Here is a 72,089-nt window from a genome sequence, read left to right as displayed (position 1 = left end):
AAGTTAAATACATAATTATATGAACATCCAGTGAAACACGCACATATTATAGTATTACATGACAACCCCATAAGTAGTTTGGTTTAAAGTTCAATCTTCACCTAAATCAACAAAGTCAGTTTTCAACCTCGACAAATTTGTAAATTACTGTATTATACTAATATATGGTGTAGGCCACTACTTTGCTTGATGATGACAATGTGTAGACCATAACAAAGCTATTGGCGGTAGCAGGCAACAGTTTCTTAGAAATACCCGTTACATAGAGACATACACATTCAAATTATCAGATCATATTTTTTTGAAATAAATTACACAAATAGGATTATCATGCTTTTACCTGAATAAAATGATTTTCATATGCATGACTGATACATATGATGCGATGCATAAAATAATCTATTGGTGGTTGACTTCTAAGAGGAAAAAATGTCATGCTTTGTTGGAAAGAAAGAGAAACAAGGATGACATTATACCTTGATGCAATGACATACCCCATGTCGGTTATATTCATCAACTTATCCATGATAACCTGCATGTAACAATTATAATTACATTTATTTAAAGCAAATGTAATCCAAAAAAATGTAATAAAAAACTTATATACCATGAATAATTCATCAACAAGTAGAGACTGCTTTAATTCTTCAAATTAGTATATGCCACTGAGCAGGTTGATATACTCATCAGACCATTTTACAAGTTCTTTAAGCAAATGGTTGTGCACCAAAGCCCATGAATCTTCACATATACCTAATAAGGTAGTAATTGCACGATATCCACAGTTACTATCAGCTTTGACATCAATAATATTTTCAATGGAATCATGAATGCATGGATGAAATTGATCCAACATCGGCATGATCCTTCTTGGAATTGCTTGCTCAGATAATGATGCACTACGTTTGACTGAAGAATTACTATTTTGCACATAATGAAATACATCAACATACTTCCAATAAGACGGATCACACTTTGTTGATCTTTGATGTTTGGTCATTGATTTCTTCTAAGCACCTTTTGTTTTCACCTTTTCTAGAGGAGGACACATAGAGTTTAGATCATAGTAGTCAATTTCCCAAAGTTTACTCTTTAGAGTAACAATGCTACAAACATCAAGCTCTTCAAACCGCTTGGATATGGTTTTCATCTCTTCGGTTATGTTGACTTCGGGCTCAGATAACCTTTGGTCTGAAAAACTTAGTCTTTACCATAACATATGGATTGTGTCAAGTGGTATGCTACCAACAACGTGTATAGCTACCTCACATGCACATGCAAGATTGTGAGTAGTTCTCATGATACATCCACAACGAGAAGGGTTTTTGCCAGCATAATATACACGCTCAAACTCAGCAGCAATCTGGTTTAAAGCATACCTTCATAGCATGCAAAGTAGTCTCTTATATAAGGTAACTTTAAAAGAATGTCTAACCACATGTGTACTTGTCTCAAAAGATGCCTTAATTTCAGTGTTTTACAGTGTGATCATGTTGTTCATGACTTCTCAAACACTACATAGGTCTCCAAGGCTATTGTGTAGTAGTCTCTTTAAGACCCAATGAGCAGACTTAACCATGCATATGGAATACACAAGCAAGTAAAGAAACATAATTATTTTTATCCATTCAATCCTAAACCCTAACAACAACAAAAATTTACAATTTTCATACCTGTTAGTTGTTGTGTTTCCTAAGTGCATCACATTATTCATCCATGCTTTAACAAATCTTTCTTTGTAGGGAATGAATCATGTCTGGTTGACATAATTAACAAACATTGGTCATGGTGAGCAAATAATTTCAAACTTCTTAAGACACTCATCAAACTCTTGCTCAGAAAAACAATCCACCAAACTCCCCAAGGCTTCCATGACATAATCTCATGCATTTTTTTTTTACCAACTAGGGGTTTACACTTTGCCTTGACATTCTTATCAATGTGAAACTGACACAACAAATTGTTAGCCTCAAAGAATACAATTTTCATTGCATTCATCAATGCTAGATCTCTGTCAGTAACAATAACTCCAAGGAGTGCATCACGTTTGAGAAAAAGACCTTGAAACCGTTGTAGAGCCCAAACAACATAATTTAGACGTTCTCCTTCCAAATATGCAAAAGCAGCAGAGAATGTTATCCTTATTGGTGTCACGCCAATAATATCAAGTAACGACAGCCTGTACTTGTTTGTTTTGTAGGTACTATCTATTAAAAATACCAAATTACAGGCATTGGTTAATTTGACTGCATCAGGATGACTCCAAAATATGTCATGTACAACATCTTCATCCTTTAATCTATGCCAACGAATATATTAATCCTATTCAAGAAGCTTTATTAGTTGTCGCATTTCACTATTACTCCCTCTTATGGAAAAAATGATAAGCATTTCTTGCATTATATATTTGCTTGATTGTTGTATAACTATTGACATTGTGCTCTTTTAGTGTTAGAAGAATATATCTTGGTTTCACCATTGATTTTGTCATATCAGCAACAATGATTTTCTCTTCCTTAGTCAATCGGCCAACATATGAATGTCCAACTAATGACTTGACCAATTCATGATTGTGACTCTCACACATTAACTTCACCATCCATCCTTCGCTCACAACACTAGTTTTGCACGCAACTTAAACGGGCACCCATATTTTTTACTGCTAGTAACCGTTCTTACCAAATCTTTCTTCTTGGCCCTATATTGATCACTCATTTTACAACCAATTAAAACAAATGAGGTTCGTCCTCTAATACCATTATTTGTGTTTGATCTCATAATCATTGCCACAAAACCAATTTCATAAGCAATAGATTGAGCCTAATGTAGAATATCATCATGGGTGACAAACACTTACAATGCAATCGATACAAGTTTAGTCTTTAAGGGACATTCATTTACTTACTTTAATAACAAAAAATCATAATAATACATGACAAGTATTGAACGCATCAGAACAATCAACATGTTGTTCATTCACACCAACTTCATCTTCATTTTATTCATTCATATCAACTTCTTAAAATATTATACTATCATATATCTACTGATATTCGTTCATCTAAACAAAACATTCAAAAATTTCAATGACAAACAAAAAACCCCTAACCCCACCATAATTATACTATCGCATAATTTTCGCATTTTTGTTGCATGTAATAATTTAATACATTAAATTTAAAAGGAAAAAAAAATGTTCAAACGACTAAATTAAATTAAAAGTATAAATTATTTTAACATTCATATCACTTTCAAACTATACAAACTACAACTTTCAAATGAATATTCAAACTATAACTATTTAATTTTTTTAAAATTAACAATTCTAATTTTATTTAATTACACAATAAAACAAATTTTTAAAAATTAAAAACAAATTAAAAGGAACTTACGCATTGACAATCCGTAAGAATCATACAGATTGACAATCCGTAAGATTTTTATGGATTAGCAATCCGTAAGTACCATACGAATTGACAATCGGTAAGGTTCTTACGGATTACTAATCCATAAGTTATATAAAACTTACGAATTATCAATCTATACATTGTATACAACTTACGGATTATTAATCCATTATTTTAACACAAAAAAACCAGATCGAACACCTTACCTCACCATTAATGGCCAAATCAACCACTCTTACAACTGTCACTTGCCCACGAACCACCGTAAGCAATGCACCTTCACCGAAGAGGACACAATAACGAACAAGCAACTCGAACCAAAACAACTCTCACGACACAATAAAGGTGAAGGAAAAAAAACAACAAGCTCTCATGAACAAACGTTAAAAAGCAAAGCGCTGAAGAAGAAGTTATAAGGGAGGGGTATAATGAGAATTTAAAAATTTTTCCTGGGTGTACCAAGAATGCCATAGGTGCCCAAAGCAAATGCCCAAAGTGTAACATGGAAATACCATTGGGCTGAAAATTCTCTTAAGCTGGAGTAGGTCCTCATTCACACCCATTCAGTGAGTATGGTCTCCAACTGCAACAAAAGTACCAAAAACATAAATAATTAAATAAAAACAACCACAACCGTTCTCTCTTATTGATAACAGGGTGGGCTAGGGCTAGGGCTAGGGCTAAGGAATGGGAAAACAGAAACATGGACCTAAAAATCAAACCAAAATGTAAATTATTTTAATAAAAGTTAAAATATACAAATAATAATAATGGACCTTTGAGTCCAAAACCCTATTTTACCATCGAGTGTTGCTAGGTGCACCCAGTAAAGCTTTTAAATGCCAAAATTGCCCCTAGCCCCTTTCTTTCTAAAAAATGTAACTTTTTTTTTCCAGAAAAGCTGTTTACCTCCATTTTCAGAAACGTTGTGCTTCTCGTTTTCTCTTTTTCGTGCGGCATTGCCTCTGGTTTGTGGGGGTAGCAGCGTTGAGCGTAGCGATGAAGGTGAAGGTACCGACGTTGAGCGTTGCGGTGGTCGGTGGCGGAAAACGAGGTACCCAGATGGTGGTTTGACTGTCGTGGACGTACGGATGACTTCCGGATCAAGTTGATCCGTAAGCTTTTTCCGGATCAACTTGATCCGGAAGAGTATTAAGCAGCTTCCGAATCAAGTTGATCCGGAAAAAGCTTACGGATCAACTTGATCTGGAAGGATGGTACGGATCAAGTTGATCCGTATCTTACGAATCAAGTTGATCCGTAACACCTTCCGGATCAAGTTGATCCGTAAGTGTATTATTTTTTGTATTTGTTGTTTTTGCTTTTATTTTCCTTTTTTTTCTTTTAAATTACTAATTTTTTTGTATGACCATTTTTTGTTTGATTTGGTTAGATGGACGAAGATGAGTGGATGTATGAAATAATGTCTGAACGAGCGGATATGGATTGTGAAAATACAGAATCATGTGGTGCGAATGAACCACATGCTGATTGTTTGGATGCGTTCAAGACTTCTCTGGTTATAATGTTAATGTTTGTCACATATTTAATAAAATGAATACTGGTAGAAAACTTAAATTATGTGGATTTTGTAGGTGTTTGAGTGCCGAGAGGATGTTTTGCGGTGAGCTTGATCCGTGGCTCATGAAAACAGATTTGTGGCGGTGATTTTAAGGTCAGACATAAACACAGGTAGTAGAGGAAGGACTACGTTTGTGTTAATTGGCTGTGAAAGGAGTGGCGAGTATAGGTGTAGGAAAAAAGAATTTATCAGAAGAGACACTGAGACTAGGAAATGTGGGTGTCCCTTCAAGCTTCGTTGCAAGCCAGTGGTTGGAGGAGAAGGCTGGATGGTGAAGTTGATTTGTGGAGTACATAATCATGAATTGGCCAAGTCATTAGTTGGACATCCATATGCGGGGCGATTGGCTAAGGCTGAAAAAACACTTATTGCTGATATGACGAAGTCCATGGCGAAGCCAAGAAACATTCTACTAACTCTGAAGGAACACAATGCCAATAGCTATACGACCATTAAACAGATATACAATGCAAGAAATGCATTCCGTTCTTCCATAAGAGGAAGCGATCTTGAAATGCAACATCTGATGAAACTTCTTGAACGTGATCAATATATTCATTGGCACAGAATAAAGGATGAAGACGTGATTCGTGATATCTTTTGGTGTCACCCTGATTCTGTGAAGTTAGTCAACGCATGTAATTTGGTGTTTTTGATAGACAACACCTACAAAACAAACCGGTACAGACTCCCATTGCTCAATTTTGTTGGGGTGACACCGACTGGGATGGCATTCTCTGCCGGTTTTGCATATGTGGAGGGTGAACGCGTTAATAATTTGGTATGAGCTTTACAATGCTTCCAAGGCCTTTTTTAAAAGCGTGATGCCCTCCCTAGAGTTATTGTCACTGACAGAGACCAAGCATTGATGAATGTTGTGAAGGATGTATTCCCTGAATGCACAAATTTGTTGTGCATCTTTCACATAAACAAGAATGTGAAGGCCAAATGTAAATCACTAATTGCGCAAAAAAATGCTTGGGATTATATCATGGATTGTTGGGGATCTCTGATTGATTGTCCTTCAGAACAACAGTTTGATGAATGCCTGAAGAAGTTCGAAATAGCTTGTGCACCTTGACCAATGTTTGTTGACTATGTCAAGGAAACATGGATAATACCACACAAGGAAAAATTTGTTTCCGCCTGGACTAATAAGGTGATGCACTTAGGAAACACAACAACAAACAGGTACGAAAAATTTATGGAATTGTATTATTGTATATGTTTATTTTTATTTGTGTATTTGAAATGTAGGGTTGAATCTGCTCACTCGTCTTTAAAAAAACTGTTACAAAATAGCATTGGAGACTTATGCAGTGTGTGGGATGCCATGAACAACATGATTACGTTGCAGCACACAGAGATTAAAGCATCATTTGAAACAAGTACACATGTCGTTGGACATGTGTTCCAAAAAACCATATACAGGAGGCTGCTTGGAATGGTTTCAAGGTATGCTTTAAATCAGATTGCTGCTGAATTAGAGCGTGTTGACTATGCTGGCAAGAATCCCTCAAGTTGTGGTTGCGTGGTGAGAACCACGCTTGGTCTTCCTTGTGCTTGTGAGCTATCCAAATATGTTGGTGGTGGCATCCCACTGGATTCAATCCATATGTTCTGGAGGAGACTCAGTTTTTCAGACCAAGGGTTATTTGAGCCCGAGGTGGGCATCAAGGACGTAATGGAAACAATATACCAAAAATTCGAAGAACTTGATGTTTGTGGCAAGTTTACTCTAAGAACTAAACTTTGGGAAATTGCACACCCTGATCAGAATTCGATGTGTCCTTCTCCAGCAAAGGTTAACACAAAGGGGGCACCAAAGAAAACTACGAGCAGGAACCCAAGGTCAACAAAGCGCGATCCATCTTACTGGGAGTATGTAGATGCCTTTGAATCACAACAAAATAGCAATTCGTCGGTGAGGCGTACTACATCATCCTCTGAGCAACTGAATCGAAGAACGATGATGCCCATGTTGGACCAGTTTCAGCCATTTATGCACGACTTCATTGATAAGATTGTTGATGTCAAAGCTGATGGTAACTGTGGATATCGGTCGGTTGCCGGTTTATTAGGTATGGTTCAAGACTCTTGGTCGGTGGTCCGCAACCATCTGCTTAAAGAACTTGCCAATTTCTCATAAGACTATATCAAGCTCTTTTGTGGCACGGAGAGATTTGAGGAATTAAGAATGTCACTACTTGTTGATGGGTTAACCAAGGTAGGTAATTTATGTATTTGATTTTTAAGACTTTAGTTTGAAATTAAGTTTGACGTGTATATTTGTTTTATTCAGGTGACAATGGATAAGTGGATGGATATAATGAACATGGGACATGTCATTGCATCAAATGTATAACGTAATTGTTGTATCCTTGTCTAAACAACAAAGCATGACATTCTTTCCCTTAGAAGTTAACCGCTGGCAAATTCTTCATTGCATCGTATAATTTGTATCGGTCATATGTATGACAATCATTTTGTTGAGGTACATTGTAGATATGAAGTGTTTTTTTTATGATTATGCAATGAGTTTTGTAGGATTGAGTTAACATTTTTTTCGCATACACAACAGGTTTATTTAAAAGAACGTTGTCCCTTATCGCCTGTATCATTGTTATGGTCTAGCAATTGTCATCCGCAGGCGAAGTCATGGCCAACTCCATTTATTAGCAGAATGCAACATTACAAGAGCTTCGTGATGTTCAAGAGAGACTATGTTGACATAAATGATGATTGAACATGTAATTTATAAATGGCTGATCGTTTTGAACATGTAATTTATTTGTTACGTCCACAACAAAATTATTACTTAATTCTAAAAAAGCATGTATGATATATCGTTGTCTGAGTTGACTACACATTATGGAAAACCGTGTATGATAAATTGTTGTCTGCATTAACATAAAGCGCATGAAAGGACCCTGCACAGCATGACTACACATGCAGATCTGATGCAAGCTAAAGCGTGCCATGTCATTCGTGTAGTTGACAACACATACAGAAAACATGTGCATGCGTATTTTCAATCTTTAAAAAATGCAGCACTGATATTAAAACTCATCTATATATATAGCACAACCTAACCTTGTAAGAAAGCACAAGTTTCAGTATCAACCCAAGTCTTACAAAAAACTATGGAATTCTTGGGAGAGACAAGCAGTCAGAGAGTCGTGAACTCCACATTAGGTTTATTTTTCCAAATGAATCCATTGTTCACAACGACAGTGGTGTTTCCTTTCAAGCTTCCACTCCAATTCCCATTCGAGTACCTAACGGGTGTGATTTTCAAACGTTAAAAACCAGAATACACAATACCCTTAAGCTAACCGACAAGCAACTTTTGGTTGAAATTTACTACCGGCAGCCTTTCACGTATGCAAGTAATCAATTTCGGTTTCAATGTATGCAACTGAAAGATGATGTTGATGTTAACACAATGTTAATGTGTAATCATGAATTTTCGTTTGTTGGTCCGATTGAGTTATTATGTAGCATTGCTAGAACCCCAGCTGGTATTTTAAACTTACTTGAAGCTACTATGACCCCTACTCATGATGCCCTGCTATATTACAATGGGAGGTGGAACATGTCAAGCCAAAATGAGTTTGTTGGTTACTCGTTCACAGGAAAAAATCCCAAAAACATTGACATTTCCACCGGATGTACCATGGATGAACTGAAGGATTTGATCAAGCAAGTTGCGCCTCGTGGGATTCCCCCTTATGGTGTTGATGAAACACAAATGGTAAGGCGATTGTTTTTTCGGAAACCAAGTCACCATGAGTATTCAGAAAAAGTTATAAAATTTGAAATAATTGAACTCAAAACCAACGAGGACGTGATGAAGGTGCTCATTGAGTCTAACTACTGGAAAAAGATTGGGCCAATAGAAATTTTAGTTGTTTTCAGTAAACATGTACCGCAAATGGAAGACGAGTTGTCCTTGTCGCAAAATTAGCATGAGTTAGTTGTAGTATTTGATGCGAATTTAATTTCGTTCGACTATGTTGAAGTTAATGTACTGTTTGAATTCATGTATTGCATAATCATTTTCAATTACAAGAATCTCAACTAAAAAAATAGATTACTATATATAACAAATTAATTAATGTAACAGCGATATTACCAACGATAACAGTGAGAAGCACTGGCAGCAAAGAATAAACAATTCTAAATACCTGCCAATGTTTATACCTCAACAACTAAAAACTAAGACGAAGAACACAAGTCTGAAGCACAAAAAACAAAAGGGGGATAGTAGAAATGAAAACAAAAAATTAATTATTTATAATAAATCAATATTTATAAATATATTATAATTAATAAAATAAATATATGTATAAATTATATTATAAAATAAATATCTTTAAATGTATAATTAATAAATTATTGTTTTTCCTCTTACGGATCAAGTTGATCCGTACGTTGATCCGTAAGAGAAAAAACAAGCAAGGGCAATTTTGCCATTTTGTTAGAATGTTGGGTGCACCAGCAATAATGCTGGGTGCACCTAGCAACACTCTAACGGCGATAGAAGAGGAAGCCCGAAAACGGAGCTTCAGGGCCCGACGGAGTGAGATCTTTGGGTTTTATTTTGGGCAATTGCTAGGGGCACCCAACAACATTGCTGGTGCACCCAACAATTTTTAAAAAACCCAAAAATGCCCATGTATGTTTTTCTTTTATAAAAATCTATTTTTTTTATTTCATGGTTCCTTTCTGCTTTCTCTCCTGCGTTTTCTCCATTCCGGTGCGTGTGTTGTGCGATTTTTGTTAGTGCTGGTTGTGCTTGTGCTCTGCTTTGGTGTGATATTTGTCAACTAAGGTACGTAGCTGCTTTTCTGTGGTTGATTGTTTATTTTTGGTAGTAGAATGGTGTAAGCGTTTCAGATTTGACCCAAGAAATTTTCTTCCGGCGAAGACATTATAACTGCGGAACAAAAAAACTTCTTCCGTGAAATCTCGTGGAAGACGTCTTCCGCGAGACTCCACGGAAAAAGGTTTCTTCCGTTGTTTAAATTACACCTGCGAAAGAAAGCTTCTTCCGTGGAGTCTTGCGAAAGATGTCTTCCGCGAGACTCCACGGAAGAAGCTATCTTCCGCAGTTGTAATGGAAGACATTTTCCGCGAGCACTCACGGAAGAAGCTGTCTTCCGCAGTTGTGATGTCAACAGCGGAAGAAAGCTTCTTCCGTGGAGTAATTCGTTTTATGATTTATTAGTTTTAAGATTATTTTGAATGTTATTTTGGTTAATTCTATTTGTAATTTATGTAAAACATAAAAATATATTTGTTGGTTGAAGTGTGGATTTTTTTTGCCTAGGTTGAAGTATTTTTTGGTTAAATGAGCTTTGTAGGTTATAATTTTGAAATTATGTAATTAAAAGTTGAATTTGGTTATGTATATGTAGATTAAATATTTGTGTGAGGTTGTCAAATGTTGAATTAGTTTGATATTCATAGTTTGTAAATTTTTTTGGGTTCTTGTATTGTTCAAATTATTTAGTTGAATGTTGAATCAGGTGATAGTTATAGTTTGAATTAAGATGGTCGAAGATCAATGGGCATATTACAGTGTGATGTCCGAAGAAGTTGATATGGATTTTCAAGATGAAGAAGATTGTGGTGTGAATGAAACACATGTTGATTGTTCAGATGCTTTTAATACTTCTCAGGTAATCATGTCAATCAGTTTTAATTGTTTGGTCTAATGTATGATTTGTGTAAAAATTAATATGTCATGGTTGCTCATGAAAATGATTTTATTGCAGTAATTATGAGGTCTGATACATATACTGGTAGCAGAGGAAGAATTTCCTTTTGTGTTAATTGGGTATGAAAGGAGCGGTAAGTACAAGGGTAGGAAGAAAGAATTTGTTAGAAGAGACACATGCACTAGAAAATGTGGTTGTCCCTTTAAGATTCGTGGAAAACCAGTGCATGGAGATGAAGGTTGGGCGGTGAAGCTGATATGTGGGATTCACAACCATGAATTGGCGAAGACCTTAGTTGGACATCCATATACTGGGAGATTGACAGATGATGAGAAGAATATCATTACTGATATGAAGAAGTCGAATGTGAAACCAAGAAACATCCTGCTAACGTTGAAGGAGCACAACAGCAGCAGTTGCACCACAATCAAACAAATCTACAATGCAAGAAGTGCATATTGTTCTTCAATCAGGGGAGATGACACTGAAATGCAACACCTAATGAGGCTCCTTGAACGTGACCAATACATTCATTGGCATAGATTGAAGGATGAAGATATGGTGCGTGATTTGTTTTGGTGTCACCCAGATGCAGTTAAGTTATGTAACGCATGTCATCTTGTTTTTTTGATAGACAGTACCTACAAAACAAATAGGTACAGGCTCCCATTGTGGGGGTGACACCAACCGGGATGACTTTCTTTGCTAGGTTTGCATATCTGGAGGGTGAGCGCGTGAACAATCTTGTATGGGCATTGGAACAGTTTCGAGGCCTTTTTTTAAGAAACGATCGCCTTCCTGTTGTTATTGTCACAGACAGAGACCTAGCCCTGATGAATGTTGTGAAAGTTGTGTTTCCGGAGTGTACGAATTTGTTGTGCAGGTTTCACATAGACAAGAATGTGAAGACAAAGTGTAAATCGCTAATTGGTCAGAAGAATGACTGGGACTACGTAATGGATAGCTGGGGTAACCTGGTAGATTGTCCTTCGGAACAGGAGTTCCTTGAGCACCTTCAAAGGTTTCAAGTAGCGTGTTCCCCGTGGCCAATGTTCATTGACTAATAAGGTGATGCACCTAGGCAACACAACAACAAATAGGTATTTAAATGTTTTATTATTTTAGTCAAGTTTCTTTTAATGATTGGTTGGAACATTATTGTTATTAATTTGTCTTCTCTGTTGTGTGTTTTAAATGTAGGGTTGAATCTGCTCATTGGTCTTTGAAAATGATATTACAGAATAGCGTTGAAGACCTCTGTAGTGTTTGGGATGCAATGAACAATATGATGATGCTGCAACACACTGAAATTAGAGCATCATTCGAAACAAGTACGCATGTCGTTGGTCATGTTTTTAAGAAAATCATATACAAAAGGCTTCTGGGAATGGTGTCAAGGTACGCTTTAAATGAAATTTCAGTTAAGTTTGAGCGCGTACGTCATTTGAAAGACAATTTGTCTTCTTGTGGGTGTGTCTTGAGAACCACGCTAGGTCTTCCTTGTGCATGCGAGCTACAAAGGTAAGATGGTGGCATCATCCCACTGGATGCAGTCCATATGTACTAGAGGAGACTTAATTTTTTAGACCAGGGGCTATGTGAGGCCGAAGTGAGCATCAAGGAAGAGATTGATAGAATACATAAAAGATTCAAGGAACTTGATGTTTGTGGGAAAGTTACTTTCAAGAGTAAACTCTGAGAATTTGCGTTTCCCGATGAGACCTCTATGTGCCCTCCTCCAACAAAGGTTAAGACGAAAGGTGCCCCGAAAAGGGTAATGAAAACAAGCGAAAGATTGACAAAGCGTGATCCATCTTATTGGGAGTATGTTGATGCTTATCATTCGGTTCAAAACAACAACACCTAAGTCAGACCCAGTGCATCATCTTTTGAACCACCGAAGCCAGCAAGGATGATCCCCATGTTGGATTAATTTCCGCCATTTATGCAAGGTTTCATTGAGGATGTTATTGATGTGAAAACGGATGGTAATGGTGGATATCGGTCAATTTCTGCTTTGTTAGGTATGGGAGAAGAGTGTTGGGCCATGATGCGTAACGAATTGATTAAAGAACTTGGCAAATGGTCGCAAAACTACATAAAGATCTTTGGTGACACGGAGAGATATGAACAGCTGAGGTTGTCCCTACATGTGGATGGGTTATCCAAGGTATGTGTTTTATGATTTTTATTTACATAAGTAATGTTTACATGATTGACACGTGTATTTGTTATGTGATTTAGGTTAGTATGGACAAATGGATGGATATAACGGATATGGGATATGTAATTGCGTCAAGTCAAGATATAATGTAATCCTTGTATTGTTGTCACGACAACAGAGCTTCACATTTTTTCCTCTAAGAAGTCGACCACCGACCGATTCTGCTGCGCACCGCATAATATGCGTCGGTCATGTGTTTGGCAGTCATTTTGTTCAGGTCCATTGAAAATTCGTTTACTCAAATAATTTGAATTATTGAATGAGTTGGTTTGTTTGTTTAACTTATTGTTGTAATTTCACTTACAACAGGTTTATCTGAAAGATCGTTGTCCCTTACCGTCTATGGCATTGTTGTGGTCAAGCAATGCGTATCTGGAGGCAAAACAATGGCCAACTGCATATGTAGGTAGAATGCAGCAATACTTAAGCCTAATGACAATTAATACAACGCATGTAGACCTAAGCGGACATTGAACTTGTAATATTTATGTATCTATATTTACATTGGATTTATGTTCATGAAATTAATGAATTGTTCCGTGAACAAGTGTTAGTGTGTCAAATTGTTATATTTGTGTTGAACTGAATGCTAGTTATATGTTTCTAATAGGCCGAAAACCAACTTTTTTTATTTTTGGTGCCTCGGTTTGAGGTGCGATTCGATGAAACGGGGCTTACTTTTTTTTTTTGTTCCTTGATGTGCAAACATGTCAAATAAAGGCCCTGGACAGTCTCAAGCGGCTCCCACATAATTTAAAAAAAAGCCCGAACAGGGGTACTTAGGCATGTTTCTAAAAGGCCCAAAACCAATTTTTTTATTCTTTACTGTACGTATATATATGGTTAAAATATATAATTTCAGAATAGTTATAAATTTTAACATTTAAATTACAAATTAAATTTTAATAACAAAGCAAATTTGACCAAAATTTGGATAAATTAATTTTACCTCACTTTCAAAATGGTTTTTCATCAATTTTTCTTCTAAAAAAACCAGATGTACTGAAAACAAAAAAATAGACATGTTTTGATTATTTTTTTAAAGTTTCTTAGTGACCATAACATTGTATTACTTTAACATATTTTTTCCAACATGAAAATAAGTTTATTTTACATACTCTTTTCTTTAATAAAATTGTCATGTCATAATTTTTATTTTTTATTTCCATATTTGAATGAATGGAATAACATATTATTTTCAACATGACAATTTTTTTTCTTTTCCTAATATTATCTCCTTGTTAAATTATTTTATCTTCTTTATTTTATATATTCAAATACCATTATAAATGTGACTCATGTGTGTGGTTTATATTTAAATTTCAAACCATATATTTATAGAGAGACAAACATAAATCATAAATGATGTAAGTAAATGTGTTTTATGACATACATAAACAAATACAAAAATTAATAATTTAAGTACAATAAAAATATAAATCCTAATTTATGCGGTGTCTCTGGTGCGGCCTAAGACTTTCATCTGCGGCGTCACCTCTAACTCTCCTCAGACAACGAGTCATGATGTCATGTAAGTCAGTGCCCTCAGTGACCATCCTAAGGTTGATGACCCGCTCCAAATCCTCAGCAATCGCTCCTAAATCCTGAGCCATCCCCTGACATCCTTCGTAGTGAAGTTGTCATAGTCAAAATAACAAAGTGAGTATCACATTTTAAAACAATTTAAATTATGAAAAACTACATAAGTCATGCTTACCACCGAATGCGTAGGGAGATCGGTCGCGACTGAAACCTCGGGGATGGGTGGCTCGACGAACTCCCCATGATGAGGGGGAGGCGGATGTCTCGACCCAACAATCTCCTCGGTCCGCGTGACGAATGGGTGCGATATCTGAAAAAAACCACTCCATGTATTCTAGCGCCACCTGTCCAGGAACTACACAGAGCTCCCCTGAAGGCACCAAATGGTCTGAAAAATACAGCCACCGGTCATCTACATCATCACCCGTCAAAGAATCACAAATCGGCGGCGGAGGGACCGTCTGAAGGTAGCCAAACTGTCGAAGAACCCGCTCAGGTCGAACGTACACCACAATCTGACCCCATATAAGCTGGCCGCTGTACGACGATATCAAGTCAAAGGCCCTGACTCTCCGGTGCTCACCATAGGGCATCCAGCACACGTCAGTCACAGTCAGGGCATCCAAATGTCTCCGATACGAAGCTCCCTTGATCCCCGTCATATGAGCCTTACCCGTAAGCCACCTATAAGCCCGTGGGCTCCCCTCATCATAAGCATCATGAACGACAGATGTATGCACTATAGGAAAGTGCTCGTATATCCAGTACTACAAACACATAGTCAACATCAATAAAAAAAAAGAGATTCAATGCTACTTCAATTTAAATTATCAGTGATAATACGTACCTGGAGAAGTGTAATATAACCGCCCAGCTGCCGTGTAGAGGCCTGCGATGCGTCGTTCAGATGCTCGTACATGTGGACTAATGCAGCCGCTCCCCAGGCGAATCCCCCTGCCTGGGCCAGGTCCCTGAAAGCCTCCAAGTACACGACATGTACATGGGTTGAACTCTTGTTGGCAAAAAGAGTGCAACTCACCAAGTGGAGTAGATACGTGCGAGCTGCTACAACCCATCGTCTGGCCCTGCACTGGCTCTCATACAAGTCCTGAAGCCACCCCAACCGGACATGAGGCCCACCAGCCTGTCGGGTCTCAAATGTAGTCTCCTCATGATTGACCTCAAGAAGCTCCGTCAGTAGACCAATCACGTCTGAAGTAACAAGCGGCTCGAACGTATGCAACGCGCTAGTGATGGGAAGGTGTAGGAGTGACGCCACGTCATCCAACGTGATCGTCAACTCGCCTACTGGCAGGTGGAACGTGCTAGTCTCACGATGCCACCTCTCGACGAAGGTGGATATGAGTCCAGGACCAGTGGTGATAACAGAACACCTAATCAGTGGACTCAATCCGGTGCTAGCAATCAACCCTTCGATCTCAGGCGCTGGTCTCCCAATTTTATCTACTTTTCTACCGTGGGAGACCAACTTCAGATCGGGTCGTTCCTAAATTGAATAACAATTTATAATAATGTGTATATAAAAAACAATCCAACTATAAATAATTTTTATGTAATTAGTCAACATTAAAAACTACGTACCTGTCCACTCCAGATGCTGTGTGCGACATGCTCAGCAAAATCAGTCAAAATCGATGGGTCGCGTGGTCCACTCGGGAAACCCTCATCTGCAGCAGGTGACCCCAAGCTCCCATCAGTAGCCACTCCCTCTGTCTGAACAACATCGGCGGTGCCTGTCATCTCTGGGGTGGCATCAGACACATGAGGAACATCCTCATGCAACTGAGGCACATCCTCAGGTCTCTTTGTGACGTCCTCACGCAGACGAACCCGTTGCCTACGTGCTGAAGCAGTAGGTCTGCAACACCGAGGAACATCAACCTCATGCGCATCCTCACTAATGCCTCTACCTCTACCAGCTCCTAACGCACGACCTAAACCTCGTGTTCTAACCATGATCTGAAATCATGAAGAACATTTATTTTTTTCGGTCAAATTAAATATTCAAATAATTGGTAACAAAGCTTTGTCATTACAAATTTGTTCAAACACATGTTTTGTATGTTTCTTACTAATTTGGTCAAATTAAGTTTTCAATGTTTCTTGGACATGATGTTCTCATGATAAGTGTGACATTCTCATTTATGATATCTGTGACATTATGCTTCATTATGAGGGACATGTAGAATGAAGGCATGCTTTTTGTTTTTTGGTTTAGTATTTTGAAAATAGGACAAAGAATTTAGGAGACACAATTCTCCTAAAAGCTGAAATTGAATAATGAAATCGTTTGCTTCCAAGGGAATAATCAAATCAAACATTATAAGATTTACTTCCAATGGAAAAATAATAGGCAGAATTTTTGGTTTCTGTTTGGATCATGTTTAAATTCTTTTTACAGCTCCAACAGGATTAACACTTACCCTTCTCTCATTAGTAACACAAAGCCCAAGATGAATGATGAGTGGTTCAAATCATGAGCAGATCCGAAGGGGGGAAAAAACGGCCTAGAGGATCACTTAAAAAAATTCCCACTGTTTTATCTCTATCTAACACATTTATTGTTTTCAGTGAAGAAGTTTGAGTTCCATATTGCAGTTGGTCTAACAATCAGAGATTGGATTTAAGTTGTCTTAATTTATATGATATTGTGGAGCGCGTGCATGTTCAGAAGGAATTTCAAAGAAAAGAAAAAAGCTCATGGAACTTTCTAGGTTTCTTTAGTTCAGGGAAATGTGTATTTTATATGTTTCTGTTCTTTGGTTTTGTATTTTCAAGATTGCTATCTTGTTAGCATTCAGTGTGAATGCGTGCTTGATTGTAGCACTCTCATTAGCATAAACTATGATTGTGTAAGTGTCGTTATACATTTTTAGTGAATGATCAATTGATCTTTTGACAAAAAAAGAAAAAAAAGAGGAAGCATTTACATAAAAGAGATGGAGAGCAGCAGATTGATGGCAGAGGAGTTTAAGTATTGCTTAGATTGTGTAGGTATCACATTAGACAAATTTGTTTTCAATATCAAAAGAATTCCCATTGTAATTGACAAGTTGCAGGCTATTAGATTAGATTAGATTAGACAAATTTCTTTTCAATATCAAAATAAATTTAGAAACAGAGTAACACAGGAACTTTGTTTTCTTGTCTCATATTTTTTCTTAATTACAAGTCTAACAGTAGTCTAATAGTTGCATATTAGTATCCTAACTTACCTTGTTTTTTTTTCTTAACCCTCTCATTCTCAGGGAAAAAAAATCCTAACTAATCCACATAATTTATGCAGTGTATACAGTCATTTAGACATCCTAACCAAATGAAAGCAAAATACAATAGGTGATGCATCAAAATTAGGGAGTTTGTGTAAGTTAAATACCATATACACTTTGTAATAGCAAATAAATTAAAAATAATAATTACTAATATTAATAAATTGGTGGTTCAGACAAAATTTTCAAGAAAAAAACCAAAAAACAGCAAAACATGGTCCGTGGAAGAAGTTTCGCATGTTCTTCCGCGAGAATGATAGGTAGCCTGCGGAAGAAGGTTCCGCAGGTTCTTCCGCGACCAGGAAATGTTGCCTGCGGAAGAAGGTTCTGCAGGTTCTTCCGCGGGATCCGCGGAAAACATGTTGCCTGTGGAACCTTCTTCCGCTGGATCCAGCGGAAGAACCTTCTTCGCCTTCTTCTGTCGGAACCCGCGGAAGAACCTTTTCACCTTTCTTCCGCAAGAGCCCGCGAAAGAACTCCTTCTTCCGCTACAATATCCAACTTCCCCTTCCATATGCGCGAAAGAAGGTTCTTCTCGCGGAAGAACCTTCGTCTTCAACCTCAGCCACCACACATCACTACACATCACTCATGTCGTCTATCCTACGACCATTAACGCTTCCAAATGAAGACACGAGGTTAGAACACTAACCTGGATGGCGGAAGAAACGAACAAAGCTAGCCAATGGAGGATGCCAATACCTGTGGAGGAGAAGAAGGGAACCAAATTTCAAAGCGCGGAAGAAGAAGCTTGCTATCTGATACACAGAAGACGAAGGAAGAAGACGAACCTTTTTGGAAGGAGAAGAACGAAAGCACGGAAGAAGAAGCTTGCGGGGAGGTTGCTGGGTGCACGGGAGAAGAAGGAAAGCGCGGAAGAAAACGTTTTTTAAAACGGAAGAAGAAGAAAATGTTTTTTTTTAAATATATTAACTTTTATTTTTTAAATGAAGAGTATTTTTGGAAGTTCATTCAATTGCTGGGTGCATCTAGCAACACCCTCGCCGTTACTTTCCCCTGTAACACCTGGTAAAACCCCTTCCCCCATTCTTTCGTGTTCCTTTTTTTTTTCCTTGATTTTCATAATTATTAAAAAAAGAAAAGAAAAGAAAAGAAAAGAAGAGCAAACCGTGAGGGTTTGAGTGATCTGCAACCATCATTGATCCCTGGGTTGCGATTATTAATATAAATTTTCTTGTTTTTATTTTTTATTTTTTTTGTGTTTATGGTTCTACCATTGCTAACTTAATTAAGAACTGGTTTAGTAGTTTTGAGGTGTGGGCTCTGTTTTAGTGCTTCATGGGAATTGTTAAAACCCACTAGGGTTTGATCCTCATTGCGGTCATTGTACACCGGAAAAATAACCTTGTTGGAATTGTTATTGTTATAAGTCAACAATTTTTTTTAATGTTTAGACAGTGTCAGGCATAATAGCACTGCCTTGTGGAATAAGACTAATGTAATATAAATGTCTGTGATTGTCTGAATCATGTGTATTTTGAATTGATATCTGATGTTAGAAACATGTTAGTGTTTTTCTTTCTGATGTATACTACTGTATCTGTATTTCTGGCAAATGTTTCTCGATTGTAATTCACCATTAATTAATTAATTAGTATCTTTTTTCGTCCAGGTGTGAGGCAGGATGGTTGATACCCTCGAAGATGACAGAGTGGTGGTGAATTCTGATATGAAAAAGGATCCAGTTGTTGTTGTTGGTACTGATGCTCAGCCCGGCAAAGATCTAGCAGAGTCTGAAATGCTGCCAGGTACTGATGCTGAGCTGAACAAAGATCTGTCCAATTCGGAAACACTGCCCAACAAGGAACTTCCTGTTATTAATGGTGAAGCAGTGGTGGCATTACTCGACCAATGTTTGGGCAACTCTGAAGAACCTATGAATGGCCATCATCCAGAGAATTGTGAATTACTAACCAACAACCAACCAGACAATGCTGAGGCCTCACGGAGCAGTCAGACAGTTGATTCTAAGGCACTACCCACCAATCAATCAGCCAACTCTGAAGATTTGTCGAACAGTCAGTTGGTTAGTTCTGAAGCACCTCTTGATATGAAGGTTTCTCAACCCAGCAACCAGCAGGTGAATACTGAGGCATTGCCAAACCATATTAATGCCAGTAATTCTGAAACACATACTAGTAATGATGTGCTGGTATCTGAAACACAGCACAGTGAGGAGGTGGTTATGTCTGAAACTGTGCAAGGCAATGAGGGGATCATGTATGAGACTCAACAAAGCAATGAGGTGGTCATGTCTGAGATGCTGCCCGACAGTGACGCCCTTAAAACTCAGACATGCAATGATTGGGTCATGTCGGAAGCTCTGCCTGAAAATGAGTTGGCCAATCACACAAGGAATCATAACAATCCGCTCTCCCATTCTGAAACTGGTCCTGATAATCAACTCACAAATCTCCATATGATTCCTGAAGATCAGCTGCCTCAATCTGAATCACTGCCTCATTCAGAACCGCTACCTTATTCTGAACCACTGACAGATACTCATCTTTCAGACATTAAAGTAATGTATCATAATCATCTTAGTCATTATGAAACATTGCCCAATAATCATCCAAACCATTCTGAGGCGTTATCCCTCAATTAGCTATCTAACTCTGAAGCATTGTCCCATGATCAGCTGGCCGATTCCCAAATGCTGTCTCATTATGAGCTGGAAAATACTGAAACAATGCACCACAATCAGATAGTCAATTCTCAAGCAAACTACGAAATGACCTTTTCTGATGCCATACCCAGCTGTGAGATAATAAATGCTGAGACACCGCTGAACAATGAGGATTGTGTCCCAGAAACACAGCCTATTAAGCGAAGGAAAAAGAGGTCTATAGTCTGGGAACACTTCACAATTGAAGCAGTTAGTCCTGAATGTAGAAGGGCACGCTGCAAGCGATGCGCTCAAACTTTTGCCTATAGTACAGGTTCAAAAGTTGCTGGCACCAGCCATCTCAAAAGCCACGTGGCCAAGGGGATCTGCTCAGCTCTTTTACGCAACCATGACCATAATCAGTTGACCCCATATACTGCACGAACTAGGGCAAGTGGGGCTGGAGATGCTAGCGCTACACGTAAAAGACAATATAGATCCCCTAGTACGCCTTACGTCATTTTTGATCAAGATCAAGGCCGCAATGACATTGCTAGGATGATCATTATGCATGATTACCCCCTTCACATAGTTGAGCATCTGGGATTTGTTGCATTTGTCCAAAATCTGCAGCCCCAGTTCAAAAGGGAGACCTTTAACTCTATCCAGGGAGATTGTGTTGCGACTTATCTGATGGAAAAGCAACATCTTTTGAAGTGTATTGATGGATTACCTGGACGTGTTTGTTTGACACTGGATACCTGGACATCTAGTCTATCTTTAGGTTATCTATTTATCACAGGACATTTTGTTGATCATGATTGGAAGTTGCAGAGGCGAATTCTCAATGTTGTAATGGAACCATTTCCTGATTCAGATTCTGCACTCACCCATGTTGTAGCTGTTTGCCTTTCTGATTGGGGGTTGGAGGGTAGGTTGTTTTCTGTCACTTGCAATAAAGCACTGAGTAATGTTGCCCTTGAAAATCTCAGACCATTACTCTCAGTGAAGAATCCACTTATCCTCAATGGTCAGTTGCTAGTTGGTAATTGCATTGCCTGTACTTTAAGTAGTGTTGCAAAGGATTTGTTGGGTTCAGCACAAGACTTGATCAATAAAATCCATGATAGTGTAAAATACGTGAAGACTTCAGAATTACATGCGGAAAAATTCTTGGAGCTGAAGCAGCATCTTCAGGTTCCTAGTGAAAGGAGCCTTTTTATTGATGACCAAATTCATTGGAATACGTCATATCAAATGCTTGTGGCAGCTTCAGAGCTAAAGACAGTTTTTTCTTGTTTGGACACTTCTGATCCTGATTACAAGGGAGCCCCATCTATGCAGGATTGGAAGCTGGTTGAGACCCTCTGTAGCTACTTGAAGCTTCTTTTTGATGCAGCAAACATTCTTACTACAACAACTCATCCCACTACTATTACCTTCTTTCACGAAGTTTGGATATTGCAGTTAGATGCAGCCCGTGCAGTTACGACTGAAGACCCCTTCATTAGCAGCCTTAATAAAATTATGAGTGAAAAGATTGATGAGTACTGGAGAGAGTGTAGTCTGGTTTTAGCGCTTGCAGTAGTTATGGATCCTCGTTTTAAGATGAAGCTTGTGGAGTTCAGTTTCGCAAAAATCTATGGTGAGGATGCTCATTTCTTTATCAGGATTGTGGATGATGGAATTCACGAGCTGTTTCATGAGTATGTAACCAATCCCCTACCACTAACACCAGCGTATGCTGAAAATGGAAGTGTTGGAAACCACAATATGATGGAGGAATTCCCAGGAGGTGCTGTGTTGTCAGATAATGGTCTTAAAGATTTTGATGCCTACATCATGGAAACCAGTAGCCAACAGACGAAATCTGAGCTAGATCAGTATCTTGAAGAATCACTGTTACCACGCGTACCAGACTTTGATGTATTAGGTTGGTGGAAGCTAAACAAAATCAAGTACCCTACTGTTTCCAAGATGGCCCGGGATATATTATCTATTCCGGTCTCTACTGTTGCTCCTGATTCTGTGTTTTATTCAAAAAGCAAAGAAATGGATGAGTATAGGAGTTCCTTGCGGCCAGAGACAGTGGAGGCCCTTGTATGTACTAAGGACTGGATGCAGTATGAAACAACAGCTAAGCTTCTAATGCGCTAGTGAAAATGGGATTCTAGATTTTTTAGATGCTTATACCCTAGATCATATATAGTAAATGGTGACTTTTTTATTTGAGTTCATAATTCTCCATTTGGGTATATTATGTGTGTTAATTTGGATAGTTGGACGCAAATACGTAGTTTCTAGCGTAGCTTCCGTTTTAGACTATAATTCTAGTGATTGGGTCTTTGGTTGACACTTGATACCAATAATTTTTCAACCGTAGAGATCCTTCCTTTTGGTGGAAGGCAAATTCGTAACTTAATATTGAACTGTGGAGTGACAGAGAACTGGATTGGGTTAATCTTTTGAATTAACTACACTTAAATTTTAAACTACTTTGTCTTCAAAAACTTATGAATTAAATCTGTTGGTAATTTCATTAAATTGGCCGCACAGGCCCGTGAGGTTATCAGCTGATTGTTGTAAATAAGTGATTGACATCTGATATTTATTATTTTGGTTCCCTTGAGTATCAGTTGAGTTTATCTTCTTCCGTGCATGTGCAAAAACAATTCTTTGTAACTATCGAGTATCGAACACTTTCACGGGTTCTTGTTAAAATATGATTTTTGTTCTTATAAAAGATTTAAAATTTGTTTTTAGTCATTGAAATTTTTTTTACTATTTGTCATTTTCGTAAAATTAAAATGTGACTTTTTAACTCAGAATTAGGTTTGATTAAATTTAAAAATCTTCAGAAAAAAAGATATGCAAGAATATAATTTGTGATGGATAAATTCGGTCAAGATGACAAGAATTAGCCATCACACCTCAACGGGAGTTGCTACGTGCACCAAACAATATTGTTTGGGCACCCAACAAACAGTGAATGGGCAAAAATATCCTTCTGCGAAGACTCTTTCCGGAAGAACCTTCTTCCGGAATCATCCCAGAAGACACTTTTTTCGGAGGTTCTTCCGGAAGAAGATTTTGGGATTTCGGAAGAACATCATCCAGAATGTTTCTGGAAGAAGGTTCTTCCGGAAGACAACCTTCTTCTTCCGGAAGAAGGGTATTCTGGAAATTGTTTTTTTTTAAAATGGTATTTTTTGTAATTATTTAATTTTAATGAATAAATTAAGTTATAAAATAAATAATATTATTATACATAAATAATTAGTGAACATAATTATGACTAATATTTGTAATTTCTTTTTTACGCGCATGTAAATGTAAATATTAATTTGTGTGACAATTTAGTATAATTTAAATCATAAAAATTAATTAATTCGTATATTTTATTAAAAATATAAAATATTTATTATGATAACATTTAATTTGTATTACAAAAGTTAATATATAATAAAAAATAATTATTATTTTATAACAATGTCAAGTAAAAATAAATTTCATTTTATAATAATAAGTAAAAATAAAATAATATTTAATGCATATGTAATGACGATTTTGCCCCTGTGTAGTTTTCTTTAAATTTACTGCGCTTCCTTTTCTGTTTACACGCTTCCATTCCTTCCATTTCACCTGCATCCTTCGTTGCTATCCTTTTCTTGCTGTTGCTATACTTCCGTAAAAAGCTTTGAAGATTTGGTGGTCCCGTGAAGTAGGTGTTCCGTATTTGAAGATTTGGTGGTCCCGTGAAGCAGGTGTTCTGTATTTGAAGTTTTGTTAGTCGTTGGTCTTCCTATTTCGTCGGAGGTACGTATTTATGGGTATTTTTTGCGTTTTCTGACTAGTTTTTAGAGAAGAAAAACAATAAAAAGCTATTTCCGGAAGAAATTTTAAGTAGAGGAGGAAGAAGTTCCGGAATGAGAATGTTGGATTTTCGGAAGAACTTCTTCCGGAAGTTACGAAGGCCCATTCCGGAAGAAGTTGTTTCGGAAAACACTTCCGGAACTACTTCTTTCGGAATGGGCCTTAGTAACTTCCAGAAGAACTTCTTCCGGAATGTTACATTATTAACAAATTTTTTTATTTCTATTTTAAAATTTATATATATATATATATATATATATATATATATATATTCAATTGTGGATTATTGGTTTAATTAGGTATAATGATTTGGTATAATATTAAATGATTTAGGTAACATAATTATATTTTGTTGTAGTAGAAAAATGTTTTATTAGTTGTTTATTATAGTGTTAAGTTTAGTTTAAGTAAATAATGTAGTTATAAATTTAGAATATATTTGTATTAGTTGTTAATATGTTTTTTAGTTAATATGTAGTCAATTTGTGGATGTGTTTATATGATAATTTGAATATACTTCTGTATGATGCATATGTCCTGTTAATATGTTTGTTATTTAATGTGTAGTAAATTTTTGGATGTGGTTATATGATAATTTGAATGTACTTGTGTATGATGCATATGTCCTTAAGATGGACGAAGATCAATGGAGATATGACTATGCGATGTCACAAGAAGTTCATATGGATTATGATTATGATAATGAAGAAAAATGTGGGGTGAATGAACCACATGTGGATTGTTCAAATGTTTTTAATATGTCTCAGGTAATCATAGATAATTTGAGTCATTTGGTTGAATTGATGTTTTGTATAAAAATTAATATGTTTGGGTTGCGTTGTAGGTATTCGGTACTCAAGATGATGTTTTGCAATGGGCTCGAACAGTTGCCCATGAAAATGGATTTGTTGCAGTGATTATGAGGTCTGACAAAGAGACCGGTAGTAGAGGAAGAAGTTCATTTGTCTTAATTGGGTGTGAAAGGAGTGGTACGTACAAGTGTAGGAATAAAGAATTCGTTAGAAAAGACACTGAGAGTAGGAAATGTGGTTGTCCTTTCAGGCTTCGTGGGAAACCAGTGCATGGAGGGGAAGGTTGGATGGTGAAGTTGATCTGTGGGATTCACAATCATGAATTGGCCAAGTCCTTAGTTGGACATCCATACGCTGGGCGATTGACTAAGGATGAAAAGAAAATTATTGCTGATATGACAAAGTCGATGGTGAAACCAAAAAACATCTTGCTAACGTTGAAGGAACACAATGCCAACAGTTGCACCACGATAAAGCAAATTTACAATGCAAGAAGTGCATATCGTTCTTCAATAAGAGGAGCTGATACCGAAATGCAACATCTGATGAAGCTTCTCGAACGTGATCAATACATTCATTGGCATAGATTGAAGGATGAAGTTGTGGTGCGTGATCTGTTTTGGTGTCATCCAGATGCAGTAAAATTATGCAATGCATGTCATCTGGTGTTTTTTATAGACAGTACCTACAAAACAAACAGGTACAGACTCCCACTACTTGACTTTGTTGGAGTGACACCAACGACGATGACATTCTCTGCTGGGTTTGCATATCTAGAGGCTAAGCGTGTTAATAATATTGTATGGGCTTTGGAACGATTTCGAGGCCTATTTTTACGAAACGATCGCCTCCCTGTTGTTATTGTCACTGATAGAGACCTAGCACTGATGAATGCAGTGAAAACTGTGTTCCCCGAGTGTACAAATTTGTTGTGCATGTTTCATATCGATAAGAATGTGAAGGCGAAGTGCAAATCTTTAATCGGTGAAAAAAATGCGTGGGACTATGTAATGGATAACTGGGGTACTTTGGTTGATTGTCCGTCCGAACACCAGTTCCATGAGTTACTTCAGAAGTTTCAAGTTGTTTGTTCGCCTTGGCCGATGTTCACTAACTATATTAACGACACATGGATTATCCCCCACAAGGAAAAATTTATTACAGCATGGACGAATAAGGTCATGCACCTAGACAACACAACAACAAACAGGTATTAAGAACTGATTTTATTTGTTAGTAAGGATTAGTAATAAATGGTATTTAATTGTTGTATATTTTCATGTTTGTTGTGTATTTTAAATGTAGGGTTGAATCAGCTCATTGGGCTCTCAAAAGAGTACTACAAAATAGCGTTGGAGACCTATGTAGTGTTTGGGATGCCATGAACAACATGATCACGCTGCAACACGTCAAAATTAAAGCATCCTTTGAAACCAGTACGCATGTGGTTGGGCATGTATATAAAAAAACCTTATACAAGAGGCTTCTTGGGATGGTTTCAAGGGATGCTTTAAATCAGATTGCTTCTGAGGTTGACCGTCTACGTTATCTCGACAACAATCCCTCTTCTTGTGGTTGTGTGATGAGAACCACGCACGGTCTTCCTTGTGCATGTGAGCTTTCTAGGTATACTGCTGGCAGCATCCCATTGGAGTCAGCCCATATTTTCTGGAGGAGACTTTGCTTTTCAGACCAAGGGTTATGTGAGACGGAAGTCAGTATCAAGGAAGAGATAGAGACCATATCTAAAAGGTTTGATGAACTTGATGTGTCTGGAAAAGTTACTCTGAAGAGTAAACTCTGAGAAATTGCATACCCTGATCATAACTCTATGTGCCCTCCTCCGTCAAAGGTCAACACTAAAGGTGCACCGAAGAAACCGACGAAAAGAAGTCAAAGATCCACAAAGCGTGATCCGTCTTACTGGGAGTATGTTAATGCTTTTCATTCTGTTCAAAGCAGCAACTCTCCAGTCAAGCGCAGTGCATCATGTTCTAAACCGCCTCAGCCAACAAGGATCATCCCGATGTTGGATCAATTTGCGCCATTCATTCAAGGTTTCATTCATGACGTTGTGGATGTGAAAGCGGACGGTAACTATGGATATCGGTCCATTGCCACTTTATTAGGTATGGGGGAAGATTCGTGGACGTTAGTGCGTAATGAATTGATTAAAGAACTTGGTAGGTGGTCGCATGAGTACATGAACCTCTTCGGTGACACAGAGAGATTTGAACAATTAAAGTTGTCCCTACCTGTTGATGGGTTTTCGAAGGTATGTTTTTAGGTTAATTTTTTAATAACAAACTTTAAATTACTTACATGTGTATGTTTGGTTGATTCGAGTTAGTGTGGACAAGTGGATGGATATAACGGAGATGGGATATGTGATTGCATCATGGTATAACGTAATCCTTGTATCGTTGTCCCGACAACCAAGCATGACATTTTTTCCTCTTAGAAGTCAACCATCACCTGATTCTTCTGGGCACCGCATGATATGTGTCGGTCACGTGTTTGAAAATCATTTTGTTCATGTACATTGAATATAGTTAGTATGACAATTATGTAATGACTTCGCTGGTTCATTTGACACGGTCACCGCATGATATAATTTTTGTTCATGTACAACAGGTTTATTTGAAAGACCATTATCTCTTACCGCCTCCAGCGTTGTTGTGGTCAAGCAATTGTTATTCTTAGGCAAAGCAGTGGACAACTCCATATATTAGTAGAATGCAGCAATACACAAGCTTGATGTCATTCAAAAGACACTATGTCGACCAAAATGAAGACTAAACATGCATTGTTTATGTAATTGTATTCATTATGCAATATAATTTGTTGTAACCCATTACTAACCAATTAATATTATTAAGTACTCGTTTGGTTAAGCAAAAAAATTGTTGGTCCAACAAAAATCATTTACGCGTGTAGCATACATCATTGTCATAATTGACAACACATAATGAAATGCATGCGTATTAAAGTTTGAGCGCGACAATACATTGACTGACTTGACTACACATTCTGAATGAAACGTAAACACGAAACATGTTCACGCGTGTCTATTTTTTTGTAAACAAAATGAAGCAATTGCTCGGTCACAACCATCTATATATATAGCAGACACGGCTAATAAATCACACATTATCTTGCTTTCAAATAGTCTCCCAATTGATACACAAAGTATGACATTTTTAGGAGAAACTAGCAGTCGGACGATTGTTAACTCAAGGTTGGCTTTCATTTTTCCAAATGGATCAATTATTCACAATGATACTGGCGTTTACTTCCAAACTTCAACTCCGGTGCCCATTCGAGTACCAAACAGCTGTGATTTTGCAAGCCTAAAAACCAGAATACACAATACCCTTCAGCTATCCGACAAACAATTTTTGGATGAAATTCACTACCACAAGCCATTCACCGATTCAGGTAACCAAATTCGCTTTCAGTGTATGAAATTGATAATTGATGACGATGTCAGCACAATGTTAATGTGTAATGATCAATTTTCTTGTGTTGGTCCGATTGAGTTATTATGCACTGTTGGAAGAACACCAGATGAAATAATAAACTTACTTCAACACACTATGCCCCGTACTCATGACGCGATTCGGTATTACAACGGGAAATGGAACATGCCACCGCAGAACAAATTTGTTGGATGCACGTTCACAGGAAAAAATCCTAAGAAATTTCAAATTCCTTCAACATGTACCATGAATGAACTGAAGAATTTAATAAAGCAAGTTGCACCTAAAGGGATTCTCCCTCTTGGAATTCACGAATCACAAACGGTAAAACGATTGTTTTTCCGCCAACCAGCTCGCTTTGAGTATTTAGATACGCTTATAAAATATGAAATAAATGAGCTGAGGACCAACGAAGAACTGCTGAAGGTGTTAGTACAATCTAACTACTGGAAAAAATATGGACCAATAGAAATTTTAGCTGTCTTTACTAAATATATTGTGAAAATCGAAGATGAGGTCACTGGGACATCGCTAAACAACTGAATGCAATGTTTATTTTTTTGCTTTTTCGTTGATGTAACCTTTATCTGTTTACGACATGTTTAAATCTCATAATAAAGTTCAATGTATTGTTTCAATGGTCCAAAGATAATTTATTTTAAGTGTTAGAAGGGTCGGATTCCTATTTTTTTGGATTTTCTGGCTTTTTTTTAGGTGTTATTTGACGGAACCGGGGAACGGGAATAATTTTTTTGGGTTCTTTGACGTCGAAACATGAGAAATAGCGGCCCTCCATTGTCTTACAGCACTTGCACACCCACGAAAAAAATCCCAAACATGGGTACTTGAACATGAAAAAGGGTCTCTTTCCTATTTTTTTGGATTTTCTGGCTTTATTTTTAGGTGTTATTTGATGGAACCGGGGAACGAGAATATTTTTTTTGGGTTCTTTGACGTCGAAACATGAGAAATAGAGGCCCTTCATTGTCTTACGGCACTCGCACACCCACGGAAAAAAATCCCAAACATGGGTACTTGAACATGAAAAAGGGTCTCTTTCCTATTTTTTTGAATTTTCTGGCTGTGTTTTTAGGTGTTATTTGATGGAATCGGGGAACGGGAATAATTTTTTTGGGTTCTTTGACGTCCAAAAATGACAAATAGTGGCCCTCTATTGTCTTACAGCACTCGCACACCCACGGAAAAAAAATCCCAAACATAAGTACTTGAACATGAAAAGGGTCTCTTTCCTATTTTTTTGGATTTTCTGGCTTTGTTTTTAGGTGCTATTTGACGGAACCGGGGAACGGGAATAATTTTTTTGGGTTCTTTGACGTCCAAACATGAGAAATAGCGGCCCTCCATTGTCTTACGGCACTCGCACACTCACAGAAAAAAATCACAAACATGGGTACTTGAACATGAAAAAGGGTCTCTTTCCTATTTTTTTTGGATTTTCTGGCTTTGTTTTTAGGTGCTATTTGACGGAACCGGGGAACGAGAATAATTTTTTTGGGTTCTTTGACGTCCAAACATGACAAACAGCGGTCCTTCATTGTCTTACGGCACTCGCACACCCACGGAAAAAAATCCCAAACATGGGTACTTGAACATGAAAAAGGGTCTCTTTCCTTTTTTTTTTTTTGGATTTTCTGGCTTTGTTTTTAGGTGCTATTTGACGGAACTAGGGAGCGGGAATAATTTTTTTAGATTCTTTGACGTCCAAACATGACAAATAGCGGCCCTCCATTGTCTTACGGCACTCGCACACCCACGGAAAAAACCCCCAAAAATGGATACTTAAACATAATTTTTTTTTAAAGTGATCTTTGTAGTATCTTATATCAATTATTAAAGTAGGTTCAAACATTATACACATGTCCACTTTGGAATCATCGGGTCAGAGAGAGAAAAAAAAAGTAGATTCAAATTTCTTCAGACATGTGTGTTCAATTTTTAGTGGGGAAACATTATGAATGGATAAATTTGAACTTAATTTCAAGCCAAATAATAGCACATTATAGTTTTGTAGGGACGAAAAGTAGATAAAATTTTACCGGAACTGAAAACGAACTCTTAGTATTTTACAAGAAAGAAAAATATAATTTAGTATTGTAAATTTGTTATCGGACATTGAAGAATGTATGAGTATATGTACTGAAGATGGCAAGCAAGGTTCCTGTATCACAGTAGTTGGATTGCCTTCTCATTATTACGTGCAGAATCTGATATAATCATTTGTATTAGCACATCACTTACCAATATGTAGGATAAAGATCTCCTAGGTTAATTGATATATTTCTTTTAACCAAATTTTGTATCCAGTAAGAAGATCAAAATTAATTCTTGTACCCTATAATGGCGAATAAGTTTGAACCTTAACAGGAAACTACTCACATTCAAAAACAGCAGATTGTGATACATAAGGGCTATTATTACTTTCTTTAAGAAAAGGAAAAAATGTTTATATCCAAAATTTAACCCCAGCTAAAATATCATAATCATGCAATGAATGCAGCAAAATATGAAAAAACCAAAATGATTGCTGAATTTTGTGACATTTTTTTCCTCGATCATTAAGAAAACGAAGAAAAGAAAAATCATATATGTGAATATTAATTACTCATTTTTTTGGTGCAGAATATCAATTATTAAATACACCAGGGAATGAACCAACTACCAAGAAAAAAAAATGTTCATAATTCATTATTTGTAACTGCCTGCAACTTTCACCAAATTATCTCAGCCAACAGATAGATTCACTTTTCATGGTCATGAATAAAAAGGTCTTCAAGGTTGTGCTTCAGGCTGGAGTTTGATTAGTGTCATTCAAAGACTGATCAACAATGATTGGCAAGTTTATTTTTGTCATGTTAACAGGCAAGCTAACTATTGTGCTGATGCCTTAGCAAATTTGGCTTGTGGTTTGGAGGAGGACTATGTGATTTTTGATCACCCAAAGCTTTTGTTGCTTGCTGATGTTTCGGGAGTTTCTACTCCTAGGCTGATTTCTATGTAGTTTTTTTCCTCTGGGATTTTGTGCCTGTTTTTTTTTTTTAAAAAAAGAAGGTCTTCACACAGTCTTTTCCTTTTCTCTCACCCTTAATTCCTTAAATCTATGACATTGCATTTGTATCTCTCTAAAACATTTTTCTGTATCTCCTCTACTGCAAATCTCCTCCTCCATCTGCAGTTGCAGTTTGCTTAATGCTCAAAAACAATAAATGCATGAAGCTTTCTGGGTTAGAGACATGGCCACATGGGCCGGGTTTGCCATGGGATATTTGGGCGTTGTGACCTTTGTGGAAGAGAAAGAGTGATGGGAATAACGAATCATGACTACTTTTGTTGCACTTATGATTTAGTTATTACAAAAGCAATAGGTTAATGAAAACTGCCTTGGATGCATGTATTTCTGATTTGATTATCATAAAATCCTTTTAATTAAAAAATTAAATCCCCCCACTCACAATATTTTTCTATAAAACAACTATGCAACTTTGATTCCCATTACACACCCAAGAGTACACACGAGCAATGATGCATTCTTGAGTTAAAAAGATAAAAAAAAATGATGACAATAATCCCCGGTTTCTAAAAATAATAAGATTTAAATATGTGTTTGGGTGCTATCACTGAACACCCCAAATGACATGAATGAGGAGGACACAATTGTTTGGAAAGGTATCACGGATGGGATGTTCTCAGTCCAGTCCGGTAGGCTTATTCTTTGTGAGTTTCAAATAATAGACAAATTGAATAAACTTAAATAAATAAAAGATCAAAATAAATTTTTTAAAAGATAAATAATTAAATTGAAAAAAAGATAAATAATTAAAATAAAATTTTTAAAAGATAAAAGATTAAACTGAACTAAAAAAATAAGATAAATGATAAAAAAAGTAATTTCATCTTTATTATTTTAAAAATTTTATTTAGTCATTTATGTTTTTTAAAGGATTCAAAATGATTTTTATGAAATGATGATAATTTTTAATTTTGGAAGATAATTTTATAATTTTTTTAATTAATTTGAGATGCGAAAATTATTTCATTAGAAAAACTTTGATATTAAATAATAAGTACCTTAAACTTACTTTTTCACATCATTTTTTTATGTTGATGTCCATTTTTTATGTTCATTTAAATATTAATTAAATTTTATAATTTTCATGTATATATACATCTAATATGATAAATTTTACATCTCAAAATTAAAATAAATTTTAAATTCTTTTGGTTTTTAAAGAATAATTTATTGATTTGGCACACTGCTATTAATTTATTGAATTTAAAATTATGTTCCAAAATTGAATTAGTTTTTGAATATTTTTTAAAGGAATTAGTTTTTGAGTACTTCATCATAATACAATATTAGTTAGGCATATTGTTAGTAATTTATAAAGATTTGTATAATGGATAACACAATCTATCTTTCTATTGTATGGCCTTTTTACCTTTCTCCAATATTTGTCAACAAACCCTTCCCTCTCCTCTACTTGCTTGAACATGAAAGCTTCCACTCTACCCTTATACCCAACCCCTCTTCCCAAAACCTCCCTCTCTGCTTCTCATTTCTCTCTTCATCTCCTTCCAATGGCTTCCATTCCCACACTCTCCCTTTCAAACCCCAACAACCATTGCACTCTCCCTCCCACCTCTCTCTTCGGCACCAGGATTACTCTCCTACGCGCCACCTCATCGTCCCGTTCCCTCCCCAACACCAATTGCCGTGCCACGTCAGCAACCGTGTCGTTTAGCCTCCCCACCCCGTAAGCTTCTCCCTCTTTACCAATGGGTCTCTCGAATTTTCTTCTGGGTCGTCTCCGATTGCTGAAAGTTTTCACCTTTTTCTTTTCTTTCGTTTTTTGCAGGAAACCCCTTTCGGATACTCCTGAGAAAACACCAAAGTCAGTTCGTTGTTGTTGTTGTTGTTGTCGTTTTTCAGTGACGTAATTGGATTGTTGTGTGTCTGTGTGTGTGTTTGAGGATTGTTGTGTTTGGTTCAGGTGGTCGGCGAGGGCTATAAAATCGTATGCAATGGGGGAATTGGAAGCGAGGAAGCTCAAGTATCCAAACACGGGAACCGAGGCACTTCTCATGGGGATTTTGGTTGAAGGTTTGTTAGTTGCAATCACAATTTGGTGTCTTTTTAATTTCAGTAATAGCCATGAAAACCAGTGCTTCTATCGTAAGAGAAAAACAAAGAAGAAGAAAATGAAGTAAGTTTCTCCTGCATGCTAAAATATGCACTTCAGCTTTTAGAGAAGTTAAAATGAAAGAGCTTTTATAAATGTCAAGTGCACAAGTTGATCTTAGTATACAAGAGAAGTGCAGTTTATTTTATTTCTTAATTTCTTCTCCTATAAGTGCTTATGAAGAAGTTTATGCAAACAGACTTGTCTAATTGTGTTGCATGGATTCTGTTGAAGATGTAAAAAAAGAATAATTTAAACGGTTATGGGTTTATATCTTACAGAAATATAAAAGTATAAAAATTTAGTATTAGAATTGTAATATGAATTTAATTAGAATGCATTGACAGATTGCTTACCGTGTCATCCAATCATAGATTGTCATGTACAGTAAAGTTGTTGACTTTTGTAATAATTACTTTAAAGGTCACATCTAAGGTGATTATTTATTAGTTGACATATTTTTACAGGGTATGGAAATTAAACTCTTATAATATAAATACAATTTTTGTAGTTTTCTGAGTTCTAGCTCAAGTAAGCCAAAGTTTTTAAATAAAGTACAAATTTTAAAGGGACTGAAGTAGTAGCAATTTGTTTCATTTAGTAACAAACCTAAGGCTGCGTACAACATCCCTCCCCCATACCTTCGCATAGCGAAGAGCCTCTGGGTAATGGGGTACGAAGTTTTTTAGTAACAAACCTAAGGCAACAAACTTTGGTGTTTATTTTCTACTTGAGTGAAAAGTGAGTTTTACATACATGCCTACCCAACTAGTATTGGCACCAGTCAGAGATTTAGAAGTACCACGCATCATAGTTGTCCAATAGCCATTAATTGAAATATTGGATGGCAGGTTCATATTCTTTTAAGTTTCAGTAAGCTGTAAGCACAACATGTCATTCTTTGATTGGATGGAAAAAGAAAGCAGTAGTTAAGCTTCCTGGTTGATGCTGGTAAATGTTTTTGTACTTTTATTAGATGTGCTATAACTGTTTTATGGTCACATTCACGTCAGATTGGATGCTAGGTGTTTTTCTTTTCTACTATTAAACAGGATTCTTAAAATGTGGATCGTTTAATTTAGCAGAAATGTTCAATCATAATAGCGTAGTCCTATTTCTGACCTATCATTTTATAGTTTTTAAGAGAATTTTGTTGCCATACTTTATGGTTTATACACTTCCAATTACCAATTGGATGAATGTTCCTGTTGTATTGATATGGACATAGGTCAATAGTCTTTTATAAATCCATAGGAGAGCCCTATGAAAGCTTGGGTCATGGGGTTTGGTCCCCTCTTTGCTTATTGCATATGGGGTACATGACATGCTAAAAGGACTTGCATTCCCAAAACTTGAGAAATATTTCATTATTCTCAATATAAAAACATTGCTGGATCAGAAAAGGAGAGGTTTCATCCTTCTAAATGAGTTATGGGTTCAACAAGAATATTTCATGAGGTAGACACTTTGAAGATGATCATTTTCTTGTGGATTTTTCCTCTACTATGTGAGCCATTGTATTCATGCTCCATTCTTATTGAAAGAAAAAGGGTACTGTGTACATGGCCATGGTTGGTTCCTTTCTCGCAATGCCACTATAACTTCAGATGCAGCGACATAAAATAAATGTGCTATTCAAAATGTGGCACTAGAGTCTATTATTCTTCTTCATTTCTTTTTCTTCTTTTTGAAATAAATTTCGTTTTAAATCTTGTTGGGAAGATCCTGCCATTTGAATTTCTAAAGGCAGTTGTGCCTTTACCCTTGAACACTTAATCAATTTTTGTTTCCCTTTCAGGAACAAGTAAAGCTGCAAAATTCTCAAGAGCTAATGGAATTACTCTTTTCAAAGTACGTGAAGAAACAGTAGAGCTACTTGGGAAATCTGACTTGTATTTCTTCAGCCCTGAGCATCCTCCATTGACTGAACCAGCCCAGAAAGCCCTTGATTGGGCAATTGAAGAGAAATTGAAGTCAGGTATACATGGTTTCTTCTCTGACGATTATCAACTAGTATCACCCTGCCAAAAATTTGGCAATTGATCAGCTAGATTCATTGTTCAGTTTAGGATGTCTCCTTTCTCAAATATTTTTTCCATTTTGAGAGTAACGTGATGCATGAAATGAATTTATTGGAAAGTTTGCAACATAGGGTAGAAAGAAGCATTCTGTTGTCTCGTTCCTCTTTTGTTAAAAAGAGGCTGAAGTAGGAAAATTGTTTTTTTATTGACATCTTTTTCGCCCCATTACTTAACAAAGACTGAACATTTGGTAATATGAAGACCTCATCAAATGTAATCAGCTTAAATAATAGTTTTATAAGTTTATGCCTCAGCCATGTTTTAGTTTTGAGTTAGTGTCTGAATCAAGCTTATTTTGAGTTTCGCTTACTCTTTAGAAGTTGTGCCAAAGCCAAACACATTTGAACAAAAGCTCTACAAAATAAAGTTGCTTTTTGGCTAATGAAGTAAACATAAATGAGGCTTGTAGCTAATTTTAGGAGCTTCTCCTTCTCCTTGTCAATTCCAAATCCCAAGACCCAAAAACACATTATCAAACAGTTTTTAGTTAAGAAGTAACATCGAAGTTAAAAAATTATAAAATTACTAAACAACTTTATTTTTAAAGCTCTTATGTTTTAATTTTAACCTTAAACTACCTTTTGAGATCCTAATGTTTAGGTTAAATGCCATCCAACTTATGGCTCAGTTAGTTAACCATCGCTCAATGTAAGTAAATGCTTATCAATGCCCAAGCCATTACCTAATGTTTTTGTAATCTGACCTTGTGATGCTGCATTTGTACAATGTTGATCTTCATCTTGCTATCTAATAACCTTCATTTTTTTTTTTATGTTTTTCTCTTGTGTATTCACTAAATTATTATCATATAAAATGCAGGTGAAGGAGGAGAAATAAACGTTACACATTTACTTCTAGGAATATGGTCACAAAAAGAATCAGCAGGTCAACAGATCTTGGCTACTCTAGGTTTCAATGATGAAAAAGCCAAAGAACTTTCTAAATCAGTAAGTCTCAAGTTTTGTTGCTTTGGCTGACTGACACCTTAATGTTAATGTATAAATATGGTTTATGTTTCTTGCAGATTGATGGAGATGTTGATTTGAGTTTCAAAAGGCAGGCTTAACAAATTTCTTGCAATAATGGTTGATTGATACCTGCCTGTTGATCCTTGGGGTTGCAAGTTCCTCGAGGGAAAATTAACTATACTCTCTCAAGATTATCAACAAGTACCTGCATTAATGTTATTTCAAATACTGTGCTGTACACCATTTTGGAGATGATGTATTTTTTTTTTTTTTTTTTTTTAATTTATACAACTTTTGTGGAAGTCAATTTTTAAGCAGTGTGTGATGGTGGAATTGCAGTCACATACACACTGCATCATCTCTACCCTGTAACCTACCAATACCTTCCCTTTTGAATGAGTTGTATCTGGATCATTTTGCTAACACCGAAACTTTTTTATATTTTATATTTATATTTAGTACTAATTTCAACTACTATATATTTTATATATTTAAAAGTATTCATTTACAATAAGCTGAGACCTCTCGATTCAGATAGGAAATGCCCATTTGTCTCATTTTGACTCTCCCCAACTCGAATTCTACTAATCGGATGTGACTGGTTGTGAAGGGAAGCTTCTAAACTTTTTTAGGAATATTTATAGCGTTTTATTTTTTTTTACAAACTGGTTTATTCATATTCACCAAATTTAAATTTATTTCAAAAAAATGTTCTTAATAAAAAAGTTTCTGACAATTTTTAAAATGTCATATATGATTGGTCATATAATCGTGATTATATAGATATTTTTTTATATAAAATAAACATTTATTTTATGTGAGAAACCAAATAAAATACTAGTTAACTAATATAAATCACTTTATTTTTTCTAATCTTGGTATTATTCCAGGTATTATTCCACCGAAAATTAATGATTAATTTTTTTATGATACTACTAACATATTTATTTTTTCATATGCATGGATCATAAATCGAACTCCTAACGGTATATTTTTTTTCTTACATATAATCTTTGACCTATAACAAAAAAAATATGAATAAAAAGATTATGCATAATTTGTAATTCAATCATAAAATGTTAAATTTATTACCTTTTATAAGATTATCTTAAAAATTATAAAAATAATAATTTATGATTGAATAATCATATAAAATTATTTTAGCACATAAAGTATTATAAATTATTTATTGAAGTAACTAAAAATTTAAAATAATAAACAATTTATTAAATCATGATTTATTTAAATTCCCAAAATGGCTTCCATTCCCACCCTCTCATCATTTCCTTCCAATGGCTTCCATTCCCAATCTCTCATCTTTCCTACCCACACTCTCCCATTCGAACCCAAACAACCAATGCACTCTCCCTCCAACCTCTCTCTTCGGCACCAGAATCACCCTCCTACGCGCCACCTCATCGTCCCGTTCCCTCCCCAACACAAGTTGCAGTGCCACGTCAGCAACCGTGTCGTTTAGCCTCCCCACCCCGTAAGTTTCTCTCTTCGCCAACACATGTAATGGGTTTCTCGAATTTTCTTCTGGGTCGTTTCGGATTGCTTAAAGTTTCCACCTTTTTCTTCTCTTCCATTTTTTTTTTTTGCAGGAAACCCCTTTCGGATACGCCCGATAAAACCCCAAAGTGAGTTCATTGTTGTTGTTGTTGTTATTGTCGTTTTTGAGTGGCGTAATTGGATTGTTGTGTCACTTGTATGTGTGTGTTTTGAGGGTTGTGCCTTGTGTGTTTGGTTCAGGTGGTCGGAGAGGGCTATAAAATCGTATGCAATGGGGGAATTGGAAGCGAGGAAGCTCAAGTATCCAAACACGGGAACCGAGGCGATTCTCATGGGGATTTTGGTTGAAGGTTTGTTAGTTACAATCACAATTTGGTGTCTTTTTAATGTCAGTAATAGCCATGAAAACTAGTGCTTCTATCGTAAGAGAAAAGACAAAGAAGAAAAAAATGAAGTTTCTCCTGTATGCTAAAATATGCACTTCAGCTTTTAGAGAAGTTAAAATGAAAGAGCTTTTATAAATGTCAAGGGCACAAGTTGATCTTAGTATACATGAGAACTAGTGCTTCTATCGTAAGAGAATAAATAAATTAAGTTTATCCTATAAATGTTAAATGCATAAGTGGATTTTTAGTTTGCAAGAGAAGTTCAGTTTTTTTTTTTTACTTCTTATTAGTGTTTATGAAGAAGTTTATGTAAAGAGGCTTGGCTAATTGTGTTGCATGGATACTGGTACCAAGTACCTATGCATCATAGTTGTTCAATAGCCATTAATTTAAAATAGAAAGTTCATATCCTTCGAGTTTCAGTAAGTACAAATGCACAATATGGCGTTCTTTGAGGGCCCTGTTGAAGCTTGAATACCTCATGCCTTATAGTTTTTAACAGAACTTGGTTGCCATACTTTATGATCTATACCCTGCCAATTACCAATTGGATGAATGCTCCTTGTTGTATTGATATGGACATAGTCACATAGGTAACGTCTTTTATAAAATCCATGAGAGCCCTGTGGAAGCTGAATACCTCATGCCTCATGGAGTTTGATGCTGTATTTGGTTGTTTCATATGGTGTACTGGACTTCTTAAAATACTTGTTTTTGCCTCCAAAACTTGAGAAATATTCCATTATTCCTCAATTTAAAAACATTTCTGGATCATTAAGACAGTAGGAAAAGGAAAATGTTACCTTCTGTTTTTTCCTTTCAAATGAGTTATGGGTTCAACAATAATATATCATGAGGTAGACGTATTCAAGTTTTCATTGAAGGAAATAATTTACTTGTGGCTTTTCCCTCTACTATAGTACTGTGTGAGCAATTGTATTCATGTTTCATTCTCATTCTTATTGAAAGAAAAAGGGTACCATGTACATGGTCTTGGTTGGTTCCTTTGTCAGTATAACTTCAGATGCAGTAAAACCTAAACCAAATTAGCTATTCAAAATGTGGCACTAGAGTCTATTCTTCTTCTTCATTTCTTCTAGTTCCTTTTTAAAGTCTTGTTGCCTAGATTCTGCCATTTGTATTTGTATTTGTGCGTTTTGTATATCCTTGAGCACTTAATCAATTTAAATATTGCTGCTTTGTGCCTTTAGCAAACCCTTGAACCCTTAATCATTTTTTGATTTCTTTCCAGGAACAAGTAATGCTGCAAAATTCTTAAGAGCTAATGGAATTACTCTTTTGAAAGCACGTGAAGAAACAGTAGAGCTACTTGGGAAATCTGATTTGTTTTTCTTCAGCCCTGAGCATCCTCCTTTGACTGAACCAGCCCAGAAAGCCCTTGATTGGGCAATTGAGGAGAAATTGAAGTCAGGTATGCATGGTTTCCGCTATGATGAGTTTCAACTAGTATCCCCCTACCAACAATTTTTACTAATGATCAGCTAGATTCATTGCTCAGTTTAAGATGTCCCTGTTTCAAATATTTTTTGTGAGTTATTTGATGCATGAAATTAATCCATTGGTGAGTTTGCGTTGTCAATTGTTATCTTGTGCCTCTTTTGTTAGAAAGAGGCTGAAGTATGAAAAATTATTTTAAATGACATCTTTTTTTCTCCATTACTTAACAAAAGACTGTAAATTTGGTAATATGAAGACCTCATCAAATGCAATAAGTTTTAGTATGCCTTAGCCATGTCTAGTTTTGCTCAAGTTAGTTTTTGACTCAACTTATTTTGAGCTTCTCTTCTCTTTAAAAAGAGAAGTTATGCCAAAGACATTTGTACAAAAGCTTGACAAAATAATGGTGCATTTTTGCTAATGAAGTAAACATGAAATGAGCCTTGTAGCTAATTTTTTGAGCTTCTTCTTCTCTATTCCAAATCCCTAGACCCAAAACCACATTGCCAAACATTTTTTAATTTATAAGTAACTTTTAAGTATAAAAAGTTACAACATTACCAAACAACTTTAATTTTAAAGCTCTTATTTTTTAGCTTTAACCTTTAAGTAACTTTTAAAGATCCTAAAAATTTAGGTTAAACATTGTCCGAGTTATGGCTCAGTTAGTTTCCCATCTCTCTATGAAAGTAAATGTTTATCAATGACCCAGCCATTGCCTGAAGTCCTTGAATTCTGACCTTGTTTGTGATGTGGCATGTGTACAATGTTGATCTTCATCTTGCTATATAATAACCTTACTTCAATTTTTTTTTTTTTTATGTTTTTCTCTTGTGTATTCACTAAATTATTATCATAAAAAAAGCAGGTGAAGGAGGAGAAATAAACGTCACACATTTACTTCTAGGAATATGGTCACAAGAAGAATCAGCAGGTCAACAGATCTTGGCTACTCTAGGTTTCGATGATGGAAAAGCCAAAGAACTTTCTAAAAAAGTAAGTCTCAAGTTTTGTTGCTTGACTGACTGACACCTTGTTGATGTTAATGTATAAATATGGTTTATGTCTCTTGCAGATTGATGGAGATGTTTGATTTAAGTTTCAAAAGGGGCAAGCTTAAGAAATTTCTTGCAGATTGATGGTTGATTAATACCCGTTGACCCTTGGGGTTGCAAGTTCCTCTTAGGGAAAATTAACTATACTCCCTCAAGATTATCAACAAGTACCTGTGTTAATGTTATTTCAAATGCTGTGTCGTACACCATTTTGGGGATGATGTATTTCTTATTCTTTTTTAATTTATCCAAGTTTTGTGGAAGTTAATTTTTTAGCAGTGTGTGATGGTGGAATTGCAGTCACACACTGCATCATCTCTAGTCTCTACCCTGTTCTGTAACTTATCACCCTGTAACTTATACAAGTTGTATCTGTATCATTTTGCTAACACCAAAACTTTTTTACTACGAAATGAATTAATTGTAATGGACTGTCATAAGATCTTATGATCGGTGAAAGAAATGATTCATTTGTTTCATGCATTAGCCAAGAAGGAAAAAATGTGTTGTAAGGTTCTATTTAAAGTTCTTCGATGCTAATACGACATAGAAAAATGATAGAAAGAATAAAGCATGCCATACCTGTATCATCATTATTACATTAGTAAGTTATAAAATTATTATTGTTAAGAGTATTAGCGCAAGATAGTATGATACTATGACCAGATCTTGAGACAAAATCATACAACACTCGGTTATATAAAAAAACCAACTTACACCACTAAAATAAAAAGTTAGAAGATGCAACTAAAATTAAAATTAGAGAATAAAAAAAATATAAATTTACCAAATATTTATCTAATATGCTTTTATTTTATATTTGGATTCCAAATTTAACTTAGACTATTTTTTTTTTCAAAGTCACCCAAATTTTTAACAAATTTACAATAAAATTACACCATTCATGTAAAAAGCTCCAATTTAGTTAGTAACAATGCATGATATTGTGTGCCATCACTATGCTTAGGTCTCGTTTACAAAGGAAACATCTTTTTGTAATGAAACCACATGAATCTCTCCAATAGAAGATAATTTTAGTGCATGTTTGGCTTTGTGCGAGTTTGTAACGACAAGACGTTTCCAACGTAAAAGAGTTGTTACGCGCACCATGTAAATTAATTACTGGTACATCAGCATAATTTGTACCATTCTCATTTTGTTCGAATTCAACTTATAACTTTCGTGTTATTAACATGACATTCTGACCGACATTCTGACCAACTCAATTAATAGATTAATTATGTGATAAAATAATTAATATCGTTATATATAACATTAAATTTTTTAATTTATATTTAATGCGCATATAAATTTAGATAATAAATTTTGTGATAATTAATTTTGATATAATAACTAATATGTTTATATATATGAATTTTTATGAAACATGATTTTTATTTAAAATTTATGTGTGTAAAAAAACATTATTAGATCAAAATCAATTGTAATAAGATCAAAAAATATTTATGTTAATAAACATATAATTTTTACTTACAATTTATATATGTAGACAAATTAATTATTAAATCAAAATTAATTATCACAAAAATTTATTATCTAAATTTACATACACATTAAATATATATTAGTAATTTTAGTGTTACATAATGTCGTGCTAATAATATAAAAATACCAGATTCTATTCATATCAATTTTGCAAAAAAGCAAAATAGGAATCACACTAATTTGCTGAGTGTATAAGTAATTATGCTGGGTGTGCATAGCAACAACCCTAGATTGATAATAAATCCATGACTAAAATTGGAAACTGAGATAAGTCAAAACAATTTCAAACAATTCAATGAACTTGCTCAAATGGTATAAATGAGACAATTTCGTTTGTATTTACATATACATATTATAATAAATTAACTTTTCATTATGATTATTGAAATTTTTTTATATTTTTAGCAAACATAATATGTTAATAAGAATTTATAATTAAATTAATTTAAATAACATTTTCATTCCATTTAATAATCTAAATCACATTTCATTTCACCAAATCTAATAATAATAAAATCCAATATCATTCAAATTTATTTATTTCTTCCAAACTCTTTCCCTCGCCGCTGAGACAGAGCTACACTGACACACACATCAGAGTTGGGGGACACACACAGAAACACTCACTCCCGCCAAACCCAAACCCTAATCGAGGGTTTAAGCTCCGATAATAACAAACCACAATCCTCTCTCTCTCTCTGCGTCAATTCTCAACTTCGAATTCGAATCTAACGTGTTTCTTCCACCATGAGTTTCGCGGCGTACAAGATGATGCAGTGCCCCACCGGCATCGACAACTGCGCCGCCGGCTTCCTCACCCACTCCCGCTCCGACTTCGTTCCTCTCCAGCCCGACGACCTCGACGCTGCCGAGTGGTCCTCCCGCCCCCGCCACCACGTTGGCCCCCTCCCCAACCTCGTCGTCACCGCCGCCAACGTCCTCGAAGTCTACGCGGTCCGCCTCCAGGAGGACCAGCAGCCCAAGGATGCCTCCGACGACTCCCGCCGCGGTACCCTCCTCGACGGCATTGCCGGGGCCTCCCTCGAGCTCGAGTGCCACTACAGGTTCCGCCTCTGTCCCCTTGCTGGTTTCTGAAATTTCAATTGTGCTTAGGCTAGCTTATTTGGAAGAAATAATAATATTTTGAGCTGTGGTAGTTGTGTGGATTTGCTGGAATTTAGAATGTGTAGTAACAATAAGGGGTTGGGTCTAGCATAGGGGGTTAGTCTCAATAATGTGGCGAATCACTAACGAGGTTCCGATTCCCGTTGAGAGAGGTGCTCACATTTAGTGTCTATCCACTTGTTCTGGAATCTGAATTGTGATTAGATTATCTTATTTTAAAGAAATAGTAAAAGTAGCGATTACTTTCTCAGAAATGGTCTCGGTTAGACATTTGAGCTGTGGTAGGTGTGTGGATTTGCCGGAATTTAGAATGTGTAGTACCAACAAGGGTTGGGTCTTGCAGAAAGGGTTACTCCTATCAATGTGGCAAACCAAGGTTCAATTTTCAAAAGAGAAAGATGCTCACATTTAGTGTCTGACTATGCTTCAAACATCTTTGTCTCTGTAGGAGTATACCCGGGAGAAATAAAAAAGAAAAAGTGTAGTGAAGAATAGAGTTTTTATTTCTCTTTTTTTTTTTTTCTAATTCTTGTTTGCAATTGATGGTACATTGTGGATGGAGTAGTAGTTAGTGATAATTCTATGTGTTTGGTTAATGGTGCTGGGATGTAGATTTGGTTATTTTCAGCTTTGTTAGTGCAGAATTTACTGAAGGAGTTGAGTGTGGAGCATCTTATGCTGCAATGTAAATCTAATTGTGTTGCTACTGCTGGAGCATATAGTGTAAAATTTGCAAATATTTATGTTTCTTTAAATATTGATTTGCAATTGGTAGGTATATTGTGGATTGAGCTATGGAAATTTCATTAGTGATCACCAAGTGGGTTTTCTTAATGATGCTAGGATATAGATTAGATTGTTTTTAGCTTCTTTTAGCTGTTAAGTTTTCTGATTGACTGCGTGAATTTAGAATGTGAAGTCTGGAAATTTTCTTGTTTTTTTTTTCCAATTAAGTACAGTGTAGATTGATATAAGGGGATTTAGTTAGTGATGATAACATGGGTTTCCTTGATTATAATGGGAATGTGGAAAATGTCCTTGACTACGAACTTCTTTAATCTGTTGGATTTAGTGCTTGATTTTGGCATCTTACCTCACACATACTATTATACACATGACTCAGGTTGCATGGTAATGTTGAAACCATGGCTGTTTTGAGCATTGGAGGTGGTGATGTTTCTAGGAAGAGAGATTCTATCATCTTAACTTTCGCAGATGCAAAGATTTCAGTTCTTGAGTATGATGATTCTATTCACGGACTTCGTACTAGGTGAGTGCATATGAACAAAATATGCTTTTGTTCTGTTAAATTGTGTTCTTAATAGTGTGATATTTGGCTTTGCACTTCTGTGAACTAAAAATTAGAAGAATCATTAAAGGAAAAATAAGCCTTCAATTTTGTTGTGGAGTATGATTAAAAATGTTTTTATCCAACTCTTTTTTATACTTTTTCTACACATTGTATGCTTCTTCATTGATATTGAAATGGTTAGCTACTTAACTGAACTGTAAAGAGGTTGTATTCTATTTGAAATGTTATGAGTGGGGACATTCTAGTTCAACTTGGTAGGATGGGAGACAAGGTGTATTCCTCTATCAAGATGCTGTTGCTCTATTAGAAAGTTGTAATTGTAACTTTTCAATGTGGCTTGTTGAGGGAAATGACTTTAGCATTTTGATGAAAAAAATTCATTTATGAAGGCAGTGAAGTTAAAATGCACTGTAGATAATTATGTCATCTAAATTCTAATTACTGATTTTGCAGGTTTTTTTTTACAGTTATGTTGTGGGATTGGAGGGCTTTGTAGAGTACAAATCGTCCTTTATCCATGCTTTTTCTTTTTTATATTTTTTCTTTGTCTTGTAGATCTCTTGTCCTCATTTGTAGTGCTTTTCTTAATCTGACCTCTTTTGTTTTTAAGAGGAAAGATCAATGAGGGTAGGGGTAGGTATATCAATTAGATGACATTGGAGTTGTTTGTGTTACAGTGTGTTTGGAAACACGTCTTAGGGTGGATAAATCACATCAGTTTTATAAAAGAACGCGGAAGCTACATCACAGAGCTTCTAAACGGATGTGGAGAACTACATCTCGGATGTGTAGTCAAACACACACTTAATCACACCCACCCACATAGAGAGAACTTATCAAGTGGGAATTGTTCTCATGGGAACAACTAATCTTGACCTGATATTGACTGTAATGGATGCATAAGATTAGAATTGAAGAAAAACAATATGACCATTCTATGTATGATTGTATGGTCAAAATTTGTTATTCTCATAATAACAAGCAAGAACAATTCTCACTTGATATGGGGCCATATATGTCATGTTTGTGTGTATGACATAATTCTGGATTTCTGAAGTTAACCAGGTTTAGTCTAGGTTAGGGTATTTTGTTAAGTTTGTTTTACTTGAAGGTGTAAAGATAAAAATGTTTTTATTTTGATGATATTTGACAGCAGTGATATAAGTCTTCTATTGTCTTTTGAAGGGTTGAAATTTGGAATATGTACAGGGCTTGCATAGAGTGAGCTGTTGCCATTTCTTTTTATTTGTTGTTTAGGGTCAGGGGTGTTGAATAATGATATGGCTTAAAACAGTTAGTTCATTGACTTATAGCATGTCAGTTGATAATTAGAAGTCATGTCATTTTACTTCAAACACTTATCTCTTGTCTAAAGGATTTAGCTTACCTGTTGTCTTTAACTGTTTCTTCTACCTTCCAGTTCTTTGCATTGTTTTGAGGGTCCAGAATGGCTTCATCTGAAAAGAGGAAGAGAACAATTTGCAAGAGGACCAGTGGTAAAGATTGATCCTCAAGGCAGGTGTGGTGGAGTTCTTATCTATGATTTGCAAATGATAATACTAAAGGCTACTCAGGTTTATCCTCTATGCCTTTTGAATTTGAAATTCTTTGCAGTATACTATACTACTCATTTACTTTGTAACCTGGTTTTTTGCTGAGCAAAAAAAACTTTGTAACCTGGTTATTAAAAAAATTACTATTCACTAGAAAGAGGAGGGACAGCCTAAGATGCCCAGTCTCTGTACATGTCTATAAAGGGAACTCCCTTGAAACATCCTTTAGTTCCATAACTGCTAGTTCATTCTTTTCATACATTTGCACTAGAAAGTAGGATGTGGATTCAAGTTTCTAAGGAGTCTAGTCATGCAGTTGCTGGTTCTGTTTTAATTTCCTCTCCTTTTCTCCAAATAGGGATAAGTCTGTTTTTGTAAACCTGCTTTGAAAGTCCAAGGTTCCATCCAAGGCAATGCCTTTCATTTGAATTGCTGTAAAAATACAAATGATTTGTTGTGGATTTGCAAACCACACAAAGGTTTCCCTCAATCCCTCCAAATGATTGTGTTTTGAGCCTGTTGATAAACTGATATTATTGATATCATAATAGAAAATGTAATTGGCCAATTGAATCTCTGAGCACTAACAGATACTTATAGTCAGAGACTCTAACAAATTCTTAATTATCTATTATCTCTAATTCTAACAGATTATCTATTGTAACCTAAGAAGCACGGACGTGGCCGTGCAGGGGTGTATCCCGTGTCGGAATTGTGCTGGTTGCGGATTCGGACACAACTCACGTGCGACGCGGTGTCTGAGTTCACTGGACACGGTTGGGCTGCCGGACACGCGCAATTGGATGCGGCCCACCATAGAAAAACATTTACAAAAGTGAACAAACTGCCTCAGCTGTCACGCACGAAATGAACCTTCTTCTTCTCCTTCACATTTCCCGCATTGCAAGCAAACCAAACACCATTGTCAGACCTCTGTCGCCACGCGCAGACCCCGCACTCAGACCATGCCTGACCTCCGTCTCTGTGTGAAGACCAGGAAAATGGAAAATGAAAAAGAAACCTCATGGCCATAGTGAATAGCCTTCATCATGGCATAGCAACTGTCTTTGCCGCCTCTAACGAGTGCCACCACCTTCATCGTCGTTGCCACTTCCATGATTTAGTAGTGTTGCATCTTAGGGCTGCACTTACTGGACAAACAGAGAAGCAGCAGCAGTAAAAACGTTGTGTTTTGATTTCTCTTGCTTGCTGTTGGGCTTCCCTGCCTAGAAATAGAAAGACTAGATTGCTTGTGGTATTTACACCCCCACTACCAATAAATAAAAAATTGCAAGAATGATAATATTTATTATTTAAATGATTATGAAGACATATCTTAGTACTTTTTGTTAGACATATCTCTTGATGCCTCTTAGTAGTTAGTACTTTTTCTCAGATTTATTATCATATGAATATATAAGTTTTATTGTCATGTTTGATCATATTTAAATTTTTGTCATGTTGATATTGATCATATATATATGTGCTCGCCGTGTCCCCGTGTCCCATGGTTTTTATTGTAGGCGTGTCCCTGTGTCCGTGTCATGTCGGAAACCATGTCCGAATCCGTGCTCTTAGATCGTAACTAACTGACAGTTGTACTAACTAACAGGGGTTAACTCTTAACAGATAGAGTTAACTTACAGAGTGTACACTCACAGAGCCTTGGTTTTCTGTACATCAGTGGGCTCTGAGGATGTTTTGGTATCACACCTTCAATTTGCTGATGACACTGTCATGTTCTTAGAACCAAATGCCAATTCTTTTCTTCATTCTCTTTTGATTCTTAGTTTGTTCGAAATTATTTCAGGGTTAAAGATCAACCTTTCTAGTTGTGGATTGGCAGGTATCGATTTGAATTAATCTATCTTTATCCATTTTTGCCTCTTTGGTGGGATTTCAAACACTTATATGGTGACTTACCAATCTGGAGTTCTTGTGGGTGGTGATCCCCTGGCCCAGACCTTTAGGAACCTGCCATTTAAATGATTTCCGTGCAGTTAGACAGCTTGAAGGGTGCTTTCTATTTCCAAATTTCTTTCACTGGTCCGGTTTCTCTGTATAGTATCCCACTGTACTATGTCTCTCTTTTTATGCATACCAGTAGTTATTGCATATTAGAGTTTGAGAGAATCTGAAACTAATTTGGCATTGATCTGAATTAGTAAAAGACAGTTACAGACTTGAGTCATCTCTATATATAAAGTGACTTAACAGAAAACTAACTATAACAGTTACTAACTAACTAGAGTTAGTAACTACACCTAACTGACAACTAACAGTTGACGGAAAGTAAAAGACAATACATTTTACTTAGTGGAGTAAGTATACTCTAATACTCCCCCGCAAGCTCATGGTGGGTGAGTCCTAGCAGAAACAGAGGAATCACACACTGTGAGCTTGGTTTTGTACAATTCAAAGTTGGTAGGAGAAAGAGCCTTAGTAAAGATGTCAGCATATTGATTGAAGGCAGGAACATAAACAACTTGAAAGTAATGAGGGGCTTCTTTGGTAGGGGGCCAATGGGTTTACTAGAGACATCTTTGTTTTTGTTTTTACGTCTCTCTTTGTTTTGTTTGTTGGGAGATTTGCAGTTCCCATGAAGGAGGAGGTTTGGGTCTGGGAAACTTGGTATAGTTTTTGAGAATTTCTTATCCTCTTGCATATGTGTCTCTCCTCTTAAGAAAGTGGGTTTGGGCCTAACTCAATCCCAAAAGCTAGCTCATACTGTGAGGATTGCCCTCCACCTATATACTCTATCTTGCACTATTTCTAGCCAATGTAGGACTTGGATTTTTCCCAATACATCCCTTCACGCCCAACACTTTTGGATTTGGTGTGTGGATAACATGGTGGGTTACCCTTTGAATGAATTTAGCATAAACTTTGATACCGTTTTAGAATGTGGGTTTGGGTCTAACTCAACCCCAAAAGCTAGTTCATAGAGTGAGGGTTGCCTCCCACTTATATACTCTATCTTGACATTATCTCTAGCCAACGTGGGACTTGGGTTTTTCCCAATACACCCTCTCACGCCCAACACTTTTGGGCACGGTGCATGGATAACATGGTGGTGGCCCTTTGAATGGATCTAGGATAGTCTCTGATACCATCTTAAAATGTGAGTTTGGGTCTAACTCAACCCCAAAAGCTAGCGCATAGGGTGAGGGTTGCCCATCACTTATATACTCTATATTATCCTTATCTCATTTTTTTAAAAAAAATAATATCTGTACAGCAGTAAGACATTTATGGTGCAGACATTTTAGGTTTAATATAATTAGGGAAATTGGATGTCCATAGAGGATTTAGGTCTTTCGGAGCAATTTCTCGTGCCATTTTCTTAGAATGTGAATTTGGGCGTAACTCAACCCCAAAAGTTAGCTCAAAGGGTGAGGGTTGCCCCTCACTTGTATACTCTAACTTAGTTTTATTTTTAGCCCATGTGGAACTTGGGTTTTTCCCAATACACCGCCTCACGCCTAGCACTTCTTGGGCTTGATGTGTGGATAACAATGGTGGGTGACCCTTTGGATTAATTTTGGATATACTCTGATACCATCTTAGATTCTTAGAATGTGAATTTGGGCCTAACTCATTTTAGTGGTTTTGGTTGGACTAGGAGTCAAGACAGCAAGATCCATTGCAGTGCGCTATACAAGCAGTTATTTGGTGCTTTTGGTTAGAGAGGAATGCCAGAATTTTTTAGGATAGTCACCTGAACTGTTGTTTACTAATTTTCAATAAGGAAGCTATGACTCAAACAACCATAATACTAATAGTACATTCTCAAGAATCAAGAGATCTTAAAATCAAATACGTTACACATTCTCAATGCAACTAATCGTAAGGAATTTAATGACCCAAGCAACTTCACTGTTTTCAAAATGAAATTACATCGTATAAATTAATACATTAGTCATAATTGTTGCTTCTCATATTGCAGTTGCATTGCATATACTCATGGAGCTATTATATAAAATTTGACCATGAAACTAAAGATCAATGACAAAGACTTTATTGAGCCATAATAATAAATTTTCTTATCCGTGCAGATCTATCACATCCTTCTTTGAATGGTTAACTATATAAAAGATCTTATACATGTATGTCTATTGCTTAAGCTACACCATAGCCATAATGCTCTTAACTGCAAATGTTGTAACCTAGCGTTGCATTCTGTAATCTACCTAACTTCTAAAATCAATTGTGATTCATTTTGTTAGTGTATTTACTCTTGGAAAAATTTCTTTTAGTTTTTTATTCATGTATTATTGTTGTCACTTGTCAGGTTGGTTCTGGTTTAGTTGGGGATGATGATGCCTTTGGATCTTCAGGAGCAGTTGCTGCTCGTATTGAGTCATCTTATATGATAAACCTACGTGACTTGGATATGAGGCATGTAAAAGATTTTACGTTTGTTTATGGTGAGTGTAAGAGAATATTAATATTTATCATATTGTCTCTTAAGTATATATTTCTAAAAATTTTGTTTTTATCTATCCAAATGGCATCGTGTTATCCATGTAGCTGACCTCACTTAGTTAGATAAGACTTTGTTGTTGTTTGACTCTTAAGTATGTATTTATATATGGTAAAAATAAAAATACAAGCTTTCATGAGATGAAATTTGGATTTAGTTTTTGATAAAAATGGAATCATGGTTGTTGCTAGTAACATCAATAATCAATATTAAAAGTTCCTATAAATATATGTGTATTCTTATTTCTCTTTTAATTTTGCGGGGGTGGTGGAGGGGGAAGAAAATGGGGCCTAATTCAAAAGCAACAAAATAAAAGCAAATAGAAACCATCTTTGGCAAACATGTCTCCATCATAATCATATCAGCAGTGATAAGCATGGATAGACTAGAAGGGACATGAAACATCAGATTCAGGAGAAAGTTGCTGGTTCCAGTTGATGAGCCATCCTGCAAATTCATTTCCTTCACAGTTTGATTGACTGAAATTTAGTTCACTACTTCAATCCAGCCATAAGAAATGTGACAAGAAAAAGAGATGGTCTTTGTAACAGAACCTTGCCTTAGCATAACATAAATTTATTCCTGTAAGTTTGAAAGTTCACAGTTGACATTAAAAGAAAATTTAGGGTGCATTTGTATAAACTACTTAATTAAATGTTTATTTAATAAGCTCTTATCACATGATAGCTTATGTCATAAATTTAACCATGAAATTTAGTGAAGTAAGCTGAAGAGAGATTATTTTGATAAAGTTTCATCAAGAAGCATATTGAAAAAAGCTAAAGAAAGCTTATAGGAGTCCTAAGTTATATCCATAAGCTGAAATAAGTTCCATGTAAACTCTTCCAAACACCACTACACCACATCAGTTGTATGCAATACTTGCTCAATATTTGTTTTTGAGAGCAATGATAAATTGTAACATTGAATATCAGGATTTTATTTTTAATGCTAATGAATTTAATTTGTGCATAATAAAATATTTACTGTTGGTTTGGTCAAAATGACATGTTTCTTAAATTTATTTTACTGTTTCTTTATTTGTATCCTTTTTTATTAGTTGAATATAATATAATTAGTAGTGTTGTTTCTGGATCAAAAATTGAATTAACTAATGTTATATTGTATAATCATAATTAAATATAAAAATGTAATAGATTCTGGTTCCACTGCTTTTATTGCATTGCTTGTTTATCTATTTTCTTTGCCTGAAAACATATAATTTACATTAGTTTGTGTTATTTTTGTATTTAACGAGTATTGGGTTTACTTGTTGTATAGGCTATATTGAACCTGTAATGGTGATTTTGCATGAACGTGAGCTCACATGGGCTGGGCGTGTCTCATGGACGCATCACACTTGCATGATATCAGCACTTAGTATCAGCACAACTTTGAAGCAGCATCCACTTATTTGGTCAGCTGTTGTAAGTTCAATGTAGATGCCTAGATGGCACTTCAATGTTATTTTGTTCAAAAGTGGCAATGACAAAAATGGAAGATATTTTACCCCTTCTCCCCTCCCCTCCCTCTCAATATCTAAGATAAGTTGGAGTATTTTAGGTTATGGCTCTGGTTTATTAATCTCCTTATTGACGGTTGCTGTCTATTTCTTTTTTTTATTTAGAATTTTCTTTTCATCTTATAATTTTTAGTTTTGTTTGCTCTTAACTTGTAGGTGAACAAATATAATGTTGCTAAATAGTGGCTATTATATTGTTTAAACAATTTTTGGTTTTGCTGTCTCTTAATTTCTAGGCAAACAAAATTGAATGTGAACAGGGTCTTCCAACATTATAATTACTATAATTACTGGAGAAGGATTTTAACACTCACTATAATTACTGGTCTTCCAACATTAGAGCAGGGTTTCTCAATAGAGCAGGATAGAACATTAGTGCAGATTTCTGTATAACCTAAATGATATTTCAGATTGGTTCAATGAAAACCAAATGTCTTGGGACCAAATCTGGACTGTTAGTTGTATTTTCAGTACCTCTGGTACTCAATTAATATATAATATTATGTTTGCTGATAAAAAAAAAAAATTTGAATGTGAACAATAGTGTCTATTATATTGACTTTTTTTTGTTTAAAAATTTTTTTACTGCCTCTTCCATGTGAGATCTCTTTAGTAACCTGTTAATCAATGTGTGCATGGAGAGATTATATTTATAATAATATTTCCTCCTGGAAATCATTTGTATCTCTCAAGTCCAGCGTCTTTTAACTTCTTCTGATTGTTTTTCCCCTTTTTTCGCTTTAAACTGTTAAATTAAATTTGTGTCCTATTCATGTTGTCAGAATCTTCCCCATGATGCATACAAGCTTCTTGCGGTGCCATCGCCAATAGGTGGCGTTCTTGTAATTGGTGCTAACACTATTCATTATCACAGTCAGGTAAACATGTTGCCTAGGCATAATCATGCAATGTCTTCCTCAGATTCTGTAAATTGAAAAGATATTTAATTGTAGTTTTGTGTGTATTCTTACATTTTACGGTTTTTGGTTTGTAAGAGATAGAGAATAATCTAATTATATAGGTTGTTTTTGCAGTCTGCTTCTTGTGCATTGGCCTTGAACAACTATGCTGTTACACTTGACAGTAGGTGGTGATTCTTTCTCTGTCATGTACTCTTCATATAAAAGGAAATAAAATTCTAGGCTTGGATTTTTACAATTATTTGACATTACCTCTCGCAATTCATGCTCTGATTTGACATCCTCTTATGACACACAATTAATTTCTTCATATTGTATTAGGGTGTTAACATTTATAACCCCAATTACCTTCTTTTTCCTATTTCCAGTCAAGAGATACCAAGATCAAGTTTCAATGTTGAGCTTGATGCTGCCAATGCAACTTGGTTGTTGAGTGATGTGGCCTTGCTGTCAACAAAAACTGGCGAACTGCTATTGCTTATGCTTGTTTATGATGGAAGGTACACCGCTTATCCTTTTTATCTCCCTCATTCTCATTCTTTATGTTGTGGGTCATATGTTCATTTTAGCTGCTTGGGAGGTAGATGCGTAGGTTGAGATTACACTCCAACTGACATATGATAGGAATATGTCTTTAGTTTCAGAAAAAGAAAATCTTGCTATTGTTAGTACTCCAGATAACTATTTTCAGCATTACTTCAATGTTCTGTTTCCTGTTCCTCTCTTTTTGTCATCGTATCATCTCATGCTACTTTTATGAAAGTTGAAGGTGTTTATACTCGATGCTTTATCTGGTTTCTATGCCCAACAGTTATAATTTTTTTGTATCAAAGAAAATTTAGTTTGAGTTTTTAATTTTTAGTCTATAGTAGATGGAAATCTATTTTAACAATTCTGAGTGGGCAACATGATTGAAGAAGAGTAATAGTTGCAGTTTTATCCCCTATTGCAACCATGGAAATCAATTTTAAGAATTCTAGAGTATACAGCATGATTGAAGAAGAGTAAGAGTTGCAGTTTTATCCCCTCTGGCAACCATTGTTGCAGTGCCATGTGCTCAAAACATTACTAAACGCAATTATGATAGAACCTCCTATATACATAAACCAACAAATATTTTTCATTTTCAGGGTTGTACAGAGACTTGATCTTTCCAAGTCAAAAGCTTCAGTTCTGTCATCTGTAAGTTTGAAAATTCTTTCCTTTTTGTTAATGTTGTTATAGATTTGAATCTAACCTTTACAGATTAATTTTTTTTTAATATCTGTAAAAATATGTTAGGGTATTACAACAATTGGAAATTCTCTGTTTTTCCTCGCCAGTCGGTTAGGGGACAGTATGCTGGTGCAATTTTCTTGTGGATCAGGTGTTTCCATGATGTCATCCAATCTAAAAGAAGAGGTATGCAATGGATGTCTTTAAATTCTTTGCTGCTTTCTTTTGATAGCTAATTTTAAAAACAGTAGATGCAAATATGCTATTCAAGTTGAGGGTTGTTTTTTGGTTCTATAAATATTTTCAAGCAAACCTGCTGTTGTCTTATTTTGTTACTTCTGTGTTCTCTATCAGTGAAGTGATTTATAAAATTTTCCCCTGCAATTTTATAGGTTGGTGATATTGAAGTAGATGCTCCATCAAAGAGATTGCGGAGGTCACCTTCTGATGCTTTGCAAGATATGGTTAGTGGTGAGGAGCTCTCCTTGTATGGGTCTGCTACAAATAGAACAGAATCAGCACAGGTAGTGTCTCGATATGGATAGAGGAAAAGCTCAGGAGATAAAGTTGGCATCTAACATCTTTTATTTGTTGATAGACACAAGCCTTCTTGAATTTTCTGTGGTATTTTCTGAACTAGTTAAATAGTTATATTTTTGCTGCAGAAATCCTTCTCGTTTGCAGTGAGGGATTCATTGATTAACGTTGGTCCTTTGAAAGATTTCTCATATGGTTTAAGAATAAATGCTGATGCAAATGCTACAGGGATAGCCAAACAGAGTAACTATGAATTGGTCAGTATTTTTTGGTTGTTAGTTGTTGTTTTAATCTGAGCACTATTACCTTGCTTAGATAGGGAAAACAGGTGGGGGAGTGAAAGAAGCCATTTTACCACCTGCTTATATACTATTAATATTAATATTCCATAATGGTTTGTTTACATTATGTTTATCATTGTTCTGTTTACATTCAATATTTTTTGTTTCACATATATTGAGCTGCCATGCAGGTGTGCTGTTCTGGTCATGGAAAGAATGGTTCTCTGTGTGTTCTGCGGCAATCAATTCGCCCAGAAGTGATTACTGAGGTTTGTCCATGGTTTTCATTGGTGGGACATGTTTAAATATATTAAATATGTTTAATCAGGATGCTTATGTCATAAAATAATACTATTGAAGTTTCTCTTTACATCAATGTACAAAAACTAATGGCACTTTAATTTTTTATATTTTATCAATAACATTTCAATTTTTTATATTATTCAATACAATTTTAAAGAAAATCAAATATTGGATTATGATATACTACTTAAGAGTACTTTCAGCCATCCAGTTGCTTTTAGCAATTTGCTGAATGGTCTAAAAAGAGTCTCTTATGAGTTATTATGAATATGAACCAATTTCCAATTGATAAAAAGGTTGCAAATGGTATGCAACATTCAATAATTTTTTTTGCGTAATGCATAATTTCAGGTTGAACTTCCTGGTTGCAAAGGAATTTGGACTGTGTATCATAAGAGCACACGTTCTCATAATGCTGATTCTTCTAAGATGGCTGATGACGACGATGAGTATCATGCTTACCTTATTATTAGCTTGGAGGCTCGAACTATGGTAATTACTTTCTGTTCAGTTTTGGAAGGATAAGCTATGACTCAAAATGTCTAATAAGTTTTGATTTTACATCTAATGCTATTTGTGGGTAGACTTTCTAGTCAAATAATTTGATGGTAAGAAATTTAAGTGTTACATCAGTGCCTAAACAAAGTAGTAGGGACATAATATCAGGCTCCAAACATGTTTGATCGTTTTCCTTATATAGCTTGCAAGGGGTATATAGTTGCCGATCACATGACATGAGTAACAGTCCCTAATAATACAACATTTCCGAGATAATTCTGAAGTATTTTTATATACTTGTATCTATTGCCACAACTTATTTTTAAACTTCATTAGATTTTTTCATATATTTATTTTTTAATTTTCTTAAATGGAAATTAAAGACTGGTACTCGGAAGCTGACTTACAGGTCTCTACTATGTAAGCAATGTGGCATCTAATCACAGCATCTATCTTTTTCCCTCTGTATTTTATTCACTCACCCTCCAGGTCTTTGTCATGTATATTTTTGTCTCTGTTGGGTGTTGGACTGTTGGCTAAATGCCAGATCGACTTTCTTCGCCCTTTACACTTTAGGATGCAGGACAAATGAGGGTTTACGATTTAACACTTGAAATTTGGGTTTCTATTTAGTGTTGAAAGATTTGGAATTAAAAGTCCACTTGTGTGTTTTTAGGGAAGATCAGTTTTCTGGCAATAGGAGAGGCATTCAATTGGTCTGCCAGTGCCAATGAAATTTGTGTTTTGATATTTATGGTAAATTGAAGGGAAAATCCAATCACAGGCACTGCCAAATACCTTATTTTTGGACAATAGTAGAAAACTAATAAAACAATCCTATGTGATAACAGCGGCACAACAAGCTTCAACATCAAATTTAACTTCAAAAGTTGGCTAGACTGAGGCTTGATTCTTGCTTAGCAGCTCCCCCCATGTGTTATCTCTGTTTCTTTTTAATGTTCTTCATGCTTCTTTGATCCTTATCTTCTATTTTTTCATGGTAGTTCTGTGTGCTTGATTTCTATATTCTGGCACTTCAATGTAATTTCTCACATCACAAATATTGGAAATTAAATTAAGGTAATATATTATTGTTTATTCAAGGAAATTACAATGACATGTTTTTTTGGCCATTTATGATTAGGTACTAGAAACTGCTGATCTTCTTAGTGAGGTTACTGAAAGTGTGGACTATTATGTTCAAGGAAAAACACTTGCTGCAGGGAATTTATTTGGAAGGTGGGTCTTTATTGGTTGGTTATTGATGTTTCTGTAAGAATAAAATTGAATTAGAAGATGGGTTGTTATTTAACTTTCTGTTGTACTTCCTGCTTGTGGATCTTTACCATTTGGCTGGGATTTTATCTGTTTCTTGTCAGTTGTTGATTTTCTATTGTATGGAGCCATGGACTGTTACCACTTGCTGGGGAAACAGAAAGTGTGTTCCATTTATATTCTGTATCTTGATTTACCCTGTTAATTTTCGTATAGTCTAATGTCACATACTTTTCTATTTAGCTATTTAAAATTAAATTATAGAAATATAACTAATGCAGTCCTGGTTTTGTTCGTAGGCGTCGAGTTATCCAAGTCTATGAACGTGGTGCTCGAATTCTAGATGGTTCTTTTATGACCCAAGACGTAAGCTTTGGAGCTTCTAACTCAGAATCTGGTTCTGCATCTGAGAGTGCTATAGCACTTTCTGTTTCTATAGCTGATCCATTTGTCTTACTCAGAATGAGTGATGGAAGTATTCGACTTCTGATTGGAGGTAAATTTTGGTTAGTTATTTTTGTTCAAATAAATTCTATTTATTAACTTTTAAGTTTCTCATTCGTAGTTGTTCTCATAAGCTTTGTCCCTTTGTCGATTAGATGCTTTTGAGCCTTTTCCCCCTTTTTTTGTGATGCCCTTTTTCCCTTTTTCATTTCAATTTGCAGATCCTAGTACCTGCACTATTTCTGTCACTTCTCCAGCTTCATTTGAGAGCTCCAAGGGATCAGTTTCTTCATGTACACTGTACCATGATAAAGGACCCGAGCCTTGGCTGAGGAAAACTAGTACTGATGCATGGCTTTCTACTGGTGTTGGTGAGGCTATTGATGGCACTGATGGTGCTGCTCAGGACCATGGGGATATTTATTGTGTTGTTTGTTTTGATAATGGTAACCTTGAAATATTTGATATCCCCAATTTCAATTGTGTCTTTTCTGTGGAAAATTTTATGTCTGGAAAGAGCCATCTTGTTGATGCTCTGATGAAAGAGGTACTAAAAGATTCTAAACAAGGGGATCGAGATGGAGTGGTCAACCAAGGGAGGAAGGATAATATACCGAATATGAAGGTTGTAGAGTTGGCCATGCAGAGATGGTCTGGGCAGCATAGCCGTCCATTTCTTTTTGGGATTTTGAGTGATGGAACTATTCTTTGTTACCATGCTTACCTTTATGAAAGTCCAGATGGTACTTCTAAAGTTGAGGATTCCGCATCAGCTGGAGGATCCATTGGCCTTAGTAGTACCAATGTTTCCAGGCTTAGAAATTTGAGATTTGTTCGTGTGCCCTTGGATGCATATCCCAGGGAGGATACCTCAAATGGATCACCTTGTCAACAAATTACTATTTTCAAGAATATTGGTAGTTATCAGGGATTCTTCCTATCAGGGTCAAGACCAGCATGGGTTATGGTGTTGAGGGAACGACTTCGTGTTCATCCACAGGTCAGAACAAACCCACCATTATGTGTAATTCTATCTATTAGATATTGAACTTGGTTGTGCTTGTGATATAATTTCTTTCCACGTTTGTTCTTGGGGATACCTGAGTAACATTTTAAAATGTACACCCTTCTTCATTGTAATTAGTATGTTCAAAGAAGTTCTATTTACCAGCTGATTGGACTGCATATCATGCTTGAACCATTATGGGCCAGCCATCACATCGGATGACTGGCCCATGATGGTTCAAACTATGACTGCATTTTTTTCGCTTGATTTTTATATCTAAATGAACACTATGATGCATTTTATTAATATTTTTAATACAGAAGAAATTTGAAAAAAAATCTTACTGTTGTCTTCTGTGTCAGCTATGTGATGGATCTATTGTTGCTTTTACCGTCCTTCACAACGTGAACTGCAATCATGGACTTATATATGTTACATCACAGGTACAGGATGATACTTTGCTTTTATGGATGAATTGTCATAAACTAGACCTGTAATTGTGGCTAATTTTTTCTTTTGGATCTTCTCTATAGGGTGTTTTGAAGATATGTCAGTTGCCTTCTGGCTCAAACTATGACAGCTACTGGCCTGTACAAAAAGTGAGCTTTCTTCTGTACAAACTACGAAATCTAGATTTTTTTACCTGATTTGGTTGGACCTTTTCTAATATTTGTTATCATTCTTAGATTCCACTAAAAGCCACACCACACCAAGTAACATACTTTGCGGAGAAGAACTTATATCCACTTATTGTCTCATTCCCTGTAAGTTTATATTTTTATTTTCAATTTTAATTTTCTAGAAATATTCAAGAGCATGATTGTTAGGCTTACTAGGTTAGAATTCTTACTCAATAATAATTACAAGCATTTCTTGTGGCTGAAGTCTTGAACTTGAACATTTGTCTGAATTTGAATTATCTTATTTTTGGAGCTTTTTTTTTTTTTTTGCAGCTCTTGAAAAAGCTTGACCCAAAAAAGTGATTATTTTGCAAAACTAGATGTCAAATATATTTAATAATCCAAGCATTTGTAATCACATAGGGGGTGTTTGCTTTAGGGTAAAGTTGTGCATTCCCGGGATTATTATACCTGGGAATGCTATTCCCTTGAACATGTGTGTTTAGTATTTAGTAATTTAAGATAAAAAGTTAGAATTTATTTAATTAAAACATTAAAAGTGAAAGAGAAAGGTTGAAGAATCTAGTGAGAATAGGTAGTTATTGTTGACAATAACTTCCATTCCCATGGGAATATCGAATACCACCCCCTCATGGGAATAATAAATGCTTATATTGTGAGAGCATAACTTTCCTTGGAATAAAATATACCCGGGAATATATTATCATAACCTCCTAACAAACATGAGAATATTCATTCCCACCCTCATATTCCTGGGAATAAAAGAAGATAACATGAAAAAAATGCCCCCTTACTTGTGGTACATTACGAGTTATTTCCAACTTTTAAGCTAAGAATTAAACTGGATAAACTAGTATTCCTTATCATAGAAAAAAATTATTTAAGATTTTCTTATGAAGTAACCACTAGTCATTAGTTTGTTAATTTAGTAGCTTATTTTAACCCATCTGTGCTTCATTTCAATATTTGTGATTAAAAGTTGCTGGTTCTTTATATTATTATTTTTGGCCTGGTGCTAAATGTTTTTTTCTTACTTCATTGGATGAATTGTCCTCTTGTTTAGTATTGTAATTTAGAAGGAGCAACTCCATTGATTGCTTTTTAGTTTTTAGTCTTGTTAAGGAAGTGATGACACTTTAATCATTCTCATCAGGTTCTTAAGCCACTAAATCAAGTTATTTCTCTGGTTGACCAAGATTTCAACCATCAAAATGAGAGTCAGAATATGAATCCTGATGAGCAAAACCGCTTTTATCCTATTGATGAATTTGAGGTTCGTATTATGGAGCCAGAAAAGTCTGGTGGCCCTTGGCAAACAAAGGCAACAATACCTATGCAAAGTTCTGAAAATGCCCTTACTGTGAGGATGGTTACTTTACTGGTAATGTTTTTTGCTTTGGCTTTTGAATTGTGGATGCTGATTATTGCTGAACCTTATAAATGAAAATGATCTTTATTGCAGAATACAACCTCAAAAGAAAATGAAACACTTTTAGCCATTGGTACTGCTTATGTGCAAGGAGAGGATGTTGCTGCAAGAGGACGTATCCTCTTGTTCTCTTTGGGGAAAATTACTGATAATCCACAAACTCTGGTATCCTCATGAATGCTTTCTTTTTAAGTGACCAAAAGTGTGTCCCGTTACTCTAAATTTGGGTGATGCCTTTATTTGGACATGATCATAAATATCCTTCTTCTTTACAGGTTTCAGAGGTGTACTCTAAGGAATTAAAAGGTGCTATATCTGCCTTGGCCTCACTTCAAGGCCATCTATTAATAGCATCTGGTCCAAAAATTATTCTGCACAAGTGGAATGGCACTGAGTTGAATGGTATTGCATTTTTTGACGCACCGCCATTACATGTTGTGAGCTTAAACATTGTAAGTGACAGTTCCTTAAATCTTCCATTATGATGAATACAAGGCCACTGAAACAGCATGCTTAATTTAGTTACTTGCTTCTGTGTTCAACCTTCTGAAGTTTCTCTTATTGAATTAAAATTTGTTGGTAGGGTAAAATTAGAAATGTGTTCCTGGTTGTTTTCAAGAGCAATAATCTTTCGATTGGAAACTTGATATAACATGAGAAACTCATATAACTGTATGTTATCAAATGATTAATTGTTTCCCCCACCCCCACCTCTTGATTAATAGCTGTCATCATTTTTGTAGGTAAAGAACTTCATCCTTATTGGCGATATCCATAAAAGCATATACTTTCTTAGTTGGAAAGAGCAGGGTGCTCAATTGAGCTTATTAGCCAAGGATTTTGGTTCTCTCGATTGTTTTGCGACGGAATTTTTGATTGATGGAAGTACTCTTAGTCTCATGGTTTCAGATGATAATAGAAACATCCAGGTTTGTCTTAGGATTACATGGTAATATATTGTTTCCATTTGTTTGTTGTGCTGTGCATTTGCACTTCTTAAAAGATAACAGGTAAAAAAATGAGGTTCTTTTAATTGAAAATTGTGCTCCATTCTTTCTTCTTTCATTAAAGTTCTCAGTTCATATTCTACTAAATTTTATCTATTTTTTTCCTATTAATTTTACCATCATCTTTCAGTTTTTGACTTCATTGCTTTGTTTTTATTGCTCCCAGATTGATGGGGATTATGTGTATACCGTGACTTATTATCTATCTTGAATTTTTTTTTTTTTTTTTTGTTTTGTTTGAGTATTTATGTGTAGTATAAATTATTTAGTTTGTATTATAATATTCAAAATAGTGCCCTTCCCACTTTCACTATCCCTATATAGTGTTTTCAGGGCTAGCCCCTATGCGTCACTGTTCAGGATTGATAACTATGCTTGAATCACTTTCCTTCCTAGTTTTACTAGATTATATGGTGTATTATTTGTAATTTATAATAAAAGGAGATTGATAGAAACCAGGTATCTATTAAGAAATAGGGGTAAACCCCAATTACAAAGATAGGAACACCATAGAACATCGAGGGTCTGCACCTCCTGTTGCCCTAAGGCACCAATTCTCTCACAAATTATAAGATATTTGTCCCTCTCAAGTCTCAACCCCTTTTCTTATTTATAACATGTCTTATTTCATAAGCGTACTAACCTACCTACCTGCCTGACTCCTCACTACCAGACCCTAAAACTAACAGGCATCAAACCAATTTTTCTTGTAAAGGTTTGCATGATGAATCTGCAATATAAATCGTCTATCTCTGATAAACAATTTTTCCAGTTAAAATATAAATCTATAAAACCTACAATGATTATATGCGGTTTGTGAAGGCCCAATCTCCATCATCGATATGGTTGGACTGTATTTGATCTTAGCAACAGCTATAATTGAGTCAGTGTACCCCTATAGGCTGCTGGTAATGTTGGCCAAAGTAGTCGTTTCTCTTGATGTCCCATTTAGAAATAAAGTTCACTAAGGATAGCTTAACCTGAACTTATTCCTTCCCCTCAGTTCTTTCTATATTTATATTTTGGTGTTTGTCCATTTACCTTTTTTTCTCTTGGTTGTAATTGTGACTCAATAATGATTACTAGGATTTCTTATACCCCTACCCTATTTACCTTCTTTCTATTTATACATTCTTTAATCCAACAATCAGGAAAATTGCTTCTTTAATTGAAAACTTGAAAGCTGTATCTGAAGTTATCATTATTGAGTCGTGTTTATTTTTATTTTATTATCTTTTTTGTCAAGACATATAACCTTTGAAATGTCTGGTGAACAGATTTTTTACTATGCACCAAAGATGTCTGAGAGTTGGAAAGGACAGAAGCTTCTTTCAAGAGCTGAATTTCATGTTGGTGCCCATGTGACTAAATTCTTAAGGTTGCAAATGCTATCCACTTCGGATAGAGCTGGTTCAGTTCCAGGCTCAGATAAAACCAATCGTTTTGCCTTATTATTTGGTACCTTGGATGGAAGTATTGGTTGCATTGCACCTCTTGATGAAATCACATTTCGCAGACTGCAGTCTTTGCAGAGAAAACTTGTTGATGCTGTACCCCATGTTGCTGGCCTGAACCCCAGAGCTTTCAGATTATTTCGGTCAAATGGAAAGGCCCATCGGCCAGGCCCTGACAGTATAGTTGATTGCGAGCTGCTATGCCAGTAAGTTTTATCTTCAGCCAGTATTACTGTATGTGGTATTGAGAAATGGATATCAAACTGAGAGTCTTATTAAAAAATTAAAAGAAAAAAGCTGTTATTCGATATATGTATGTTGAAGAATTGTTTGCCTTTTCACAGCAAGAAATTAATGGCCATATAAAATGCATGAACCTTGCATAGTTCCAAACAGAAATTGAATCATAAGTAGTTAATGAACAAAACATAACTCTGCAAGAAAATCTAGGTGAATTTTCTCCACTTAAACATTCTATAATAGTCAATCAGGTGAAAAGCTATACCTTGTGCTTACAGACCTTACCTGTTTCAGATATTTACATTTTTGTCTTTTATATTTCATTAATAATATGCGAGCTCCTTGTTTTGAAACGTAAAATCTGCCTTGGTCTTCTTTGTTACAGTTATGAAATGCTTCCATTGGAGGAACAGCTTGAAATTGCTAACCAGATTGGAACAACTCGATCACAAATTCTGTCAAATCTAAGCGATCTGTCTCTTGGAACAAGCTTCTTGTGAACAGTCATCTTTTGTAGATCAGGGAACAGTGCTGCCCATGTTTCCCAAGCTCTTGGCAGTTATTTATTTTGATGCAATGGCATCTTATTATCACAATTAAATGCTCCACTATGTTGAAGGCTTGGGTAACTGATGAGATCGTAGCCTAACTCTCTTACGGCCCTTGGAAACAGTGAATGCAGACAAACTATGGATAGTGATATCTAAAATTGATTCCAATGTATGTTTCATTGGAAGTAGGGGTGTCTGTTTAATGCTCTAATGGACGAGGTGGATGTAACATGAATTTTGTTCATCTAAAGAAACAAGTAGGAAACTTAACCCCACTAGAAAGCCCGGCCCGGACATTCTTTCTTTTCTGTATGTCAGCATCAAGAAGTTTCTGTAACTTGTAATTATTATTACTTAATACTTTTGTTCGCTCCATAATATGATGGTTTAGTTTCAAATGGTATTTAAATTTGTCATGGGTGTCTGTTGCGGGGGACAGCCATGGATACATGTGTGTGTGCTCAATTTAGTAGTTTTCCATTGAAAAAGGAAAATTAGAAAGACGCTGACCTGAATTTTCAATATTACGAGCATGAGTGAAGTTTTCGGTTTAGTTATTTATGTTTCTATATTTCCAACCAATAATGCTTCTAAAATCTAAATAGTAGCTTTCTATACATAGTGTTCAGATCAAGCCTACAAGGGATCCAATTTCTTTATCGGTCATCAGTCATAATAGCTATCTTATCATACAAATATAACTTGTAATAGGACCTATTATTATTTATGTGGGGTTAATTAAATGTGAGGAAGATTTTAAAAATGGTTTGTGCGATGACAAAATGCCTTTTACCATTATATTGATATATTGATTGGTACAGTTAAGTTTAATAACATACACTTGTACTCCCATGCAAGTTTTGAAGTTTTATTTGCAATCATAATTATGGTCTTAAGGTTGCGATCTTAGACACCTTCACCATCGTAATTGTAATTGTATTTGTCTACAAATTTATCAATTATATCATAAAATACAATTTAAATCATGCTCCCTTGAAACAGAAAACTGAGTTTAAAAATACCATTTCTATCTATCAAAATCTGATTTAGACTTGACCTTAATTCATCAACCGAAAGTCAGTGGCTGCTGATAAGTTAGCATTGATGTCATGCTATAGGAGAAATACATAAATGAGTTGATAGATCTCATGAGGTTACTCCAATGGCAATTCTCAAGAAAAAGCTCTCGCACCCTTTCCTCGATGCTCCTCCCATGTCAGGAAAAAAACAAAATAGGGTCATTGGATGTCACCAATTATGATGTCCATTGTTATGAAGATGAATATTCAATCTCTTTGGAGGTCTAAATTACAAAATCACAGAATTGAATGTTTTGGGCAATGATTCAATGGTTCTGTTGGCGAACTGTTGTGACCAGATACTATATACCTACAATGTAGTAATAGTTACATTATCATTATAACATTTTCTTACAAATCTTTCATAACTTTTTTTTTTCATTTTATCTCCTTTATTACATCACTCATTTTATTACACACTTTTCAACATTTTCTCATATATTTTTGTAACCATGGACATTGAAGTCTCAGCCATTTTGAGTTAATGTCTGTAAATAAATTAAAACTTTAAAAAATAGAATTACACAGTTTAATTTCCATCTATTTTCAATTTAAAGATTTTTACACTATTAATCGGTTCTTACGTTGGCAATTAGATATCTAATACCTATGATTTGGTTCTATATCGAATAAAGTATTCGGTTAGGACGAGAGGATACCTAATGCATCCAAACTAAGTACTCTCTCGGCCACATACCCACATATTTCGTATAATATTTATTGGCCTTCAACATATGCAAATAACGAGTATCACTCGACTATGATTATCGTCAATAAATCCACTTAAGGGTAATTATTTGATTAGAAGCACCTAAGCAGGATTAAGATGTGTATTACTTAACTGGTAATCAGGACGTGCGGGCCCATAGCCTCCAGGCCCTATGGAGCGTTGAAGTGTCTTTTGCAGGTATTCCCCCCTCTCCCCTATTTTGGACTAACATATACCAAACTTCGATAAGGAATCATCCAAGAAGACCATTCGACACAACAGAAGACCTTTCGGTATAAGCGTAAATGTCCGGTTAATTTTTAACATGAACAAATTTTATACAAAGAAAAACTAATAATTCATTTATGATTGCGAGTTAAAAATTCACACACAACACTCATGTAACACATTAAAACCTCATGTAACACATTAAAACCTGTATTACCAATTCCCTGTTTTAGATATGTTGAAGCCATTAACCTAATTAAAGTCTAAAGTAAAAGTAGAAGGAGTTGACTCCACATGTGCATTAAGGGAAATGTTAGTCACACCTTTTGAAAGCACTCTTTAGTTAAAATTTATTGGAAATTATAAGATTCAGTGGGTCTTAGATCTTATTTAATGATTCTCTTTAATTTTTTATATATTTTAACTTATAAAAAAATATTCATGAAGGAGTGTATTAAAAACTGTGTTGTTAGCCCTCCTTGTGTATTAATTAATTAAATCAACAAGATGATGCAGCAGCCGCAGTTCAACTCAAAATGACAGAATTCTCTTCCAAATTGTTAGTAAACTCTCTTTGTCGGCACTATCCATCTATTCATCAACTATATTTAGTATTGCGGCTTTTCACAGACCTTGAATTACTTACTTCAACACGGAAATGATAGTAGTTAGGCAGGTTCGGATTGCATTTGTGTAAATCCACGAGAAATTCTTAGTCATTCTACAGAATCGGATCATTATATTTTAATCCTTGAAGTCCCTTTTTGAAATGCACGACATTAAAATCTCCAATAAACTTTTTGAGATTGTACACGACATTGTTGTTTCTTAATGGTTACTTTTGTTAATATAATTTGTCTAAAAGAATAATATTTTAGTATAAATATTGTGAACTTATACCAACATAATTGTCTGTTACTTATATATACATTCATTCATTTGTATAAGAAATAATGAATACATTATAATTAGTGTGTGTTTCATTCAAAGTATACGTTTGGTGCAAGCTAGTTTCAGACATTATTGGTATGTTGATTAAGGTTTCACGGTTCTGGTTAACTAGTCTATCACTTCCACTGGGGACGTGAGAAAGATGGATTCTAACTTCTAAGGTTGTCTTAATGTGTATGGAGTGTTGCGGGAAACGTGATGGAAAAGAAAAGAATACTCGAGTCTGAACTCGATCTAAAAGACGTAAGCGTCTTAAATTAATTGAGAGAAGAACCAAAATGAAAAAAAAAAAAAAACTCAATTAAGGTTACTTTATAAATAACAATCATTTTCATGGGGTTATGTTGATGTAGTGGTGGCTGCGTATGGAATGATGGATAGTGGTGTGTGTGAATGGCATCTCCCTAGGTTTTGTGCCAACCTTCTCAATTATCTTTCCTTTCAATCCTTTATGGACCTCTTATTACCAAAACTTTCAGATTAATTAGACGTTTAGCTAGACAAAGCTTTTCATCTTTCTAAGCCTATAGTTTTGGTACTAGCATTCAAAATCTAACCAATTTTAGTTAAAAACTAAAAAGGGTAAGATGAAACATCCAAAATCAAGTAGATTATAAAATTAGAAAAGATTATAGAGATTGATTGGATATTGGATTCGACTGCTTTGTGATTAAAACTGATTTAATGATCTAAATAACAACAATAATAAATAAATAAATAAAATTTGTTACATTGCGGTATTTTCATAAAATAGCACAAATCATTTAAATCTCAAAATTGAATTAACATTGACCAACCAATACTAAATTGATATTGATGACAACAATAGTTGTAGTGCACACCTTAAAACTAGAGTCGTTAAAATGGGTTTTGGCCCGTAGGTCAGTCCGGTCCATTGCGGGTTAGAGGTGGGACGAGTTCAATTTTTTTAAAAAAATATCGGTACCGTCAATTTTTCAGCTCAGTCCACTTAGCCGTGAGTTAGGTGGGCTCAACATGTGGATTAGTGGGCCAGCCCATCAATCCACCATATTTAAATAATATATTATTTTATTTTATTATTATTATAAATTTATAATTGTTAGGAAGTTAAGTTTTTATTTTGTACCAAGTTAGCAACCAAATTCAAATAATGGACCAATTCCTATTTCCTAGCCCAAACATAAGACAAATAAACAAGCTCAATTGACAATTGTTATAACGCTACGCAACGCAAGCATAAATACTAGATAGGCAAGGCATTAACTAAAGCAACACATAATGCACAAAGAAAAAAACACGACAACAAAAGTTTCGTGCGTCCTTCAACACATGGTTCCTTAAAGCAATTCACCTAGTTATCTGCTCCCCTGAACACAAAGTTCAAGATCATCACAGGATCCAAACACAAACAACAGATGGGGTGAGTTATCACATTCCTAACTAATAGAGAAAAATAAGACAATATATAGGTATAAATATTATATAACAAAGTACAATTTACTTGAGCATAACTCACGTTATTTCACCACAAGTCTCATTCGTTTTCACAACATTCGCATACTCAATAGTCAAAACACAATATCATTAAATCAATCAATATAGAACAATACACAAGCGTTATGCAGCAGATACACTAAGACTCAATCCTATATGCAATGTGATACCATGTCAGTGAAAAACCTCGTCGGACGTCTAAGAGTACATGACAAGACAAACCACACACTAGCAAGTCAAGTCACTCTCACTAGGTAATATCATAGGGAGACCAGTCAGGGTCACAGTATTTTGCGAGAATGCTCTAACCATGTGGGATCGACACAAGCTTAAAGGAGCACTCAAACTGGGTGACCCCCAAGGCCTACACTCCGAAGAGTCTGTCAGGGCCTCTCCCTCCTGATTTAGGTCTAACCCCAAAAAAATTTTAGCAAACAGACTCTATCCATGAACTATACAAAACACACGACTCATCAATTGTTCTCAAATATTTTTAACTCGTTGTCCTTTAAGGGTCTTAGCATTAACCCGTCACCCTTAAAGGGTCTTAGCATTAACTCGTCGCCCTTAAAGGGACTTAGCATTAACTCGTCGCCCTTAAAGGGTCTTATAGTCGTGTGATGGTACAATCCACAGTTTACAACTCAATGCACACAACATCTCAATCACATGCATACTCAATTTATCACATACACTCGATTTCAATCACAATGTTATAATCTCAAAATAACATGTTATCACACCTTATGAATCATACACACTTTACCTATGAACTATGCAATACACACAACTACTTAATTATTTTCAAAACCATTTTAACCCGTCGCGCTTGTGATTAAACTCATTGGATTCCCACAATGGATCCCATCATAATACTCGTCACGCAAAACTCGTCACCCTTAAAGGGTCTTACAGTTGTGTGATTGCACAATTCATAGCTCACAACACAATACACATCTCAATATACATGTATTCCATCATTCAACACATGTTCAATTCACCACATACTCACAATTTGAATCATCATTTCATATCCTCAATATAACAATTTATACAAAAGACTATCACAACCTGGAGAGTAAAACCCCTCAAATAATATCACACAATTATATCAAAATCATAGGTCAAAATATACAAATATCAAGAGTACAATTTATCAAGCAATTCCCATTAGGACATCAATATTTTATTTATAATCTTAAAGGAAAAATTGCAATTTAATAAACATCCAAAAATAAAACTCTAATTTAATCCTCTAAGGATCCCGACACATGTTCTTACTAGCCCCAATTGTGAACAACTCATCCCTTACCTCTAAGCGGACTCACATGTCTTCCGACAGCGATAACAGCATCTCCAGCGGTTCCCTGAGATTCCTCCAGTTTTTCCTCCGACTTCTCCGATAGAGTTCTCAAACGTCAGAGAGACGGATAAGGGATTGAAGCCTCCATATGTACTGTCTTCGTGTGATTCCTTTTTCTCTCTCCATGAATATTATATCACAAATCCCAACGGTTAAAGTGTGTAGAATAGAATTGAAAACTACATATCAAATATTCATGAAAATCCAACGGTTAACAAAACCGGGACCATAGTTTTACTTAGACCGTTTTGGGTTTCTATGGGAAAAGAGAAAGCTATGGTGAAAAGGGTATTTCTCTTAGATCCGACATGTTTTTAAAATTCCCAACGGTGACAATTCTTTTAATTGGGTTTCGAATGTGGTGCTCAAATTTCACAATAATCCAACGGTGAATGAGTCCGAGATTGTCATTTTTCTGAGATAGATTTGGTGGGCTACGGGAAAAAGAAAAGGTTTTGGGGAGGAGGAGAGGGAAAACAAAATTGAAAGAATGAACGATCATAAAAGCTATCGTCTCACCTAACATATCACTATTTATATCTAGGGTACTCACAACCTATTATTTTATTTATTTTTATTATTTTATAAAAACAAACTCTATTTTATTTGTTATCAAATGCATAAATAAAATACCTTTTTATTTTCTCTCAAACTATTATTTTAATACACTTATTTCTCTTTATTTATTTAATTACAAAAATCTTATCATAAAACACTATTTATTTACAAATAACAACTCCTTTCAAATTAGTCTACAAAAAACGGAATGTTACATCTATAGCTTGGAAATATTCTACTAAAATTGGTGTGCTAGATGGTAAAGAAAAGGCAGAATCTAATGCATGTGGGCAACAATATGTAATTGGTGGGAGTAAAATAGGTACTTCACATGTATTGTGTCATGTTAAGATCTTGTGTAAAAAGAAAGCTAAATTTCATGATGTGGGTGGAATGATAATTGATCATGCTGGAAAGTTAAGATCTAGGGAAATTGACCAAAAGTGTGTTCTTGCGCTTCTAACAATGTGTATTGTTCGACATGGTTTGGCATTCAACTTTGTTGAATATAAATGAGTTAGGGAATTACTTCCATATATAAATTCTGATGTTAAGCATGTGAGTAGGAACACATTGGTGTCTAGTTTGCTGAAACTTCATGGTGAGATGAAAGAAAAATTAAAATATGCAATTCATAAATGTCATAATAGAATTTGTTTGACATCTGATTGTTGGACTGCTTGTACTCAAGAGGGGTATATATGTTTAACAACACATTTTGTTGATAATAATTGGAAATTGAATAGTAAGATTCTTGATTTTTGTAAATTGGAGCCTCCTCACACCGGTGAAGATTTGACAAACAAAGTGTTTGAAGTCTTGGCTGAATGGGAAATTGATAGGAAAATATTTTCCATTACTTTAGACAATGCTAGTGCCAATGATCGTATGCAAGAACTTTTGGGTGAGCAATTAAGATTGCAAAATAGCTTGTTGTGTGATGGTGAATTTTTGCATGTGAGGTGTTGTGCCCATGTGTTGAATCTTATAGTTCAAGATGGATTAAAAGTTGCTGAAGTTGCTTAGAGATAGCATTAAATATGTGAGAGCATCAGAGTCAAGAAAAATAGTATTTACCAAATGTATTGCTCAAGTGAGAGGTATTGATACTAAAGTGGGCTTGAGGTTGGATGTGCCTACTTGGTGGAATTCTACTTATGTCATGCTTGAGAGTGCTCTTAGGTATCGTCGTGCTTTTGCAAGTTTC

The 72,089-nt window shown here is 35.5% G+C and overlaps 4 protein-coding genes across 6 annotated transcripts; all 4 read left to right on the top strand.

The window, feature by feature from the left end:
- The first annotated feature begins 19,413 nt into the window (after positions 1 to 19,413).
- Positions 19,414 to 22,551, top strand: LOC114368421 (zinc finger BED domain-containing protein DAYSLEEPER-like). Its single transcript, XM_028325703.1, has 3 exons — positions 19,414 to 20,310; positions 20,428 to 22,150; positions 22,190 to 22,551. Exons 1-3 carry the CDS (start codon positions 19,414 to 19,416, stop codon positions 22,549 to 22,551), a joined length of 2,982 nt encoding a protein of 993 aa, XP_028181504.1.
- Positions 22,552 to 32,998: 10,447 nt separating this feature from the next.
- Positions 32,999 to 37,270, top strand: LOC114368626 (ATP-dependent Clp protease ATP-binding subunit CLPT1, chloroplastic-like). Its single transcript, XM_028325844.1, has 6 exons — positions 32,999 to 33,330; positions 33,433 to 33,468; positions 33,568 to 33,677; positions 35,555 to 35,734; positions 36,657 to 36,784; positions 36,862 to 37,270. Exons 1-6 carry the CDS (start codon positions 33,068 to 33,070, stop codon positions 36,901 to 36,903), a joined length of 759 nt encoding a protein of 252 aa, XP_028181645.1. The 5' UTR covers positions 32,999 to 33,067; the 3' UTR covers positions 36,904 to 37,270.
- Positions 37,271 to 38,077: 807 nt separating this feature from the next.
- Positions 38,078 to 41,702, top strand: LOC114368625 (ATP-dependent Clp protease ATP-binding subunit CLPT1, chloroplastic-like). Of its 2 annotated transcripts, none has more exons than XM_028325843.1 (6): positions 38,078 to 38,294; positions 38,410 to 38,445; positions 38,558 to 38,667; positions 39,956 to 40,135; positions 41,030 to 41,157; positions 41,237 to 41,702. In XM_028325843.1, exons 1-6 carry the CDS (start codon positions 38,098 to 38,100, stop codon positions 41,252 to 41,254), a joined length of 669 nt encoding a protein of 222 aa, XP_028181644.1. In that variant the 5' UTR covers positions 38,078 to 38,097; the 3' UTR covers positions 41,255 to 41,702. The 2 variants fall into 2 exon arrangements, with proteins under 2 accessions (XP_028181644.1, XP_028181643.1); XM_028325842.1 differs by having other exon boundaries at positions 41,027 to 41,157.
- Positions 41,703 to 43,271: 1,569 nt separating this feature from the next.
- LOC114368623 (cleavage and polyadenylation specificity factor subunit 1-like) lies at positions 43,272 to 65,075 on the top strand. 2 transcript variants are annotated; one of them, XM_028325840.1, is made up of 26 exons: positions 43,272 to 43,786; positions 44,971 to 45,117; positions 46,580 to 46,733; positions 51,004 to 51,139; positions 52,477 to 52,622; positions 53,500 to 53,595; positions 53,752 to 53,804; positions 54,006 to 54,137; positions 54,768 to 54,819; positions 54,919 to 55,038; positions 55,245 to 55,376; positions 55,518 to 55,646; positions 55,862 to 55,939; positions 56,325 to 56,465; positions 57,616 to 57,710; positions 58,046 to 58,242; positions 58,412 to 59,190; positions 59,559 to 59,639; positions 59,730 to 59,795; positions 59,883 to 59,960; positions 60,991 to 61,218; positions 61,300 to 61,431; positions 61,542 to 61,718; positions 62,010 to 62,195; positions 63,551 to 63,933; positions 64,353 to 65,075. In XM_028325840.1, the coding sequence occupies exons 1-26, from the start codon at positions 43,470 to 43,472 to the stop codon at positions 64,465 to 64,467; spliced, it is 4,350 nt and encodes a 1,449-aa protein (XP_028181641.1). In that variant the 5' UTR covers positions 43,272 to 43,469; the 3' UTR covers positions 64,468 to 65,075. The 2 variants fall into 2 exon arrangements, with proteins under 2 accessions (XP_028181641.1, XP_028181642.1); XM_028325841.1 differs by lacking the exons at positions 43,272 to 43,786; positions 44,971 to 45,117; positions 46,580 to 46,733 and adding an exon at positions 47,562 to 47,967.
- Positions 65,076 to 72,089: the final 7,014 nt, after the last annotated feature.

This window comes from Glycine soja, chromosome 9 (assembly GCF_004193775.1).
Source record: "Glycine soja cultivar W05 chromosome 9, ASM419377v2, whole genome shotgun sequence".
Taxonomy (NCBI): Eukaryota; Viridiplantae; Streptophyta; class Magnoliopsida; order Fabales; family Fabaceae; genus Glycine; species Glycine soja.
This window is presented reverse-complemented; position numbering and strand designations above follow the sequence as displayed.

Excerpts from the sequence above, each read along its gene's own strand:
- LOC114368421 (XM_028325703.1), top strand. The coding sequence starts at position 19,414 with ATGGTTGATACCCTCGAAGATGACAGAGTGGTGGTGAATTCTGATATG. Across the intron at positions 20,311-20,427 it reads CTCATCTTTCAGACATTAAA|CTGGCCGATTCCCAAATGCT; the intron begins GTAATGTATCAT and ends TCCCATGATCAG. Across the intron at positions 22,151-22,189 it reads AGCGTATGCTGAAAATGGAA|GTGCTGTGTTGTCAGATAAT; the intron begins GTGTTGGAAACC and ends AATTCCCAGGAG.
- LOC114368626 (XM_028325844.1), top strand. The coding sequence starts at position 33,068 with ATGAAAGCTTCCACTCTACCCTTATACCCAACCCCTCTTCCCAAAACC. Across the intron at positions 33,331-33,432 it reads TCGTTTAGCCTCCCCACCCC|GAAACCCCTTTCGGATACTC; the intron begins GTAAGCTTCTCC and ends CGTTTTTTGCAG. Across the intron at positions 36,785-36,861 it reads CCAAAGAACTTTCTAAATCA|ATTGATGGAGATGTTGATTT; the intron begins GTAAGTCTCAAG and ends TGTTTCTTGCAG.
- LOC114368625 (XM_028325842.1), top strand. The coding sequence starts at position 38,098 with ATGGCTTCCATTCCCAATCTCTCATCTTTCCTACCCACACTCTCCCAT. Across the intron at positions 38,446-38,557 it reads ACGCCCGATAAAACCCCAAA|GTGGTCGGAGAGGGCTATAA; the intron begins GTGAGTTCATTG and ends TGTTTGGTTCAG. Across the intron at positions 40,136-41,026 it reads TGAGGAGAAATTGAAGTCAG|CAGGTGAAGGAGGAGAAATA; the intron begins GTATGCATGGTT and ends TCATAAAAAAAG.
- LOC114368623 (XM_028325840.1), top strand. The coding sequence starts at position 43,470 with ATGAGTTTCGCGGCGTACAAGATGATGCAGTGCCCCACCGGCATCGAC. Across the intron at positions 46,734-51,003 it reads TAATACTAAAGGCTACTCAG|GTTGGTTCTGGTTTAGTTGG; the intron begins GTTTATCCTCTA and ends GTCACTTGTCAG. Across the intron at positions 61,219-61,299 it reads TGAGGATGGTTACTTTACTG|AATACAACCTCAAAAGAAAA; the intron begins GTAATGTTTTTT and ends TCTTTATTGCAG.